Genomic DNA, 72,089 nt, shown 5'->3' with positions numbered 1-72,089 from the left:
TGGTCTCAGACTGCCATCACATTCGACCAGTCTAATCATCCGACGCACATAGCCACCCCTAGGAGGCAAGCTTTGGTGGTCGACCCAGTCGTCGAGGGCACTCGACTGACTAAAGTCTTGATGGATGGTGGCAGTGGCCTGAATATATTGTATGCAGAGACCCTGAAAGGGATGGCATTCCAATGTCTAGACTGAGTACCAGCAACATGAGTTTCCATGGAGTCATTCCTGGAAAGAAAGCTGAGTCACTTGGCCAAATTGCTCTTGATGTGGTTTTCGGTGATTCCAAGAATTACCGCAAAGAAAAGTTGACGTTTGAAGTTGTGGATTTCCAGAGTGCTTATCACGCTATTTTGGGCAGGCCAGCTTATGCACGTTTCATGGCTCGACCACGTTATGTGTACCTCAAATTGAAGATGCCTGGTCCCAAAGGTGTAATCACCATTACTGGCAATCGGAAGAAGGCAGAAGAGTGCTTTCAGAAGGGCCCAAAGATCGCCGATGCTCAGATGGCAGTGGTAGAGCTGCGGGAATACCAGAAAACTGCAGATCCGAGTGACTTGCTGCGAGCCAAGAAGCCTGCTACAGAATCAGCTTATCAGTCGTCCGGAGAGAGAAAGCCGATTCACATTCACCCGACCGACCCCAGTGCTGCTCCGACTCATATCTCTACAACACTCGACTCCAAATAGGAAGAAGTGCTCATCCAGTTCCTCCGTGAGAACTGGGACATCTTCGCATGGAAGCCTGCTGACATGCCGGGTGTTCCCAGGGGGCTGGCTGAGCATCGTCTACGAGTCGACTCAAAAGTGAAACCTGTCAAGGAACATCTTCGACGGTCCGCCGTCCAGAAGAGAAAGGCCATTGCCGAGGAGGTGGCTCGGCTCTTAACAGCGGAGTTTATCCGAGAAATCTACCACTCCGAGTGGCTCGCCAATGTTGTCATGGTCCCCAAGAAGGACAAGTCACTTCGCATGTGCATCGACTTCAAACATATCAATCGGGCCTGCCCGAAAGATCATTTTCCTCTTCCCCGCATCGACCAAATAGTCAACTCGACTGCGGGATGTGAGCGCCTGTATTTTTTAGACGCCTATTCCGGTTACCATCAGATCCGTCTGTATGGACCCGATGAGATCAAAACAGCTTTCATCACTCCATTCGGATGCTTCTGTTATGTCACCATGCCATTCGGCCTCAAGAATGCCGGAGCCACGTTCATGAGGATGATTCAGAAGTGTTTGCTCACTCAAATCAGTCGGAACGTGGAAGCATACATGGATGATATTGTGGTCAAATCACGGAAGGGTTCCAACCTGCTGACTGACCTTGCTGAAACATTTGCCAACCTCAGGAGGTATGATATCAAGCTTAATCCATCAAAGTACACATTCGGAGTTCCTGGCGGAAAGTTACTCGGTTTTCTCGTTTCCAAACGAGGAATCGACGCCAACCCGGAAAAAGTTGGTACTATACTCTGAATGAAACGCCCTGTGCATGTGCACGATGTCCAGAAGCTTACTAGATGCTTGGACGCTTTAAGTAGATTCATCTCTCGTCTCGGTGAAAAGGCATTGCCTCTTTACCGACTGATGAAGAAGTCAGACAAGTTCGAGTGGACTCCCTAAGCTGATGCAGTGTTTGCAGAGCTAAAAGCCCTGCTCTCCACCCAGCCGATGCTTGCTGCCCCAATCAGCAAAGAGCCTTTGCTGCTTTACATTGCAGCCACAGGACAAGTCGTTAGTACAGTACTTATGGTCGATCGGGAAGAAGAAGGAAAAGCCTTCAAAGTTCAGCGCCCAATATATTATCTTTCTGAAGTGTTGACCCCATCAAAGCAAAGATACCCTCATTATCAGAAGCTTGTATATGGGATTTATATGACCACGAAGAAGGTTGCTCATTACTTCTCTGAACATTCCATTACAGTCGTCAGCGACACCCCGTTGTCTGAGATTCTGCACAACAGAGATGCAACTGGTCGAGTGGAAAAATGGGCGATTGAACTCCTTCCCCTTGATATCAAGTTTGAGGCAAAGAAAGCCATCAAGTCCCAAGCAGTAGCAGATTTCATCGCCGAGTGTGGATTGAACAGCAACAACCAACTCAAGTTCACTCGGAGCACTGGACTATGTTCTTTGATGGTTCTAAGATGCTGAATGGTTCCAGTGTTGGGGTAGTGTTGGTTTCCCCCTGAGGAGATAAGCTCAGATATGTGCTCCAGATCCACTTTGATTCCTCTAACAATGAAGCAGAATACGAAACACTTTTGTATGGGTTGCGTATGGCCATTTCACTCGGCGTCCGTTGCCTCATGGTCTATGGCAACTCGGATTTGGTGGTTAATCAAGTGATGAAGGAGTGGGACGTCAGAAGTCCATCCATGACTGGTTACTGCAATGTAGTGAGAAAGCTAGAGAAGAAATTTGAGGGGTTAGAGCTCCATCATATACCCTGACTGAAAAATCAAGCGGCTGATGATTTGACAAAAATAGTTTCCAAGAGAGAAGCCATTCCCAATAATGTGTTTTTGGAGCACATCCATACACCATCAGTTCAAGAGGATCCTTTCACCGAAGAAGCTCCATAGCCAAAAAGTGTCACGGATCCGACTGAAGTTGAAGTTCCAGTTGTGGTCGACCTGATCATGGAAGTCTTGGTCATCACTCCAGACTGGACAGAGCCGTACATCGCATATATCCTAAGGAAAGAGCTCCCAGAAAATGAAGAAGAGGCTCGACAGATCGTCCATCGATCCAAAGCCTTTACCGTGATAAAGGGACAGTTGTACAGAGAAAGCGCGACTGGAGTCGGTCAGAAATGTATAACACCTGAAGAAGGTTGGATAATCCTTGACGATATCCACTCGGGGACCTGTGGTCATCATGCGTCCTCTCGGACCATTGTGGCTAAAGCATACCGTGCGGGATTTTACTGGCCAAGAGCAAATGAAATGGCAAAGGAAATAGTCGACAAGTGTGAAGGATGTCAGTTCTATTCCAATCTATCACACAAGCCCGCCTCAGCCTTGAAGACCATTCCACTCGTCTGGCCCTTCGCTGTTTGGGGGTTGGATATGGTTGGACCACTGAGAACCGGCAGGAGCTGCTTCACCCACTTGCTAGTGGCAGTCGACAAGTTTACTAAATGGATTGAAGCTAAGCCTATCAAGAGTCTTGATGCTGGCACTACTATCGGCTTCATCAGAGAGTCGACATTCAGATATGGAGTTCCGCACAGCATCATCACTGATAATGGGTCAAACTTCGATTCCGACGAATTCAAAGCTTTTTGCGCCTCTCAAGGCACAAGAGTCGACTACGCTTCAGTCGCTCACCCCAAGTCGAATGGACAAGCTGAACGGGCAAATGGTCTAATTCTCAAAGGGCTGAAACCCCGACTGATGCGCAATCTCAAGCACGCAGCAGGCGCATGGGTCGACGAACTTTCGTCAGTTCTTTGGGGATTGAGGACCACTCCTAATTGGTCGACTGGGAGAACTCCATTCTTCCTGGTCTATGGAGCTAAAGCAGTTTTGCCGAGTGACCTGCTTCACAATGCACCCCGAGTCGAGCTCTGCACTGAAGATGAAGCAGAACAAGCCCGACAGGAAGCAGTCGACCTTCTAGAAGAAGAAAGAGAGATGGCCATGATCCGATTGACTATCTATCAGCAGGACTTGCGCCGATTCCATGCCAGAAACGTGAAGAGTCGAGCCTTCCAAGAAGGAGACTTGGTCCTCCGAGTGGATCAACAGAAGCCACACAAGCTCGCTCCTACTTGGGAAGGCCCCTTCATCGTCACCAAGGTTATCCACAATGGAGCATACCGTCTTTACAATGTCGATCGCCAGATTGACGATCGAGCCATGAGCTTGGAACGCGGAGCTGCTTCGCCCCTTTTATACTTAAGTACTCACTCGGATGAGATGTAATAAAAAGTACCTCTGTATCTTGTTTATCAAAGACAAGAATGTTATAATTTTCCCAGTGTTTGTTGTAGCTTTTCTTTAAATCCCCCAGTGGGTGGCTTAGCTGTGAATCTGTTTTCACCTAAGTTTGTAAAAAAAATCCTACCGAGTGACGAGCAAGCCTCTCACTCGGAGGCTTAGCTGCGAATCCGTTTCGCCTAAGTATTTAAAAATCCTACCGAGTGGAGAGCGAACCTCCCACTCGGGGGTTTAGCTGCGAATCCGTTTCACCTAAGTACTAAAAAATCCTACCGAGTGGTAAGCCAGCCTCCCACTCGGAGGCTTAGATGCAGTCCCAGTACTCGCCTAAGTTTAAAAAATCCTACCGAGTGGCGAGCCAGCCTCCCACTCGGAGGCTTAGCTGCAGTCCCAATACTCGCCTAACTATTTAAAAAAAATCCTACCGAGTGGAGAGCAAACCTCCCACTCGGGGGCTTAGCTGCAGTCCAGCACTCGCCTAAGTATTTGAAAATCCCACCGAGTGGAGAGCAAACCTCCCACTCGGGGGCTTAGCTGCAGTCCAGTACTCGCCTAAGTATTTGAAAATCCCACCGAGTGGAGAGCAAACCTCCCACTCAGGGGCTTAGCTGCAGTCCAGTACTCGCCTAAGTATTTGAAAATCCCACCGAGTGCAGAGCAAACCTCCCACTCGGGGGCTTAGCTGCAGTCCAGTACTCGCCTAAGTATTTGAAAATCCCACCGAGTGGAGAGCAAACCTCCCACTCGGGGGCTTAGCTGCAGTCCAGTACTCGCCTAAGTATTTGAAAATCCCACCGAGTGGAGAGCAAACCTCCCAATCGGGGGCTTAGCTGCAGTCTAATACTCGCCTAAGTTTAAAAAATCCTACCGAGTGGTGAACCAGCCTCCCACTCGGGGGCTTAACTGCAGTCCAGTACTCGCCTAAGTATTTGAAAATCCTACCGAGTGGAGAGAAATCCTCCCACTCGGGGGCTTAGCTATAGTCCAGTACTCGCCTAAGTACTTAATCCATTCCGATCCGCAAGGATGACGAGGTGCAGCTCGACTGCTACCTTCTCCTTTGGAGCTACGCCACAAATACAACGTGTGCTCTGCAAAGATGACGAGGTGCAAGTCGACTGCTACCTTCTCCTTCTGAGCTACGCCACAAATACAATGTGCGCTCTGCAAGGATGACGAGGTGTAGGTCTACTGTTACCTTCTCCTTCTGAGCTACGCCACAAATACAACATGCGCTCTGCAAGGATGACGAGGTGCAGGTCGACTGCTACCTTCTCGTTCTGAGCTACGCCACAAATACAATGTGTGTTCCATCCGGATCCGCAAGGACGCAGGTTGACTGCAATCTTCACTCCATCCCTACCTGCAAGAGCGATGAAGTGCAACTCGACCGGACTTTCCACCTCAGAGCTGCGTCTCAAGTACTAAAGTATATTCCGAGTGAAGAATATATAATGTTCGCTCGAAGGCAAATGCAACCATATTCAACGATAAGCCAAGTTCGGATAACGTCCTACGGATTCGGAAGTGCTCAGGCGTCAAACCTTTTAAACTTTATTGGTTACAAAACCACTCGACATTCTGAGGCAAATTTAAGACGAAGCATAAAAGTTTTTTACTCCTCAGGTGGAGGACTGGAGGGCGCGACAAACTGGTCCAGGTCGGTTCCCTCAGCAATCCGAGTGGCAGCAACAATTAAGGTCTCCATGAAAGATTGGAAGTCATGCTTCTTGGTATTGGCCACTTTCATGGACGCCAGCTTGTCCTCTCATGCATCCTTGCAATGAACACGGACCAGGGACAGAGCAACGTCAGCACCGCACCTGGCAGAAGACTTCTTCCATTCTTGCACTCGACCTGGAACGTCATTCAGTCGAGTCATCAGAGACTCGAGGTCATTTTGAAACGTCTCTCCTGGCCAGAGTGTCATGTCGATTCGCGACACCGCAACCTTCAGTCGAGCAAGATAGTCAACAACTCCAGCGACACGAGACTCCAGTCGGAACACGTTCATAGCGGTCTCATCCTTCACAGGAGAGTTAATGGGGTCCAAGTTTGTCTCCAGTTGACTGGTCTCCTCCTTGAAGTTTTGGCAGAATTCTGTAAGCACAGTTCGATGTTAAGCCAACAGTTCTACGATGAGTTGATGATAACAAGTCAGTCGGATAAAAGAGATTACCTTCAAGCATGATGAATAGTTTCTTGGTGAGCCCTTCCAGATAAGCCTCCAGATCGTTCTTCTTCCCCACCAGTTCGCTAGCCTTGTCACTCAGAGCTATCTTGTCATTCTTCAGACGGCTGACCTCCTTGTTGGCCGCGTCGAGAGCATCCTTTAGATTGGCGTTCTCCTCTTCAAGTTTTCCTACTGAAGCCAGCTTTTCTTCTGCGAGCTTCGTTTTGTCCAAAGCCACCTTCTGCGCCTCAGCGAGGTCATGGTCCTTCTTATTCAGAGCCTCCTTCAGCTTATCTGCAAAGTGAGAACGAGATCAGAATCAAGAATGGACAGAAAGATAAAGACAGTCGTCAAGATTCTCACCAAACATACCTTTTGCTTCATCCTTCGCCTTCGTAAAGTTGTCCTGAACAAGCTTCAAGTCAAGTTCGAGCTGGATATGTTTGTTCTCCAATTCAGTATAGCGAGCCACAAGCTCGCAAGATTTCTGCGAAAGTTCAGTCGACAGACATCAAAGATAGGTTGCTTCCGAGTGACTAAGAGAAAAACAGTAACATTTATAAGACTATAGTCGAATCAAAATATTCAACAGTAGTCTCAGGGACTACACCCAGTGGGTGCGCTCAGCGTGCCCCCACTGGTTCTACCGACTCGGTTCAATTAGTCGACCGAAAGAGACAAAAAGGTTATGATCCTAAACCATAGCTAACTGCCAACAGTCAGCCACGGTATCATCATGATCTAAAAAAAGAAAAAAGAGAGAGGTTCTTCAGACCTTAGTCGACTGCCAGCAGTCGACCATGGTCTCGAGGACTACACCCAGTGGGTGCACTCAGCGTGCCCCAACTGGTTGCAAGATTCCATTCGACATGGTCCGACCAGACCGAGTGAAGAAGTTAGAAAAGAAATTCAAAGTATAAAGACTACAGTCGACTGCCAGCAGTCCACCATAATCTCGGGGACTACACTCAGTGGGTGCACTTAGCGTGCCCCAACCAATCCAAAATTTCAATCGACACACCCAGTGGGTGTACAGATACAAAGATCTTCAGAAAGAAGAGTTTTCAGATACCATATCCTAACAGAACAAGCGGTGTCCAACTAACTTGGATGTTGCTCTGAAGAGCTGAGCTTGCATCATAAGTCGCTTGGCTGGCGTCCCAGATCGCCTTCACCTGCTCCATCATGACCCCTGCCTGGCTTATAGCCTCCTTAGCAGCACCCGCTTGGTCCTCTGGGACGTGGTGTGTGGCGAAAAGGGAAGGCGGATCAGCGGTCGACGACGAAGGTCGAGCACTCGTCAGCGGCACAGCGAAGGACACAAAAGTCTGAGTGATGTTGCCACCCTCCTGAACCAGCGTCTCAGGTGCTGATGCAACTTGAGTAGTCTTGCCAGCAGGCGCCTTTTTATTCCTCCTCGGCCTCAGCGCCGCCTCATCGTCATCATCAGGGAGATCAATGACATGAGGTGGGGCTACAGGAAAGATCCAAAGTTAAAAATGAAGATCCAATCGACGAAAAGCGAAACTACAGAGATCATACCAAGGTTGGAGGTGGCAGCATCTTCCATTTCTTGGTCTTCGTTCCTGGCTGAGGTCTCGGAGGCAGCAGCACTACAGATTTCAGAAATCAGTCGGTTAGCCAACGAGTCGACCAAGAATCTATCCATGCTAAACGAGAAAACACAAGTTCTGCTGTTACCTGGAAATGGTGGGAACGGCCATTCTCATCTTGGGCAGGGCCTTCGACGGCTTTGATGACGCCGCTTGGGGATGCTTTGGTGCTTTTTCAGTCGGCACTGGAGAGGACGACTTAGGGTGTTTCGTCGATTTCCCAACAAGCACAGTCGCTTTGCCACGCTCGACCGCGGGGTCATGGGTGAGCTTGGATCGCCTTTCCGTGCGAGGAGGGTCGACTTCCTCCTCCTCTTCCTCCTCCTCCTCTTCACCGGAGTCGTCGTCATCTTCATCCCCCTCACCATATGATTGCCACTCCTCCTGACTTTCACCTCCCCTCGCGTCCTCCTCCTCGACCTGCTCTTGCGCCCCGTTGGGCATCGAGTACATCTCAGCAGTGTCCTAGAAGACAACAAACAAGACAGAAGTCAGTCGATTGATTTTAAGCAAGCAGAGTGAAGAAAACAGGATCACAGTCGGAGATGCAGAATTGGACCTTGTCTACTTCGTATGATTGGTCGAGTGGAGGAATCCTCCTGGCTCCTCGGGGGTTGTCTCTGTTCCCTGTGATGGCCGTCAGCCACCTCTCCAGCGTGGCTTCCTCGACCTCCTCCGGGTGGATCCGAGTGGTGTCCTCAGTGCCAGAATACATCCACATCGGATGGTCTCGATATTGAAGCGGTTGGATGCGTCGTCGAAGGAAGACCTCCAAGAGATCCATGTCGGTCACCCCATCACGGATAAGCTGGACTACACGCTCGACCAGCACCTTAACCTGCGCCTTCTCCTCCGGGATCACCTTCAAAGAGGAAGGCTTCCTCACTCGGTCCATAGAAAAAGGAGGGAGTCCGGTCGACTGCCCTGGCGTCGGTTGGTCTTTGCAGTAAAACCAGGTCGACTGCCATCCACGGACCGGGTAGGGAAGGACAATGGTCGGAAAGGCACTTTTCCCCCTCATTTGAACCCCAAGACCCCCACACATCTGAACCACTTGGGTTCTCTCATCACTCGGTTGGCCTTTTTCACCGTCTAGGAGCGACAGGTGAAAATGTGCTTGAAAAGACCCCAATGAGGCCGACAACCCAAGAAATTCTCGCACAAAGACACGAAAGCAGCGAGGTACATGATGGTGTTGGGTGTGAAGTGGTGTAGTTGCGCCCCAAAGGAATTAAGAAATCCTCGAAAGAAAGGATGAGGCGGCAGAGAAAACCCACGGTCGACATGGGTGGCCAAGAGAACTACCTCACCCTTCTCAGGCTGTGGCTCAGACTCCTTCCCCGGGAGCCGTGCCGATCCATGGGGGATCGGTCCTCCATTGGCCAGGTCATCGAGGTCCACCTGACGAATCGTCGAGCGGATCCAGTCGCCCTAAATCCATCCCTATGGCAGGCCGGCCCTCGATGAAGATCCGCCCCGACTGGTCGCCCTTCCCTTCGCCTTCGCTGTCGCCTTCTTCTCCCGCTCCAGGGCCGTCGTCTTCTCCTTCACCATCGTCACCGGCGAGACGCGCACGGAGCAGCGGCACTGAGATGGAAGCGAATGCGGCAGATAAGTCTGAGGAAGAGGGGAAGAAATGAGAGCGCATTGTTCAAAAAACCCCGTCCGACGCCTTATATGAGGTTACTTCCGAGTGACTGACTTGTAGGCCCGGGCGATCCTGTCAAATCCCGCAACAGTCGCGCGCGTGATACATGGCGAAAAAGGTGGCACGAAGATCGAGGCAACCCTGCCTTATCTCATCCGATTACCGCGGCCTCCTCCGCCCCGCGCGCTTCCCGAAATTCGAATCCCGCTAAATCCGCGAGATGCAGAACAACTTGTTAGACGGGAGATTTCCTCCACTCTGTCATTTGGAGTTCTCCAAGTAAAGAATATTCACTCGACAAATGCAAAGAATGGATCAAGGCGACTAAAAAAGAAGTTGGTGCTGTCACCTAAGTTCATTGATCCAGAACAAGACATACTCATAGCAAGAAAAGTGGGTCGGAAGAGTTCTCAACTCCTTCCCCACTCAAACCTCGATCCATTCGGGGGCTAATGATGAAGCCATGTACCTAGGGTAGGGTCATGGACCTTTCCAAGATACCCTCCCCAAGGACATCTCTAGAAGAAACCACTTGTCAGTCGACTCGGAAGTATTCCACTCGACTGATTTGAAGACACTCGACCATGAAGCCATCCACTCGACCTCCAGGAGATCTAAAGTCAGTCTACACACAAATGGTCGGTCATTAAGTAGCTTTTATGGTCATCATAACACTTTATGTGGGGCGTTACCAGTAACCCCCGATCTTAATGTACTGTAAACCCTACATAACTGAGGGCCGGAGGGCTCTGGCAAACTCTATATAAGCCACCCCCTCCTCAGTGTCAAGGGTTCGCACCCCTGTAACTCACACGCATACAATCCAGTCGACTGCCTCCGGGCTCCGAGACGTAGGGCTGTTACTTCCTCCGAGAAGGGCCTGAACTCGTAAATCGCTTCCGTATACAACTACTCCATAGCTAGGATCTTGCCTCTCCATTCCTACCCCCCCCCCCAATTCTACTGTCAGACTTAGAACCACGACAGCAGACGCCTTGGGCTTCAATCTGGGCCTCCTTCACACTTTGGAGCGCCGTAGCAAGTTCGGAGTCTCGATCCGACACCTTGCGCTCCAAGGACTCACATTTGCTTATAGCATCAGTGAGCTCTTGTTGGACTTCATCCAACCTTGCCTCATGCTTTTGATGGGCGGATTGTTTCTCATCTGCCTCGACTAGCGTGCTCTTGAGGGCCTCGACCTCCGACGTGTCAACTATGAGCATAATCATAAAACTCAGTCAGATAACAAATTGGAACTCATATCATTTTAGATATGCTTCGGTATTGCATACCTTGCTTTTCTTCCAACTTCCACTTCAATTCGGACACTCCAGCAGCATGTGAGGTTGCCGCTCGCATCGAAGCATGTTCATCAAAATAAACATATATGTTAGCCCCTGCCAAGCATTATTCGATCCTCTGTTCGGCCTTTCTTCACAAATGCCGAACAGAGTCTCAGGGGCTGCTATCTATATTCAGGTATTCCTTTTGCAAATAGCCCAAAATATATTACGTCACATACCTCAAAGCCTATTAGAAGGATGGTATAGGCTTGGTTCAATCCACTCTTAGTGGACCGAACCTTTTCAACCACCGTACCCATAAGGGTACGATGTTCCTCCACAATGGAAGCACTCTGAAGCGCTTCCACCAGAGTGTCCGGCGCCTCCGGATTGATAGAAGACGCCGGTGGAGATGGTGCACCCCCTTCCCTCGAAGAAGGCTGCTGGTCCAATTCTAGAGCCGTATGGGTCTCCGGAGTAATATTCGGTTGGGGGCCGAATTGAGCATGGCCCTCATCGCCGGTCTCCATGGGGGTTGATTTCCCCCTCTCTTCGGCCACAGAGGTATTACCCTCCTTCGCCACCTTCACGGCCTCCTGCACCTCCCTGTGAATTGGAGAGGTTCTTCGGGACAACACTTTGGTGTTGTCTGTGGTGGCGGGTGGAGAGACCTGCGAAGGTGAATTGCTCTCCATCACGTTCGGCCCTAGCGAGTTCCCAGATGATGACAATCACAGGGGAAGATCGCGAGCTGGACTGCAATACGCAATTCAGTATGTTAAAATAACAAGGCATAAAATTGGATATATGTACGCTGTATTCGGAGACTTACGATCCGGCCAAGGGCTGTGGCCTGGGGTGCCACTCAGGGATGGCATCGGCATCCGCTTCAGAATCATCCGAAAGGGAGAGTTTCCCATTCTTGGTCGCCTTCGCCTCTAGATCCACGGAAGCCGCCCTTTTCTTCTTTCCCCCTTGTGGAGAGAATTGCTCTCTTCCTCCTCTACATCTTCGTCGTGAGAGGAGGAGGTCTCAGTATCCTCGGACATAACATCGAAGTGCCCTTACGACAGAGGCCACCTTTGGCCACCTTGCCTTTCTTCTTGGCTTTCCTCTCCGGTGCGTGATACGGCACCGGAACTAGCATCTTCGTCAACAAAGGGACGGCTGGGTCTTTGGGCAGCGGAGCTGGACATCGGATTTGCTCTGCCTTCTTTGTCCAGTCTTGTGGGAGTAATGAAAAGTTCAATATACTCCTTGGATTTGAAAATTAAAATCATCATAAAACTTACGGGAGTGGCCGGACGAGCGCAGTTGAGGCTGCTGTCTTCGGTTGTTTCCGCCCACAACTTTTGAGCCTTGAAGAGCAGCTTCCATATGTCTTCGTGTCTCATGTCGAAGAATTGCTGCAGGGTCCGAGGACCGGCCGAGTCGAATTCCCACATATGTTGAGTCCGGCGTTGACAAGGGAGAATTCAGCGAAAAAGCATCACCTGGATCACGCTGGCAAGGCTGGTGTTCTTGTTTATAATGCCCTTGACGCGGCTCTCCAGCGTTGTTACCTCGTCGGGCGACTCCCAGTCTAGGCCCTTATTGAGCCAGGATGTAAGCCGCATCGGGGGCCCGGACTTGAACTCAGGAGTAGCATCCCATGTGGTATCGCGGGGTTCCGTGATATAGAACCACCCCTACTGCCATCCCTTGATGGACTCCACAAAGGTTCCCTTTGGCCAGGTGACGTTGGGGAGTTTGCTCACCATGGCGCCTCCGCACTCCGCGTGTTGGCCTTCGACCACCTTCGGCTTCACATTGAAGACCTTGAGCCGTAAGCCGAAGGGGAGGGACGCAGAGGAATGCCTCACACGCGACGATAAACGCCGAAAGGTTGAGGAAGGAATTTGGGGCTAGATCATGAAAATCTAACCCATAGTAAAACATAAGACTGCGGGCGAAAGGATGGAGGGGAAACCCTAGTCCGCGAAGGAAATGGGGGATGGACAATACCCTCTCATTAGGCTTCGGAGTGGGAATGATCTGCCTTTTGGCAGGGAGCCGGTGGATTATATCCGCGGCCAGGTACCCAGCTTCTCGGAGCTCCTAGATGTTCTCCTATGTAACAAAGGAAGCCATCCACTTGCCCTGCGCTCTAGATCCAGACAAGGCTGGGGTGTTTGGTGGCGATGGAAAAGATTGGGACTTGGGCGCTGGAGCTCGAATGGCTGATGGGATGAGGAAGAAGAAGGCGTGGGGTAAAAAGACAGATCATTATCTTCTTATAGAGGCAGTAGATGTCAAGCGCCCTCTCACAAGCCTTAAATCTCACCTATTCCCAAGGGGACATGTGAATGGCACGATTGGATTACCCAAACCCCTATTGATAAGAATCCCATGATAAGGGGACGCGATCTCTGTTTTGACAAGACGTGCCTATGGTCGTGCCTCGAAACACGAAGCGAAGGCTGTGAGACGGTTCAGCATAATAACAAGGCCAGGACATAACGCCTCGCCGGAAAAATCGCCTATGGACGTGACTTACTTCGTTTTGAATATTTTTGCCCTTGCAGCTTAAGGCTGTAATTATTTAACAAAGCCGAATACAGCTATTTTGTGTGGAGGACAGCATTGGAATATTCGGAGAAGGAACCTGCCTTGCAGTGCCGAAGACAATCTATGTGCCGAATACATCGCCATTGAAGCTCGGTTCAGGGGCTACTAAGGGACTCCTGGACTGTGGGGTCCTCGGGGAGCTGGCCTATGTGACATGGGCCGGACTGATGGGTCGTGAAGATATGAGATAGAAGGTCTTCTCCCGTGTCCGGATGGGACTCTCCTTTGAGTGGATGGCAAGCTTGGCGTCCAGATGTGTAGTTTCCTTCCTCTATAAGCCGACTTTGTATAACCCTAGTCCCCTCCGGTGCTTATATAAACCGGAGGGTTTAGTCCTTAAAGGCGATCAAATCATACAGGCTAGGCATCTAGGGTTTAGCCATTACGATCTCGAGGTAGATCAACTCTTGTAACCCCTATACTCATCAAAGTCAATCAAGCAGGAACTAGGGTATTACCTCCATTAAGAGGGCCTGAACCTGGGTAAAACATCATGTCCCCTGCCTCCTGTTACCTTTGATCCTTAGACGCACAGTTCGGGACCCCCTACCCGAGATCTGCCGGTTTTGACACCGACAGTCATCTGACCAAGGTTCATGAACACCTAAATTTCTTGCCAACGTGGCTAGTTCACGTGCTAATTTCACAATGAAATCATGTAAAAAAAGTCTTCAAATGGCAAGGATTTCAACATAAACAAGAATAATACATCAGGCAAGCCCAAGCTTCCTCCACATTGCTGCACCTTTAGATGTTTAGAGCATCTCTAGCAGACTCCTTATTTTGCGGGCCTTTAAAACCGTAATAAGGGTCGCAAAAACGTGTTTTAAGGGTCGATTTTATCTCCCACGGAACAGAACTTGCAAACGGCACTGTAAAAATGAATATTCCTCTCAGATATGCTCCCCGCCATCCTCCTCCGCCTCCCCTCCTCATTCCCCGCCGTCCCTCGAATGCCCCCGACGGCAGCCGGTCACATCCGCGAGGTGGCGCTCACTCCGTCCTCCTCACCCCGCCCTTCTTCGGTCCTAAATCGAATCGGCGGCGGCCGATTCCGGCGAGTGAAGGTCGATTCCAGTGAGGTATGCGGTGGAATTGCGGCGGCGCGTCCTTCTCGACGAGGTTTGACCGCTATAAGGACCACCCTCACTTTGGAATTCGAGCCTTCAAATATATGAGTCTCGGGTGTGGGTTTTCCGTTCCCTTTAAAATATTTAAGGGTCGGACCACTTTTACAGGATCTATTAGAGCATCTCTAGCAGACCCCTTAAAACTGGTCAAACCCTTATAATTTTCAAATTTTAAGGGTTTGGTCAAAAAAAGTGTGCCAAAAAGAAACCGTAAAAGTGGTTCGACCCTTAAATATTTTAAGGGGCACCGTAAACCCACACCCGAAACCCATATATTTGAAGGTTCGAAGGCCAAACTGAGGGTGGCCCTTATACCGATCAAACTTCGTCGGGAAGGATGCGCCGCCGCAATTCCACCGCATAGCTCACTAGAATTGTCTGTTGCCCACTAGAATCGGCCGCCGCCTGCCGGAATCAGCTGCCGGTTGTTCAAATTGGGGCCGAAGAAGGGCGAGGTGAGGTGGCCGGGATGATTGCCACCTCGCGGATGTGACCGGCCACTGACGGGGCGTTCAGGGGAGAAGGAGGACGGCAGGGAGCATCTCTCAGAGGAATATTCGTTTTTACAGTGCCGTTTACATGGTCTGTTCCGCGCGAGGTAAAGTCGACCCTTAAAACACGTTTTTTGCGACCCTTATAACGGTTTTAAGGGTCCGTGATATAAGGTCTACTAGAGATGCTCCTATGGACACTTTTTTCGACCAAAACCTTAAAACCTAAAAATTTAAAGGGTTTGACCGCTTTTAAGGAGTCTGCTAGAGATGCTCTTAGAGCAGCAACCAGTAGAACATTCCCTTTGTGAATTTTGATTGCAAACAACCACACCACTGCAGGTTTGGCCATTATTTTATAGAAAAGAAACATCAACGTTTATCTTCAGCAAAATTTCCTCCGGTCTTGACAACCTATTTAGCTGCCTGACCACTTGTCCATAGTGGCAATCTGCATCATGTGCATTTGCGAAATAATCCCTACCATAATACAAGAGCGAGGGAGTATTTTTTTTACTATCGTCAGGGGGTATTTTCTACGTCACTTTCCACCGTCACATTGCTGGTGCTTGAACAATAAATTCTATCTAAAGAAAACAATAATGATGAAAAATAGCTGATTCGAGGGCGCTGCCCTCGGCTACTGCGCCTCGCTCATGCCTTGGCGGCCGATTTTGGGCGCTGGCCGGATCGGCTGACGAGGATGCAGACGAGGACGGAGAAGACTCGACGGCCTCGCCGCCGACGCCGACCCCGTCCGACCTGTTTTGTGAATTTTTCAGTTCGGGTTACGACGAAGACGAGGTTGCCACGATGGTAGACTCGGTCTTACAGATCCGGCGAGGGATGGGCTCCATGCGGGAGAGAGGAAGGAGATGGTCCATCGAGTTGTTCACCGGAGAACGGCGGCGACGGCAATCAGGCCATGGAAGGGTCCTCTCCCGAAGGTTAGTCTTCCCAATCTTACGCTGTTTGATTTGATTAGGTCAGTGAGGGAGTCCCGGATTAGGGGGTGTCCGGATAGCCGAACTATCATCATCGGTCGGACTCCAAGACTATGAAGATACAAGATTGAAGACTTCGTGCCGTGTCCGGATGGGGCTTTCCTTGGCGTGGAAGGCAAGCTTGGCGATGCGGATATGTAGATCTCCTACCATTGTAACCGACTCTGTGTAACCCTAGCCCTCTCCGATGTCTATATAAACCAGATGGTTTTAGTCTGTAGGACAATAACGATAACAACAATCATACCATAGGCTAGCTTCTAGGGTTTAGCCTCCTTGATCTCGTGGTAGATCTACTCTTGTAATACCCACATCATCAATATCAATCAAGCAGGACGTAGGGTTTTACCTCTATCAAGAGGGCCCGAACCTGGGTAAAACATCATGTCCCTTGTCTCCTGTTACCATCCGCCTAGACGCACAGTTCGGGACCCCCTACCCGAGATCCGCCGGTTTTGACACCGACATTGGTGCTTTCATTGAGAGTTCCTCTGTGTCGTCGCAATCAGGAAGGATGCCTCTTCCCGTCTTCAAAGACGGTACCATTGCCAAAGGAGCTTTGGCCGCCGGTCAAGCTATCCGGCTGGGTGGTTTTCTTATGACCGCTTGCTCGGCCACCGCTTCGACGATGACCTCTCGGGTCATCAAAAGCGATCTTCGCATCAACTCGGAATTCGCCGAGCAGCTGGATCCGATGGAGCTCTCTTCCGTAAACGAGCTCTTGGATCGCATCGCCGCCCTGGGAGTCGCTACAGACTACGATCAGATTGGGCTTAAAACCGATCTGAGAGAAATTAACTCTCCCCAGGCTACCCACCATGTTGCGGTGGTAGAAGAACAACGCGGCGACTCTTCTTCTATGTTAAAAACCAGTTATGTCCGGATTCCCGATCCCTCCATGCCGGATTCCCGCGGAGGGACGGACGTCAATCGAGTACTGAACCTAAAGTCAGGCAGCGGACTAGATTCGTTGGACGACCTCCAGCAATCCAAGCTTCCAAATCCGGAAACTCCTCGGCCTTTGAGCCTCAGTTTGGGCGGGGTTCCGAATTTAGTTCCACCCGCCCACCCAAACACAAGCGATCTATATCAAATACGGCAAGAGCCCGATGAAACAGTACATCATTACTGGGCCAGATTCCTCCTGGTTATGGACAGGATAAAGGACTGCCATGAGGAAAGCGCAATCTCTATTTTCTGCAATAATTGCACGGACAAGGGAATCATGAACGCCATAAGTCATTGCAAGGTCATGCGCTTTGCCGACCTGGCGATCGTAGTACGAAAATACTGTGCGATGGAGAGTGCCTGGAAAACCGAAACTAGATTTTGGGACAATCCGGCCCTAAACACAACCTTAGTCCGGAATAAAAGGGTGCACCATGCTCAAGCACCTGGGTCAAAAACCAAAAAGCAAAAAACCCCTAAAGGGTACGGAACCGTACTGGAGGGATGGCTCAGCGGACCCTGCAAAATCCATAATGCAGAAGGCGCCACTCCAACACATAGCCTCCGGGCATGTTGGATACTACGGCAGGTGGCCAAAAGTGGCGAAGGGCTTCTAGCCCCGGAAAACCAGCCCAACAGTACCAGTACGGTATTAACAGTCTTCGAGACTTTCGCATCAAATAATATGCGGAAACGAACAATCCGCAGCCTCGCCGAAGTCTACCAAGTAGCAACAACAAATCCATGGAGCGACACGGCTATCACCTTCAATGCCAGCGACGAACCTAAATTCCGAACAGCCCGAGCACCAGCCGCATTGGTCCTCAGTCCCATAGTGGACGGCTTTCGTCTTACCAAGGTACTCATGGATGGCGGCAGCGGATTAAACCTCATCTACGAGGAAACCCTCCAAAAAATGGAAATAGACTGGAGCCGCATTGAGCGAAGCAGCACAACCTTTAGAGGAATAATCCCTAGTTGGGAAGTACGCTGCACAGGAAAAATCACACTAGATGTGGTGTTCGGCTCGCCAGACAACTACAGGTCCGAGGAAGTCACGTTCCAAGTGGCCCCGTTCAGCAGCGGATATCACGCTCTATTAGGGCGAGAGGCATTCACAATTTTCCAAGCTGTACCCCATTACGGGTACATGAAGCTCAAAATGCCCGGGCCCAATGGAATCATCACTCTGGTCAGTGATCCGGACACAGCACTCCGCACCGAAAATAAGACAGCCGCACTAGCCCTAGAGGCACTATCCGAAGCACTAGCGGCAGAAGAACTCACTGCACTACGCTCCATGGTGAATAGGGACGATGTGATACTCGATAAGAGATCTAAGTCCACATCTTTTAAACCAGCAGACGAAATAGTCAAATTCCAGGTCCATCCAACGGACCCCACAAAGACGGCCTCCATTGGGGCACAACTAAACCCTGATGTAGAAGCCGCACTATGAGAATTCCTTCGGGAAAATTGGGACATTTTTGCCTGGCACCCTTCAGATATGCCAGGAATCCCACGCAGGCTGGCAGAGCACAGCCTAAATATCCTAAAAGGATTCAAGCCAGTCAAACAGGCTCTTCGACGATTTTCCGAACCCAAAAGACAGGCAATGGGAGAGGAGCTAGCCAAACTATTAGAAGCTGGATTCATCAGAGATATAAAACATCCGGACTGGCTAGCAAACCTGGTAATGGTACCAAAAAAGGACAAATCTTGGCGCCTTTGTGAGACCTTAATAAGGACTGTCCAAAGGATCCTTTCCCCCTCCCCCGCATCGACCAAATCATCGATGCTACCGCGGGGCACGATTCATTGTGTTTCCTCAACGCATACTCCGAATACCATCAAATCAAGATGGCGGAAACAGACCAGGCCGCAACGGCATTCATTACTCCATACGGACCATTCTGCTTCAACACAATGCCCTTCGGACTTAAAAATGCCGGCACAACATATCAGCGCATGATTCAGACATGTCTGGCTACCCAGATCGGCAAAACAGTGGAGGCATACGTAGACGATGTGGTCATCAAGACCAAACACGTCGAAACTCTAGTAGAAGATTTGAGGCTCACATTCGACAACCTCCGAGCATATCACATTAAGCTCAACCCGGAAAAATGCGTTTTCGGCGTACCAGCCGGAAAGCTCTTGGGCTTCATTGTATCCGGTAGAGGAATTGAAGCAAACCCAGCCAAGATCCGAGCTCTGTCACAACTGGATATCCCAAAAGACCTCAAACAAATACAAAAACTGACTGGATGCGTGGCGGCTTTAAGCCGCTTCATCTCCCGTTTGGGAGAAAAGGCATTGCCTCTCTACCGCCTCCTCCGGCGCACCGAACACTTCGAGTGGACGGATGCTGCCACGGCCGGACTCGAAGAAATAAAGGCCATACTAGCAACAAATCCGGTCCTGGCCGCGCCCAACCTAGGCGAACCAATGTTATTATATATCGCGGCAACACATCAAGTTGTCAGCGCAGCGCTCGTCGTCGAACGAGAAGCAGAAGGACACAAATTCCCTCTTCAAAAACCAGTGTACTACGTATCCACTGTCTTAACCCCATGCAAGTCCCGGTATCCACATTATCAAAAGATAGCGTACGCGGTGTTCATGGCATCCCGGAAGCTGCGACACTACTTTCAAGAGTGCTCGATAACAGTGGCCTCCGAAGTACCCCTCAACGACATTATAAACAACCGCGACGCGACGGGCAGGATTGCAAAATGGGCCATTGAGCTCTTACCATTTGACATAACCTACAAACCAAGGCGAGCTATAAAGTCGCAAGTTTTGGCTGACTTCATCGCCGAATGGACCGAAGCCGAACTCCCTAAAGAGTACGGCGCATACTCCAATTGGATCATGCATTTCGACGGCTCCAAAATGTTGGCCGGCTTGGGGGCTGGCGTCGTACTGACGTCCCCAACCGGAGACACAGTCCAATACGTACTTCAGATAATGTACACGGACTCTAACAATGCAGCCGAATACGAGGCCCTTCTACATGGTCTCCGGATGGCAATCTCCATGGGTATTCAACGCCTAGAGGTGCGCGGGGACTCAAACCTCGCAATATCCCAAGTAAATGGAGACTTTGACGCCAAGGATCCGAAAATGGCAGCCTATCGTAACGCCGTCTTAAAAATGTCAGCTCGGTTCGAAGGACTCGAATTCCACCATGTAGCCCGGGATAATAACCAGGCAGCCGACGTGTTGGCACGCATCGGCGCAAAACGCGACGCCGTCCCTCCAAACATCTTCCTGGAGCGGCTCTTTAAGCCATCCGTACTATGGGAAGAGGAGTCCGGAAATAGCAACCCGGAACCAACCGCGCCACCCAACACGGAACATTCTGACACAGTCGGTGGCTCAGCCAATGAAATAACACCCTCAGCCCACGAAATAATGGCAGTAATCGCCCCGTGGACGGAACCATTCCTAGCCTACTTAACTAGGCAGGAACTCCCCGAAGACCAAAATGAGGCCCGCTGCATAGTTCGGCGATCTAAAGCCTACAAGGTCCATGAGGGAGAACTTTATAAGAAAAGCACAACCGGAGTCCTTCAAAGGTGTATCTCCGAAGAGGAAGGGCGAAATCTCCTGGCTGAAATTCACGCCGGACTCGGTGGGCACCACGCCGCAGCCCGGGCCCTTGTAGGCAAGGCCTTCCGTACAGGATTTTATTGGCCGACTGCCCGGGCAGATGCTCAGGACTTAGTCCAACGATGCGTCGGTTGCCAGCTCTTTGCTAATCAAAGCCACATGCCACCCACCGCCCTCAAAACTATACCCATCACCTGGCCGTTCGCGGTCTGGGGGCTTGATATGGTTGGACCCCTTAAAGGAGGAACCCACAAGCAAAAATACCTATTGGTCATGGTGGACAAATTCACCAAATGGATAGAGGCCAAGCCAGTTAAAACGGCCGAATCCGGACCCGTGATAGACTTCATATCCGGGGTAGTACACCGTTATGGTGTTCACAGCATCATCACTGATAACGGCACGAATTTCACGGCCGATGAGGTTAAACTCTGGTGCAAAAACATGGGCATCAGACTCGACTACGCTTCAGTCTATCACCCCCAAATTAACGGTCAAGTCGAACGTGCAAATGGTCTAATCATGAGCGGCATCAAACCCAGATTAGTGCGGTCCCTCACGGAATCTAACACGCACTGGGTAGAGGAGCTCGACTCCGTACTCTGGGGGCTGCGGACCACGCCGAACCGCACTACCGGATTCACACCATTTTTTATGGTATACGGCGCAGAGGCAGTTTTGCCCTGCGATATAACTCATGACTCACCTCGCGTGCGCATGTACGAAGAAAGAGAAGCCGAGTTGGATCGGCAGGACAGTTTGGACGCCTTAGAGGAGGAGCGGGACGTGGCAAAAGCTCGTTCCGCATTTTACCAGCAGCAGGCTCGAAGATATCAAAGCAGAGAAGTACGGGCCAAAACTTACAATGTTGGCGAACTTGTTCTACGCCTGCCGGACAAGAAAAAGGACAAACTCAAGCCCAAATGGGAAGGTCCCTTCATCATCGACCAAGTCCTGACCGGCGGAGCATACCGTCTACGTAACGCATCTGACAACCGACTCGAGCCGAACCCATGGAACGCAGCCCGTCTCCGAAGATTCTACGCCTAGCGCCGGACTCAGAGTTCGTCTCCCTCCTCCGTCCACCTTTTACATTTTCACTGTCTCTTGTTCCCCTCCTTCTTCCCCCCTTTTTTTAGTAAAAGCCTTTGATGGGCTGATCTGCGCATTGTTCGCACACACTTGATGTGCTACTAGCACTCATTATACCTGGGGGCTTCTTTAACAGAAGCTTATTTATACGGGCTTCATGCCCAACACATGTGTCATACTTCCGCATGTACCTTTTATTCACCATTATATGCATCGATATGACTTAAGTTTTGGCCAAGCTGGGTTGCCTGGCTCCTGTGCTTACCCCTACGTTCCCGATTGTTCGGCTAGGAGGTAAAGGGAGCACCTCTGCGATTGTTACTGCCGGGTCAGCCGGATGTGTACCTCAGACTGGGTGAAGCCGAAAGCTAGCGTTCTTAAGGGAATATTCGGTCGGTGACTTGAAAGATGATTTATTACTTATTTAAACTTATCTGCCCCCAGATGCTTTTTCTGCTCTTTTCGCAGTACGGACATGCACCTTAGGGCATGCCTCCCAGGGAAAGGAACCCCTAACGGAACTATTCTCCCTGGAAGATGTTTCTTACTAACCATGTAATATAACATAACTAGTTGGGCACTTGTCTGATAAAGCACTAATGACCCCTACGCCTGGTCTCCATGCATGCCCCGGTTTTTCTAACCGCTAGGGTATTCGGACACACTCCGGACTGTTGGGTCCCGAGGTTGAAGCGAAAAGGTCCGCAAAGACAAACGATCTACAATCCGGCTAGAAGGCATTTTACATGTCATTTTAAAATTACATCGTCAAATTGATTGATTGAACTCCTCTTCAATCCCATCTAACAGGCTGTCTAGCTTACAGTCCCGTTGGGAATATTTCGCGGCCAACTCTACTTGGCCGTACATTAAGCTCACAGGGATCTCCTTCCCATCGGGCCCCACAGGTCCGACCTCGGCCATGTGGTTTGGATCAGCCTTCGTGTACCGCGTCTTCACCATGGCCCAGGCCTCTCTGGCGCCTTGACGGCAGGCCGATATCTTCCACAGACGGAAGCGCTGCCGTACTCCCTGAAGCTTGTCAGCAAGCCCTCCAAGACCCTCGGGTAGGGAGACGGACGGCCATAAGGCCTGGACGACGCCGCTCATCGCCTGCCGAATACGTTCGTGCAGTTGCAGCAGCTCGGGAAGAAGGTCACCCGTGGAAGCAGGCATCTCCTCCGCCGGACGACCCGTGAGCACACCTACAGACACATTTCTGTCAATCGACTTCCTCGCCGAACTCTTCTTTTCAAAAGAGTTTGCTCAAGCACTTACTGTAAATGCCGCGACGAAGCCGCCGATTCTCCTTTACGGAGTCAGCCAGCTGGACCCGAACATCTTTTAGTTCTTCGCCCAGCCGGGTGTTGGCATCTTGGAGTTTGTTCCTCTCCTGCTGCACCCTCGTAAGCACCTTCTCGCCGGCCTTCAGCTGGCGTAGCAGATGTTGCTTGTCCGGTTCCAATCCGGCACCCTCTGCAATTCAATTGTCAGACTTACGCACACGCCGCACTTCATAAACTACTTATCTTTTCGAAGTATGTATTACCAGAGGGAGTCTCTGTGCCTCCTCCTGCGGCGGCTAGTGCGGCCTCAAGTTGGGCCTTGCACTCTTGAAGCTCCTGGGACAGACAGGTATTCTTCTCCGTAAGATCCTGCATAAACAAATGATCCTTAAATCAGTTATTCTAACTATTTTAAGTCTCGGGGGCTACTGGCATATATAACTATTAAAATTCCTCACCCGTATGTCTTTCACATACTGCTCCGTGGCTCTGGTTAAACCATCTCGAGCGCACGGAGGTGCGCGTCTCCCGCATTAAAGGCATTCAGTGCCTCCGGAGAGAAACACGCGTCACGAAGAACCGTCCGGCGGCGCCTGTGATTCATGGCGCTCTCCACCTCAGACCTGGTAGCGGACAGCCTGTCGGTATCCTCCGTTGGAGGACCACCCGACTCATGTGTTCGCCTCCCCTTCCGGACCACGCGTTGGAGCATGGCTGGCAGAGGCTTGATTGCCAACCTCTCCGGACACTGTTCGGCGAGCGCTCTTCCTCCTGGAAAAATCATGAGCGTCAGTATACCTCCTAGGGATCTTTCCCTTAAAAACAACAGTGCGCCGTACCGTTGCGGCGACGTTTCGATTCACGCCGCACTCCTCTTCCGCCTGCTGGGCCGGACTGACCCTCGCTGGTCAGCCGCCGCGGGTTCGGCTTCCTGCCTTAAAGGCGCCTCCTGCAATGCACCATTGGTATATGATGGTCAGAAATGAGCATGGATCAAATGATGGTGTTAGGACTCCGGTCGTAGTCACCTGGGAAGCCGGAGATAAACCGGGGTAGTCAGCCGTAATGGCGACTAGAGCATTGTCCATGCTAAGTTGGTGGAACACCCCGTCAATCAGCTCCACCTTTATGTCCGTATCCTCTTCGGAGGCCGGATCAAGGGATCGTCCCGGATCCTCGGGTTGTGGAGTCAGGCTTTGTATGCCCTCCACGTCCCGACGCAGCTCCTGCGTCAGAATCACAAAGTGAGACACTTAACTTTGGGAATATGGATCAGACAGATAAACATCCGCTTACCCAGCTCTGAGGGTTATTCATGGATAATCCATTCAATGAACTCGTGCGGAGGAAGTCCTCCTTCTCCCCCTTGTACAAGCCGGACAGGATCTTCACCAGATCAGCGGCCGATCTCGGCCCCTTGCGGCCATGACAGGTGGCGTCATCCTCCCCATTGAAATCCCACATGGGGTGGCCCTGTATTGGAGCGGCTGCACCCCTCGTGTAATGCACGTGGCCATGACTCCAATCATGGTCAATCCGGAGTGGGCCAGTAACCTTATCCGGCCCATCAGATATTAGACGCTCCCATCATCTTCCCGTTGAGGGCTCCGCGGGCGCCAACTCAGGCGTTTCTTCAAGGGAGCGTTGCTGAACTCCGGGAGGCCGATCCGAACTGGATCCAGCAGTGGGGCGTCCTCCATATAGAACCATTCTGAAGGCCAGTCTTCGGACGCCTTCTTCGGGGTGCCGGATAGATATCCGGTCCCGGCGATGCGCCATATTTCGGCTCCGCCCACTTGATATATCGACCCCTCGTGAGAACGGGGTACGAGGCAAAACAATCTCTTCCACAGCGCAAAATGGGGCTCGATGCCCAAGAATAGCTCGCAAAGAGCTACAAAGCCCGCGATGTGCAGAATGGAGGCAGGTGTAAGGTGGTGAAGCTGGAGTCCGTAGAACTCCAAGAGCCCCCGGAGAAAAGGATGTATGGGAAATCCGAGTCCCCTTATTAGATAAGGGACGAAGCATACCCGCTCTCCTTTGGAGGGGTTGGGGATGCTCTCCGCCTGCTTTCCACCCCTGAAGGTGGCCAGTCCGGCTCGAACCGGAACCATGAAGGCTGGGGGAAGATATCCCTTGGTTTGGAGCGTCACTAGCTCGCTGTGTGGAACTGAGCATCTCCCCCAATCTCCTAGCTGAGGGCTAGGAGCGCGAGAGGAGGAGTCGCGTTGACTATCCATGATGGAATGGATTTTTGTCAGAGGCGCTTCGATGAGTACTTGCGGAAGGAGGATGGTGTGAGTTGGATCTAGATCCTCTCCTCTCTTATAGGCGGCTCGTTCGCGCGGCTAGGGGTAAAACGCAAAAAAACCCTAGCTTTTCACATTCACATGACACGTGGAAGAGGGACATTATTGGACGTGGAAGCCAAGGAGCGCAACACTTATAAGGAAGCCGGGCACTATTCGGCAGGCACATGAAATTTGAAGGAGAACCCGCCTTGCAACGCCAAAGACAATATACGCGCCGGACTCGTCTTCATTGAAGCCTGGTTCTGGGGCTACTGAGGGAGTCCCGGATTAGGGGGTGTCCGGATAGCCGAACTATAATCATCGGCCGGACTCCAAGACTATGAAGATACAAGATTGAAGACTTCGTCCCGTGTCCGGATGGGACTTTCCTTGGCGTGGAAGGCAAGCTTGGCGATGCGGATATGTAGATCTCCTACCATTGTAACCGACTCTGTGTAACCCTAGCCCTCTCCGGTGTCTATATAAACCGGATGGTTTTAGTCCGCAGGACAACAACGATAATGTGGGGACCAATTCTCCGAGTATTAATTTCCAGAAAATGGCCTTTGTGCTCACCAGCCCCAGGATAACTGTTAGCTGATGAGGCACCAACTTGATACAGAAATTCCAAGAAAAATACAAAATATGTAGTACAAGACCATTCTGGCCTGTGAGTACAACAAATGGTTTCTAGTGTTTGATGGCGGCAGCGTGTTGTGAATCGTCAGTGTCTATGGGACTCCAATTCCCACAGGAACAGCTGACCAGGTTAACTCCTATCTTCGCGAGGTTGCTATCCCATAGCTTAGGTTCCGGGACTGACACCACGGTCGCTCCTCTCTGCGCAAGAAAATCTGGCCAAGACAATAGCCAGGGACAAGCCAGTGAGTACTTTGAATGTACTCGCAAACATTATGAACACAGATGTAATATAATAATGATGTGCTGAATATATCTTATGCTCCTAACGTTAGTCACAAAACATGAATAAAACTCTGATGCGTGCAAGCATGTTATTTATGAATATGCAATAACATAGTAGTATTTAAATTATGAAATAATAACAAGCATGCCACAGTCGGGCGTCTTAGCGAGACCACATAAAGGGCTTTAAAAGAAATGCCACAGTCGGGCGTCTTAGCGACACCGCATAAAGGGCTTTAAAAGAAATGCCACAGTCGGGCGTCTTAGCGACACCACATAAAGGGCTTTAAAAGAAATGCCACAGTCGGGCGTCTTAGCGACACCACATAAAGGGCTTTAAAAGAAATGCCACAGTCGGGCACATAAAGGGCTTTAAAAGAAATGCCACAGTCGGGCGTCTTAGGGACACCACATAAAGGGCTTTAAAAGAAACAATCATAGTGAATATCCCAGAGGTAGAACCATTCCAGGGATATTCGATAATACCAAAATATCACGGGTTAGTTCACAATGAAAATAATAATCATAAATATCACAAGTCACAATTAGTGATACCAGCTCTGGTTTAACAGTTTACCTCCGAAGACCGACACTAAGACCGACACTTGACCCATCCCAGGCTGTAGTCCTTAACCATGGACACGGCTATTCGAATAGGTTTAATCTCTGCAGAGGGTGTACTATTTACCCACGAGTGACGGATTCCTTTAGTCCATCGGGACTAATTCCGTCTATGGTCTTTTTGTTGAAAACACACCTAACTTGCACACACCAGCTTAACTCACATGTGTCTAGAATCACCCACGACACCTGTCAAGCAAAACTCTAAGTGGGGAGGCTACAACCTCGACGTAACATGGGATCACAAAATTTATACCGCGCGCAAACTGGAGAATCTATCCCCTTCGGCTACAATCGAAACACCCATGCTCCCGGACCCGGTGGCATGACTACCGGATGCCTCCAGTATCTTCCACCGTGGCCTCTCTGTATGGTGTGTGCTAGGAAAGGGGTTGACAACTTACTGAACCATACCCTACTTATTGTAGAGACGAGTGGTAGTACGAAGCAAGTATGGGGGTTACTGGCACAAGACTCGATCTACGGTCGACTCAGGAGGTTGTAATATTTCCTGCATGGTTAGCATAATAATACATATACTTCAACCAACAGATAGAAACACCACGCGACATACCCCCTCATGCCATACCAGACACGACCGTCTCGACGGAGGACTAGGGACAAGACCGTGTCTACCCAAGACAGAGGCCTTCCCGGCTTCCCTTCTGGTATGCATGAAAGGCATACGACGGTGATTTCCATATCAACTCATCAGCATAAAAATCATTAACATGCACTCATGAGTAGGATCACATCCTCACATAAAATGACGTATGCTCGTGTCGGGGTGGTGTTCTCACCAAGTCAAACAACACACACAAAAACTACACCAGGGTTCAGAATGCTTGCCTTCAGGTCATGGGAAAAGGGTGCATTCCAAAACATCTTGAAATCTTCAAAAATCCTATTAAAAGAATATATATGAATTAAGACACAAAATCAAAACAGCACAAAAAGTTGTTTTGAAAAAATTTCAAATAAATCTTAAAATAAACTAGACAATATTTGAGAGAGGTAGGAAAAAGAATTAATTCATTTGAAGTTGTATTTAAAAAGATACAGCCGGTCAAAGTTTGGTCAAAAATCTGTTATTTAAAATAAAATAGAAAAGAAAACGTTTCGAAATATACGTACACGTCGGCAGTAAACTTGAAATCATGCCAAATCTGGCTATGCACTTAGGGTGTTTGACAAAATGCCAAAGGCACCTAGGCAGTTCTTGGGGTGGCCAAATCTCCCAGAGTGGGGTCTCTTTGGATGAAAGAGGGGGTGGTGAGGTTAGTTTGCCAAAAGGAGAAACTTGCTAGTGCAAGTTTTGCAAAATTGCAATTCTGGACAGGGAGTAAATGGCATCATTACATGGGCCAAAAGTTTTCCAGAGAGTGCATGCTCCTGGACTTAGGGGTTTTGCAGGGTTTACTACAAGCATGAGAAAGCACAAGGTCACTTGATCAAGAAAGAATGGGGTTGCAGTAGAAAACACAAGTCTGGCCCAGAATGAAAAAGATGTTGATTCACTCAATTTTTCCAAAGAACATCACTATGTTTTTGCATAAAGTAGGATGGCATGCTACCACTGACATCCCATAATTTTGGTGGGGGCTCTAGAGGAATATTTAATTAGGCTATAGTGCAAAAGTGTCCACTGGACCAGATTTGAAGAACAGGTGTAAAACTCAAAATATGCAATGAAATAATTATATTATTGCACAAAAGTGATTTAGAGACATCACATGACATCTCCAAATTTTGGTTAGATTTTTAGTTAAATATATCAAATGGTTGTAGTACAAAAAGAGCTCCAAAACTTAAAGAAAGTCATTTTAATGAATAAAGCTCAGGGTGAAATAATTTAAAAAATTAATCTATTGATTAAGAAAATGTTATACAGAGGGCATAGAAGTCCAATATATTTTGGAAAGCTCCACTAGGGAAAATAAAAACTCCTTAACATTAAAAGAAGAGTTCTGAAATCAACAGAAAAATCCAGAATGCAAAATTTCAAAACTCCTGGCAAAATTTTAATAACTGAAACCTGGTTAAATTTTTGGGGTGTTACAGATAACAACAATCATACCATAGGCTAGCTTCTAGGGTTTAGCCTCCTTGATCTCGTGGTAGATCTACTCTTGTAATACCCACATCATCAATATCAATCAAGCAGGACGTAGGGTTTTACCTCTATCAAGAGGGCCCGAACCTGGGTAAAACATCATGTCCCTTGTCTCCTGTTACCATCTGCCTAGACGCACAGTTCGGGACCCCCTACCCGAGATCCACCGGTTTTGACACCTACAGTCTGATTCATGGATTGCGGTTCAAAGGAAAAAGAGACATGTGCGTCGAGCGAGTGTTTCCTGGACGCCGGCGGCGACCGTGGCGGCACGGCCGGCTGGGCAGCCGATCGAGATCGCGGTCGCTCGGGCGCAACGTTTGAAATCGCTACTGGGCCACGAGCTAGCTGTGCCAGGGGTGGGCGGTTCTGAGTGAGCCGGGCCTGCGTGTAGTTGGGCCAGTGCTAGCTGGGTATGAGGCCTAGTCTACCCCGATCACTACGTCGCTTCCTCCTATCGCCCCATGCACGATCGATCTTTGAGTTCATCTGCAGTCGCTGCAGTCTAGGGTTTCTTGTCGAGGCCGGCCTGGGTTTTGCGATCGCGGTGCAGGGCGGGCAAGGCGCATCCCCCCACTCTGGGCCATGGCTGGCCGAGGAGCTGTGCCGCCTCCGGGCAAGAGTGTCAGCGCGGGTGCTGCTGGCTGCGGAGGGAAAGCGCCGCCGCCGGGTGTTGGTCATGGCGGAAACGGCCCGTCGTCGGGTGCTGGCCGAGGTGGGATCAGCCCAACACCGGGGACTGGCCGCGGTGGGGGTGCCCCGACGCCGGGCGCTGGTGCCGGCAAGGCAGCTACAGAGGGGACCGGCCCTAGGCCGCATGTGGCTAGCGGGGCGACCGGCATTGGCGCGGTTGGCCGAGGCTCTGGTCTACAGGGCGCTAGACCCCCGGCGCTGGTGGTGGTGCCGCAGCCGGCGATGGGCCGTGGTGGTGTGAATCCTCGGCCCCCGGTGCCGAACCCTGCCTCGTCTGCTGCTGTGGGCAGGGGTGCGCTTGGTCCGAGGCCTCCGCCCCCTGCGGCTGGCCTGCAGCCTCGACCGCCGACACCTCAATCTGGCGCGAGGCCGCCTCATTTTGTCGCCCGACAGTCGCAAAATCGAGCTACATCGATGCTGACGCAGGCACCGCCGCCGCAAACTTCGGCGGGTGGAGTTGATATGGGTGCGCCTCATGGTCAATGGGGTGATGACGGTTATAATGCATATGGAGATGGTCAGCACTAGGGATCCTCGTCCACGGGTGGTGGTCGGGGGTATACTTGGCAGAGCGATGGTTCGGTTGAGAGGCCTTTCATGGGTCTGACGGGAGGCTTTGCTGAGGGGGCGTCCGGTCCGGGAAATTGACACCGCGGTGGTTTCCATAGTCATCATGGTGGCCGAGGCGGTCGAGGTGGCCGGTATCGTCCACGACAGCCTCATCCGACCATTGTGGTCGAGCAGACGGCCACTGGCGGGACTGCCGAGGAGTCTAGGTTGTCTGCCCAGGCTATGGAGGTGGTGACGGCACTCGCTGATGTCGAGGTTCCTGGGAATGTAGGCTCGGGGACTGTGTCTATGGAGGCGTCAGACAGGGCTGATTCGGACAGGGCGTACAAGTGGGCGTGCAAGAAGGAAAGAATGTTGTGCTATCATTGTGGCGAGAAGGGCCATTTTATAGCTGAGTGTTTGGCGGTTTTGTGCGATACTTGTGGCAAACCAGCCCATGACTCAGGACTGTCCGCTTTTGAGGGATCAGGCACCGTCACTTATGATGTATGGAGTGTACTGTGCTGAACTCGCGTTCTTTGAGTCTTCGAATGAGAGGGAGGCTCCTGATGAGGCTCAGAGTATGACTACTGGGATAGTCAAAGTGACTAGAGGAGAAGTATCTGAGACACAGATTGTGCAGCGGCTCCGGGAGCTAGCTCCAGGGGACTTCCATTGGGAGCTCATCAGTCTCGAGGCAAACTTGTTTAGGGTTGAGTTCCCGTCGGTGGAGGATTTGCAGAGGCTGCTGAGTTTTGGGATGTGCAAAGTGCCAGGTACAAATGGCATCCTCGAGTTCCATGAGTGGAAGTTGGTGGAGCCTAAGGGTAAGCCTCTTACCCAAGCTTGGCTGTGTTTCTCTGGGGCTCCTTCAAAGCCTATGCAGGATGCTAGGGTCGTTGCTAGCTTGGGCATCATGGTTGGAAAAACTGAGCGAGTGGACATGGCCTTCACTAGAGCTCATGGGGTAGCTTGTCTACTAGTCAGTATTTTGGACATTGAGTTTGTGCCTGATGTGGTTAAGTGGTCATATCAAGGCCAGATTTACAGCCTTGGGATTGAGTTTGAGGATGATAGCCTGTTCGCCGAGGCAGCTACCGAGACTAATGTTGATATGCACGAGGGTGATGATGGCGCGGGAGCAAAGGAGTCTCCGGTCGCTGATCCTGGACGAGAGTTGTCCAAGGGACTGGGGTCTGTTTCTCAGACGACTGGGGATGGGATGGCTCCACCCTCCTCAGTGCCTATGACCACTCTGAGATTTCGGTCTCTAGAGCCTGCTTCTGCACCTCCGAGATTGTGGAGTGAGCGGGTGGAGTCTTTCGAGGCTTTTGAGCACACGTTACCCGCTTTGGGTTTTGAGGATGCTACGTGTCCCGTCCTTGGGACTTCGCCGATCTTGGTCACGGGAGAGGAGGAGGAGGCTCCTACCCACGTTGGTGTTCCTTCTCAGACTAAGGGTCCGGCCGTGTAGTTGTTTCCCTTGGGAGGGGGTCCGGGGCTGGTGTGCTCGGCTCCCTTTCCTCCTGGCGCAATGATGGAGCTGCAAGCGGCAGTTCTGGTCGCTGGAGGGGGCTCGGGGCAGGTGGCCTCGGTTGTCGGCGTTCTGGGAACGGGGGTACCCAGACTTGCCTGCCTGCGGTGTGGCTCAAGGAGAGGCCCAGTACAGTCCATCTTCATCAACACATGCTCAAGACCCTCGCGAGGGGCAAACGTCGCGGGGCGGACGACAGGAGGCTTCCTCAGGCACGGCCTCATCAGGTTGGCTCGTGAGGAGGCGGAGAGATCAAGGCGTGGTACCTCACGAGGTGCCCATGACGCAAGCCATGACGACCAAGGCCAGGCGGGCACCAGGCGGGCGCCGGCCTGCGCAGAGTCCTTGTTTCCTCTTTGGTGCAAAGGGGGCAAGCGCGGGCAAGGGTATCAAGCAAAGGCAACCATTTCGGTGCAACAAGACCAAGACCAGCAGGACGGCAGAACGGAGGTCATCGTGGAGCCCAAGCCGGCGTCATCGTCAGGGTCTTTGGCAGGCGAGGACCAACTTTAGTCAGGATAAGTGTACTAGATGTTCCCCTTCAAAATGGTCAATTGTTGGCGCCCTTCCCGCTCAATATTTGGGAAGAGGCCCGGGGCCTTCGCCTATAAATAGGACTAGCCACCCACAGGGTAGAGGCATCAGATCCGGCATCTGAGACATAGAGAGAGAGAGAGAGGCGAGTGAACTCCCCTTAGCAGTTCATCGCCCCAGCCAAGAACAGACCCTCGCGAGGCTGTCCTTCCACTGTACTGTTCCTCATCAGCCCTAGAGGCAATCCACACACCACAAACTAGAGTAGGGTATTACACCACAATGGTGGCCTGAACCAGTATAAATCTCGTGTCCCTTGTGTTGTTCTTCGTGTAGTTTTAGATCCTAGCGAGGCGGTAAGGCATGGGTAGGATGGAGGTGTGATCTCCATGTGCAGCCCAGTGTTCGAACCTTGAGGGTCTGCCGGAACCCGAAATCCGACATTTGGCGCGCCAGGTAGGGGTGTGCCGGAATCTGCCTTCCGTCGCCTCGTGTTTCACCACTCATCCCATCCATGTTAGACGCATGTCGCGCCCGCGCCGAGTGCCGGGCCGCTCTTGCCACTCGCATCGCCCAAACGGCCCCCGTCGGCGGGCGCCCCCACCGTTCCCCGTCGCCTGCCGTCAACGCCGCCACCGGCCTGGAGGGGAACGAGCAGCAGGCGTCGTCCCTGCATCCTTCAGTGCAGCGAGAAGGCCGCACCGCCACCCCGTCGCTGACTCCGGCCGGCTCCTCGTCCCACGCCCGTCGCGCTCCTGCGGACGCGCATGCCGCGCTGCTCCTGGCGTGGGAGCTCCTGCACTACCATCCCGTCGACGACCTCTACAACGAGTGGCTTGCCCGCATCACCGAGCTCATCAGCGCCGCTGGGGGATCCCCCGCACCATCCCTCTCACTGCACCGCGCCCCGCCCTGCGTGGGCGACGAAGCTCCGGGGGCGCCTCAGCCGCCTCTCCCTCAAGAAGGCGCCTTGGCCCCAAGGCGCATGGCCCCTGGGCGGAACCCACTCCGTCCGGCGCCAGCACAGCAAGAGAAGAGCTACCAAGGGATCCCTCGTCCACAAGAGACCGCCCGTGTGCTCCCCGCACCGGCTCGGTGCAAATGCGCTCCTGCTCCAGCGCATCAAGACCCCGCGCTGCACCTGGCTGCAGCGCACAGAGATCCACGAGATCAAGCTCTCCGCCACCAAAGGGCTCCCGCAGCCACTGCAGGCTGCCGTGCCTTCTCCGCAGAGCTGCGCAGCGTGGCCTGGCCGGGCAAGTTCAAGCCAGACCTGCCTCCGCGCTACGATGGCACAGCTCACCCTGCTGAGTTCCTCCAGCTCTACGAGTTGGGCATCGAAGCTGCCAATGGGGACGAGAAGGTCATGGTGAACTGGTTCCCCATGGTGCTCAAGGACGGCACCCGCGCTTGGCTCCTGAACCTGGCTCCTGGCACGATATCCTCCTGGGACGAGATGTGCACCTGATTCATCGCCAACTTCCAAGGCACCCACGACCGGCCCCCGGCCATGAGCGACTTGCACCGCATCAAGCAGCAGCCGGGAGAGACCTAGCAGAAGTTCATCCAGCGCTTCAACAGTGCTCGCCTTAACATCCCCAAGGTGTCTGAGGAGGCCATCATCTCAGCCTTCTCCGAGGGCGTGCGTGACGTCAAGATGAAGGAGGAGCTCGTGATCCATGAAGACATGTGCACCTCCCTGGAGCTGTTCAATCTGGCGACCAAGTGCGCTAGGGCTGAGGAAGGGCGCCTTTCCCTCCTCGAGCTGCTAGCTGCTGACCCAGAAGATAAGAAGCCCAAGGCCAAGGACGTGAAGCGCAAGGGGGCTACCGTGCTTGCGGCAGAGCCGGACACCAAGCGAGGCAGGGATCAGCCTGAGTCATCCAAGGGCAGCCGGTACTGCGTGTACCACGACCTCCACACCCACAACACCAACGAATGCCAAGAGCTCAGGGCCGTGCGAGATGTGCGTGCCGGCCGACGCCCCGAGCGCAGCGATAGGGGCTATGGCCGAGGAGGAGGAAGAGGTGGAGGACGGTGGGAAGACCGTGGCCCTCGCCAAGGGTGGCGTGACCGACCACGCAAGGACCGCTGGCAGGACCAGCCTTGTGAGGGAGGTTGGAGGGACCCTCCTCACGAGGGGGGTTGGAGGGATCAGCCTCGTGAGGATCGCCCACAAGGCAACACGGGCCTCCCTCCTCTGCCACCACAGCCGAGGAGGAATGAAGACCATCACCAGGACGAGGGGGCTGGAGGCTTCCAGGAGCCGCGCGCAATCGCTTGCATCTTGGGCGGCGCACAAGCCCCGGCTTCTCAGGGCATCTTCAAGCAGTTTGCTCGTGAAGTGAATGCAGTCCTCCCCAAGCTTGAGGCCACACGCCCTCTCAGGTGGTCAGCGTGCGCTATCATGTTCAACTCAGCGGATCAGCTCAAGTGCGCGGCCACAGCAGGGGTCCTCCCGATGCTTTGTTCCCCAATCATCAGCAATGTGCAAGTCACCAGGACCCTCATCGATGGCGGAGCAGGGCTCAATGTCCTATCCATCGATACGTTCAACAATCTCCAAGTGCCATACAATCAGCTACAGCCAACCAAGCCTTTCTCAGGAGTCACCGATGGTTCTACGGTTCCGATAGGGCAGGTCCGCCTTCCTGTTACCTTCGGGAAGCGCGACAACTACCGCACTGAGCTCATTGACTTTGATGTCGCTCACATCCGCCTGCCGTACAATGCCATCCTCGGGTACCCAGCCCTGGCCAAGTTCATGGCCGTGACCCATCACGGCTACAATATCCTCAAGATGCCAGGAAGCGGTGGAGTCATCACGGTGCCCTGTGAAGAGAGAGACGCTGTGTGTTCTCTGGAACATGCTTTCCAAGCCGCATCAATTGAAGACCCAGATCACAGGAACGGGAGGCTTCCCGAGGCTGCTCCTAAGAAGAAGAAGACATCGCCTAGCCCGACCCCTCGGGAGGCAGGCCCCTCAGGGTCCACGCCTGTTCAGGGGGCACCTCCTTCTGTCGCATAGGAAGGCGCGCCCAGCGCCCTCCTCGAGCAAGGCTCGGGGGCTCTCTTTTGGAGGGTCATCGACTTTGCTAAGATCACGAGGGAGGCGCTCGGGCAACACTTGGAAGCGTGCTTCAACGCACGTTTCCCTCAGGAAGGAGCAAGGCAAGGAGGGCCAAACCCTCAGGAATTCGTCAGCGAGATCATTCAGGAGCTGCAGGAGTCAAGAGTCATGAGTGGCAGCCGCCGCTTGCCCGCCATAGCTCCCCATCCAGGCGAGGATGGTGGGCTGCGTGTCTGCATCGACATACCAGGACTCAACCGAGCCGCCTCTCAGGAGTGCCTTTGGCCCTCACGCGTGGGACGCTGCGAAGGTCCACCCCACAGCTATGTTCGCATGCCTTATGTCCTGCCAAACACGGCTGCTGTGCGTCAGCACCTCATGAGGAACATCTTGGAAGCTCAGGCGGTCAGAAATTCCGCAGTCCTGGCGGAGATGGAGATGGTCCGCGAGGAGCCGCCAGCGCCTCTAGAGCCTCCCGAGGCCCCTGGGCCTGGGGGCTCGTGAAGATCGTCTCCCGCAGCGCACGCCGTCTGCTACTTCAGCATCCCTCCATATTCAGCATCATCAGGTGACATCCTTCGAGTTTCATTTTCAGCTCGGAGCGCCCCCCCCCCCAGGGCTGCATCATTCCCAGGCCGCGTGGGTCCGTCCCTGCGGCATGTATCCCTTTAGTTCATGTTTTCAGCTTACTTTATCGGGGGCGCCCCTCGGGCTGCATCATCCCCAAAGTCGCCCGGGCCCGACCCAGCGGCGATCGTCTTTTTCTGCGTCTATCTAAATGGATTTGCTCCTTCATGATTAACGTTCTTGACTTAATCGCCTGCTCGATTGACACCAACTGATGGAGTTGCTCCCTCACGGCACGACACTTGCGCATGGGTCCGTCCCTGCAACATTGACAAACCTGGATGGCTGAGCTCTAGCCGCGGCAACCCTGCAGGGTGCCACCTCACCAAGCCTTCAGTGCCTCGTCACCTTCCTAGAGCAACCAGCAGCTGGCCGGCAATTGTAACGGCAAACCCTCACTTTTCTCATGATGAACTCGTAGGATCGCTTTAAGGAGCAGCATCGGGCGAGGCCTCCGCAGCGTCTCCTTCGCTCTCGTCCACGCGAACCACTTGCACATTAAAGGGGGGGTACCTGAGCATCGCGACTCATGGGCTCTTACTGGCTCTCCAGTCCTCACCCTCTGGCCTTGTCCACGGTATCGCGACCTGGCATACCAGCGACGGCTGAGCCCGCTCGAGGGCCGGGACCTGAGGACGTAGAGCACGAGGGGGAGCAAAGGCGAGAGGGAAGAGGCACGTGGGGACCTCGCCAGGCAACTCCTCGGCTGTCAACGCGCGAGCCCGGTGCCGCGCCAAGGAGTGGTTTCTGACCCCCGAGATAAGTCATCCTCCGGAAACAGTAGCTATCGCAGCACCGGCCTCGCAAATAATGCAGTTCCGTTTTGGCGATGTCGCACTCCTTTCTCACCGAACGATGGCTGCTTGAGCGCTAAAGGGGACCTCCTGAGCATCGCGACTCAGGGGCTCTTACTGGACCCCGGGCCGCTCACCTCCTGGCCTTGACCACGGCATCGCGACCTGGCATACCAGCGACGGCTGAAGCCTGCCTTGGGACCGGGACCTGTCAGCGCAGAGCGTCAAGTCCTCGCGAGGTTCGAAAGGAGGAACTAAGCTAAGACGGGACGAGCATCCCTCACCACTTCATGATAAGGATCATATTAACAAATGGAACTACAAGCACCTTACAAACCCCCGCGGGGTGTGTTCTTCGATTCCTCGCAGGGAACAAAAGGAGCAAATCCTAAAGAGTGCTAACTACGCGCGCCTCCGCAAGAGACGCCATCATCAACAGTGGGCCGTCAGCCACCGGCGCCAACCCCATACAGATCAGTGGCGACGGCGGCCTGACGAGCCCGCCCTGCTCCGAGAGCGACGCAAGCTCGGGGGCTCGTAGCTGTCGTCGCTCGTCTCCGGGGTCGCGAGGAGCTCGGCAGAGTCGCTGGATCCTCCGACACCTCTGCTGCCTGAGGAGCTGCTGGGGAAGCGGTTGGCGATCCTAGTCCTCGCCGCGGCAGGGCCCCGGCCGCCTTTCTCATGGCAGCACTCTAGCCGGCGCCCCTCCGCGTTGAAGACCTTGAAGAACATTAGGGAGGCGCCATCGTACTCGAGGTGGATTGCGAGGGTGCCACCCATCATGCAGACCCGGGCGATCTCGCCCTAGTCACGGGTCAGGTAGACCCTGCCTGGAGTGACGACCTCGACCTCCGCTTCGGTCACAGGGGTACTGCAGTCAGCATGCTACAACCAAAGCTCTATAGGCCCCCTCGGCGGGATCTCGAAGGTGAAGGAAGGAGGGAGGCGAATCCAAGACCGAGGAGGTGTGGCGGCGTGAAGCACGAGCTCGCGATAAGAGCCCTCAGCATGAACTCCTGGAGGAACGACGCGCACCGCCGTGATCCGCCGGCGGCGATGGTGCCTCTGGCGGTGCCGCTCGGTGCCAGCGCCTTCAGGACCCTCGATCCGGGTGTACAAGGGCAGTGGGAATCCCAGCGGCGGCCGCTCGAACCATGGCCTCGACACCTCCTGCCAAGCACCTCCTTCCCCGTGGCAAGAGACGAGCCATTTCTTCGGAGGAAGCGGGACAGGACTCTCTCGGGGGGCCTTCCCCTTCTCTTCGGCAGAAAACCGACGGATCGGTGCCATTGGCGTAGGAAGGAGCAAGGACGAAGAAGAAGATGGAGAGTAGCAAGGAGGGATGAACTGGCGGGGCTCGCTCCGTTCCGTACATATAGCTGAGGGAGGCCAACCAACGGCCTCCACGATCACAGGTAATCACGACCCGTTTTGCATGCAGGGACTTGTCAATTCGTGCAGTTACCAAGGCGTCATGGGGGAGCCAGGACGCCCACGTCCAATCAACTGCCACGCGGTGCCCAAGGCCGCAGGCTATTGGGGCCCGCGGCGCTTCGCACTTGCCTCTTCGCTTCTCTGCTAAGCCAAGTCCAAGCGCGCCTTGGGCCGGGGGCTTCTATCGGCGTTCTAGGAACGGGGGTACCCAGACTTGCCTGCCTGTGGCCTGCGGCGTGGCTCAAGGAGAGGCCCAGTACGGCCCATCTTCATCAACACATGCTCAAGACCCTCGCGAGGGGCCAAGCCTCGCAGGGCGGATGACAGGAGGCTTCCTCAGGCACGGCCTCATCACGCTGGCTCGTGAGGAGGCGGAGAGATCAAGGCGGGGTACCTCACAAGGTGCCCATGACGCAAGCCATGACGACCAAGGTCAGGCAGGCTCTAGGCAGGCGCTGGCCTACGCAGAGTCCTTGTTTCCTCTTTGGTGCAGAGGGGGCAAGCGGAGGCAAGGGTATCAAGCAAAGGCAACCATTTCGGTGCAACAAGACCAAGACCAGCAGGACGGCAGAACGGAGGTCATCATGGAGCCCAAGCCGGCGTCATCGTCAGGGTCTTTGGCAGGCGAGGACCAACTTTAGTCAGGATAAGTGTACTAGATGTTCCCCTTAAAAATGGCCAATTATTGGCGCCCTTCCCGCTCAATATTTGGGAAGAGGCCCGAGCCTTCGCCTATAAATAGGACTAGCCACCCACAGGGTAGAGGCATCGGATCCGGCATCTGAGACATAGAGAGAGAGAGAGAGAGAGAGAGGCGAGTGAACTCCCCTTAGCAGTTCATTGCCCCAGCCAAGAACAGACCCTCGCGAGGCTGTCCTTCCACTGTACTGTTCCTCATCAGCCCAGAGGCAATCCACACACCACAAACTGGAGTAGGGTATTACACCACAATGGTGGCCTGAACCAGTATAAATCTCATGTCCCTTGTGTTGTTCTTCGTGTAGTTTTAGATCCTAGCGACGCGGTGAGACATGGGTAGGCTGGAGGTGTGATCTCCGCGTGCACCCCAGTGTTCGAACCTTGAGGGTCTACCGGAACCCGAAATATGACATAGGGGTCCTCTTCTCCTATCGCGCCGGCCGAGGTGTCGGTGATGGAGGTTTTATCTTTGGGAGGGGGTCAGGGGCAGGTAGCCTCGGCACCCTCTTCTCCTCTCGCTTGGACGGAGCTGCAGGCGGCATTTCCGGTCCCTGGAGGGGGCCTTGGGGCCCTCTCCTCCTTCGGCGTCTAGGGTGGCCGACCCTCCGTTGGTGCCGGCGAGCAGCTCTTGCCGGTAGGCTGGGTTGGGTGGGGAGCTAGGGCAGGCGGCCCATGTTACCCCATCAACCGGCTTGGTGCCGTCTCCCTGCCGTGGGGACCGGCTAAGTGTTCGGGGTGAGGCAGGAGGCCCCTCCCCGGGCAACTTCACTCGGGAGGAGGTGATAGCGTTTGCCGGGATTCCGGATCTGGTCTCTGAGGGGAGACGGTTGAGCTGCCGTCTTCAGGACCATCCGGAGGTGGAAGATATACAGCAGCGGTGCGCCATGAGGGCGGCCAAGCTTCATGACATTGAGGTCACTACTGGTATGTCGGTTAATACTTCTAATTCCATCTTGCATTTTTCAAACGATGAGATTGTTGATAATGCAAACCAATTAGGAATTTCACTAGGTAGTAATGATGGTGAAATTTCAAATTCCGTTAATGATTTACTGGATTTAGAAGCCGAGAGGGCTTTAGAAATGATTCGTAACTTAGCAGCGGTCAAACCCATGAATGAATCTGATATTGATGCTTTGGGGGTCCGGGTGCTGGATAATTTTTGTGCGGATCTTGCTAATCCCATCTCTAAGCCTGAGGAGGAAGATGGGAGTTTTGAGAATAATGTAGTAAGACCTCCTGAGCCTGGTTGTGAGGACCGGCTGGAGAGTAAGACCAGTCCTAAGCGCAAATGGAAGCGGAAGATCTACCCGACGTCCGCAGTGCGTAGGAGTGCTAGGATCCGCACGGCTAAAAAATTCCATGACGAGATATGAAAGGAATCTTTTGGAATAGCAGAGGTCTCAAAGACTTGGCTAAAAGAAGGTTTCTTGCAGAAGCGTCTATCGAGCATAGGTTGTACTTTATTGCTTTGTCGGAAACTGGTCGAGATAATTTCTCGCCACAATTTCTCAATTCTTTATGAGGTGGTATTGATTTTGATTGGCACTGTATGCCGCCGTGAGGAAGATCAGGTGGGATCTTACTCGGTAGATGTGAGTCTCTCAAAGTCCAAAGTGTGGTCATGGGAAATTTTTCTATTAAGTTTAGGGTGCGCTCGAAGGCTGATGGGTTTGATTGGGCTCTGGTGGTGGTTTACGGTGTCGCGCAGCCAGAATTCAAAACGGATTTCTTGGCTGATCTAGTTAGGGTTTGCGGCTCTGAGCAGCTACCAATCCTGGTGGGGGGGATTTTAACATCATTAGGAGGCGTGATGAGAAGAATAATGATAATTTTGACGGGAGATGGTCATTCATGTTTAACACTATCATTGAAAGCTTGGATCTGAGAGAGATTGAGATTTCGGGTAGGAAGTTCACTTGGGCTAACGCGATGCCAAATCCAACGTTTGAAAAGTTGGATCGTGTACTGGCAAGTGTCGAATGGGAACAGAAGTTTCCCTTTGTTACAGTTCAGGCACTCTCTCGTGGTATTTCTGACCACACGCCTCTATTTCTTGACTCTGGTGAGGCCTCCCACCTGGGCAACAAAAATTTATTCTTGTTCGAGCTTGCTTGGTTTGAAAGAGAAGGCTTCCTTGATCTTGTAGCCAGAGAGTGGGCTAAGGATGCAGGAGGTAGGACTGCGCTTGAGCGCTGGCAGAATAAGATTAGGCACCTGAGAAGTTTTCTACGTGGGTGGGCTAAGCATCTTAGCGGGATTTATAAGGTTGAAAAGGAACGGCTCCTTACCCTTATTCAGTCCTTAGATGTAAAAGCAGAAACAACGGTTCTGCCAGCCGCAGAGCTTCATGCCAAGCTTGACGCAACGATGAGGCTGAAAGAACTTCTTCGTGAAGAAGAATTAAAGTGGGCGCTAAGGGCCAAGATCCGAAGAGTTGTCCAGGGGGACGCGAACACTCAATTCTTCCACATGATCGCCAATGGCAAACACAGGAAGAAGAGGATCTTTCAGCTTGAACAAGATGAAGGAACGATTATCGGTCAGGAGAACCTAAAATTATACATTACTGAGTATTACAAGCAGTTGTTTGGACCCCCAGAGGATAACTGTGTGTCTCTGGATGAGTCTAGGGTTGACGATATGCCTCAACTTACTGCTGTTGAGAATGATATCTTGGCAGCTCCTTTTTCTGAAAAGGAGGTATTCGAAGCCATCTCGCAGATGAAAAATAATAAAGCTCCCGACCCGGATGGATTCCCGGTTGAGTTTTATAAGAAGTGCTGGCATATTATTAAAGGGGACCTGTTGCCGATGTTCCATGATTTGTTCTCGGGGCAGCTTTAGCTTTTTCAGCTAAATTTTGGTACGATAACCCTGCTTCCTAAGAAAACAGAGGCTGTGAGAATCAAGCAATTCAGGCCCATCTGTCCTCTTAATGTTAGTTTCAAAAAAATTACAAAGGTCGGAACGATTAGGCTCACACAGATTGCGCATGCTATAGTGCAGCCTACTCAAACTGCTTTCATGCCGGACAGGAACATCCTTGAAGGGTTTGTGGTTCTTCATGAAACGCTCCATGAGATTCACACGAAAAAACTTGATGGAGTTATTTTCAAGGTGGATTTCGAGAAGGCGTACGATAAAGTCAAATGGTCGTTCCTTCAACAGGCCTTACGCATGAAGGGTTTTGATGAAGCTTGGCGACGCCAGGTAGAATCTTTCACGCAAAAAGGGAGTGTTGGAATTAAAGTGAATGACGATATAGGTCATTATTTCCAGACACACAAGGGCCTGAGACAAGGTGATCCCATGTTTCCTATCTTGTTCAACATTGTTGTTGACATGTTGGCGATCCTGATAGGGAGGGCAAAGTAGGCCGGTCAGGTGGGTGGTTTGGTGCCTCATCTAGTTGATGGTGGTGTGTCCATCCTGCAGTACGCTGATGATACAATGATCTTCATGGAGCACGACTTGACAAAAGCGAGAAATATGAAGTTGGTGTTATGCTTATTTGAACAATTGACTGGATTGAAGATTAACTTTCATAAAAGCGAGTTGTTCTGCTTTGGTAGATCCAAGGACGAACAAGAGGCTTATAGGCAATTGTTTGGATGTGAATTGGGGGCTTTACCTTTTACATACCTAGGTATACCCATTCACCATCATAAGCTAACAAACAGAGAGTGGAAGTGCATCGAGGATCGGTTTGAGAAGAAACTGAGTTGCTGGAAAGGAAAACTCATGTCATATGGAGGCCGATTGATTGTTGTTAATTTGGTGCTCACGAGTATACCTATGTTTCTCTTATCCTTCTTTGAAGTCCCAGTTGGGGTTAGGAAAAGGCTGGACTTCTATCGATCCCAATTCTTCTGGCAGAGTGACAAACTTAAGAGAAAATACCGACTAGCCAAATGGGATATCATTTGTCGACCAAAGGACCAGGGGGGCCTTGGTATCGAGAATCTTGAAGTCAAGAACAGATGTCTTCTCTGTAAGTGGTTGTACAAGCTGTCAGTTGAGACTGAGGCAACGTGGGCGCAGATTCTCCGTAGTAAGTATTTGCAGTCCAAGACTTTGTCCCAGGTGACAGTTGGACCAACTGACTCGCCGTTTTGGAAGGGGCTTATGAGAGTCAAAGCTGCCTTCTTTAATAGAACAAAGTTTATTGTCGGTAATGGCAACACCACTCGCTTCTGGGAAGATACTTGGCTTGGTGAAACGCCGTTGGCGCTCCAGTATTCGTCCCTGTATCGTATTGTTCAGCGTCGTGATTCTCTTGTTGCAACGATTATGCAGTCCATTCCCCTCAATATTCAGTTTCGGAGGGTGCTTGTTGGCGACCGGTGGGAAGCATGGCTTCATTTAGTGAGTAGACTGATGGAGGTTCAGCTAGCTCATTAGCCCGATCAGTTGTGTTGGAAGCTTACTAGGTCTGGAGAGTTTACAGTCAAGTCGATGTATATCGATGTCATTAACTCTAGTATTATTCCTAGTTCCAAAGATGTTTAGAAAGTCAAAGTTCCTTTGAAGATTAAAGTGTTTATGTGGTTTGTGCATAAACAAGTAATTTTAACAAAGGACAATTTGGTTAAGCGCAACTGGACAGGATCTACTAGGTGTAGTTTTTGTGATCGGGATGAGACTATCAAGCACCTCTTCTTTGATTGCCCGTTGGCGAGAGTTTTGTGGCGCACCGTGCAAATTGCCTTTAACATTACTCCTCCGAATTTGGTCAGTACGTTATTTGGAACGTGGCTTGTTGGGATAGAGTCCGAAACAGCTAGACACATTCGTGTAGGAGTATGTGCGTTGTTATGGGCAATTTGGAACTGCCGAGATGATTTGGCTTTTAACAGAACAACAACTATTCATTTTTTGCAGGTTTTATTCCGGGCTACCGCGCTGATCCGTACGTGGTCCTTACTCACTCCGACGGAGGCCAGGAAGCGTTTGGTTACTGGATCTGTCCGGTGGGAGATGGTAGCGCGGGATATCTTCAACCGATTTGGATGGCGGTCATGTAATAGGACAGGCGATTAGTTTACCTATCTTTTGTTATGCCAGCCGGTTGTGGCTTTTGGGCCTTCAGTTCTTGGCGTTGTGGCTCTGTGTGAGCTTGCCATTTTTTTTCTTTTTTGCAAGACATTAAGACTTTGTTGAACTTTTTTTATCTATAAATATGGCCGTATGCATCGTTCTGATGCAGAGGCCGGGGAGTCCCCCTTTTCAAAAAAAATCTGAAAGTAAATACCAGAACACCAACAAGGCTTCACTGGATCTGCAATGTTCTTACAAGATCCCCGGTAAGGAGCCAACCTCAACAAGTCTACATAAAAAGAAGGTAAGAATTACACAAATCTGCATCTGAGAAGGAGGTACCATAATATCAACACCAATATAAACTTTAGCTAACTACAGTACAAGAGAAGATGATATGGCAGCTATTGGCACCAAAACACTGAAGCACCAGGATACAGATCATTTCTATCTATTGTGTAATATAGACTTTTTCTAGACTTGCGCCAATGCTGTTTTAGTTATGACTCATGTCCTCACGCATGCCTCCAGTGTGCATTGTGCAGCATACCATTATACAATAGGATGACTGAATTATTGCAGAACCACTTGAAAAAAAGATAACTCTAGTCTAATAACTAATACGTATGATGATGCAATACATACTCAAGGCCATATCAGAGAGACATGCATTGAAAAAGACAAAGACAACAACAAAAACAAAGCTTTTAGTCCAAAACAAGTTGGGGTAGGCTAGAGATGAAACCCATAAGATCTCGCAACCAACTCATGGCTCTGGCTCATGGATAGCAAGCTTCCACGCACCCCTGTCCATAGCTAGCTCTTTTGTGGTACTCCAACCCTTCAGGTCTCTCTTAACGGACTCCTCCCATGTCAAATTCGGTCTACCCCGCCCTCTCTTGACATTCTCCGCACACTTTAGCCGTCTGCTATGCACTGGAGCTTCTGGAGGCCTGCGCTGAATATGCCCAAACCATATCAGATGATGTTGGACAAGCTTCTCTTCAATTGGTGCTACCCCAACTCTATCTCGTATATCATCATTCCGGACTCGATCCTTCCTCGTGTGGCCACACATCTATCTCATCATACGCATCTCCGCCACACCTAACTGTTGAACATATCGCCTTTTAGTCGGCCAACACTCAGTGCCATACAACATTGCGGGTCGAACCACCGTCCTGTAGAACTTGCCTTTTAGCTTTTGTGGCACTCTCTTGCCACAGAGAATGCCAGAAGCTTGGCGCCACTTCATCCATCCGGCTTTGATTTGATGGTTCACATCTTCATCAATACCCCCGTTCTCCTGCAGCATTGACCCCAAATACTGAAAGGTGTCCTTCTGAGGTACCACCTGGTCATCAAGGCTAACCTCCTCCTCCTCACACCTAGTAGTACTAAAACCGCACATCGTGTACTCGGTTTTAGTTCTACTAAGCCTAAACCCTTTCGATTCCAAGGTTTGTCTCCATAACTCTAACTTCCTATTTACCCCCGTCCGACTATCGTCAACTAGCACCACATCATCCGCAAAAAGCATACACCATGGGATATCTCCTTGTATATCCCTTGTGACCTCATCCATCACCAATGCAAAAAATAAGGGCTCAAAGCTGACCCCTGATGCAGTCTTATTTTAATCGGGAAGTCATCAGTGTCGGCATCACTTGTTCGAACACTTGCCACAATATTATCATACATGTCCTTGATGAGGGTAATGTACTTTGATGGGACTTTGTGTTTCACCAAGGCCCACCACATGACATTCCGTGGTATCTTATCATAGGCGTTCTTCAAGTCAATGAACACCATATGCAAGTTCTTCTTTTGCTCCCTATATCTCTCCATAAGTTGTCGTACCAAGAAAATGGCTTCCATGGTCGACCTCCCAGGCATGAAACCAAACTGATTTTTGGTCACGCTTGTCATTCTTCTTAAGCGGTGCTCGATGACTATCTGCCACAGCTTCATTGTGTGGCTCATCAGCTTAATTCCACGGTAATTAGTACAACTCTAAACATACCCCTTGTTCTTGAAGATTGGTACTAATATACTCCGTTTCCATTCTTCTGGCATCTTGTTTGCCCGAAAAATGAGGTTGAAAAGCTTGGTTAGCCATACTATCGCTATGTCCCGAGAGCTTTCCACACCTCAATGCACTGAAAAAGAAATCATGAAAAATTGAACATATAACTGGAATATGCCCAAACCAAAACACTAAAACCTCGGAGTTAAAACAATAAGCCAAGCAGACTTTATATTTTCGCACCTAGAAATATCTCTGTATAACGATATCTTTGAATCCGTACAAGAGAAATGCCTCGTTCTTAACCCCCAGAAAAACCCTAGCTTGAATTGCCAAACAGGAGAAATAGATCCTACAAATGTAATGCATACGGCAAAAATCGTTTACTCACAATACGTACGTGAATGAATTAATTGTGATCGCGCCACCATACATGAACCCTACCTTGGCGATACAAGGCACAGAAAAGATAGCGGGGAGCAGAGGAGAGAAACGAGACAAAGAGGAGAAGAGACTAACCATATGACGGCACTGCTTCACTTGGATGTCGACGACGTGGGTCGTCCATCTCCTCCGACGACGGCCGCCTTGACACACCGCCTCCGACGCCTCCGTATCTGCCTCGGAATGGTCAGGAGATGAAGCGGTTAGGAGACACGCGGCAGCCACAAATAGACAAGATTCGAGGGGGGGTTGGGCAAAAAAGCCACGAGCGTGTCGGCATGAAACAGTGCAGGTCGCTGACAGTGGACCCATGCATGCTGAATACGCATGCACTGGAACAAAGTGACTGTATTTGAACCAAATGACAAGTTGTATGACCAAAAAACCGTATTTCCTAATTTTAGGAAGGAGAGTACCTCAACAAACATCTGCAGGCCTTTGATCTTCCATCTCCAAAGAATGACAATAACTCAACTGATATGGAAACCAAATAAAATCCTAAAAGGTACAAAAGCAACAAGTTGGGGTAGGCTAGAGGTGAAACCCATAAGATCTCGCGACCAAATAAAATCCTAAAAGGTAGACGAGCTTTTTTTTAGAGCGCATTCAAAGATAAGGATGTCCTTATTGGCTGATCACCAGTAGAAAACTTGTGTGTCTAATGCTCATAATTACAGCGTATTACTTTTCCAATAGTATCTAATGGTATCTTATTGCCTTCAACAGTTTTCTTGAAAGAATTGAGTGAAAGAATAAATCAGATCCACCAAATTAAGCGTCTCAAAGTACCTGAATATCCTAAACTTCTCTGTTCAGTAACTATCTTCCTTGTACAACACAGTTGCGTTAACATTTTCACAAGGACCTTGGGCCAGGCCATCTAAGCTCCAACTTTGCACATGACAGTGGCAATAATTTAACACATGATAAAAGTTCTCCATAGATAAAAAATATATTTATATTACTGATTCAATAAATAAAATATAAATGGAGTATGCCTCCATTGTCATAGCATTTGAACACAATTACATCAATCCCGAGTGCATCATTCTAAGACTGGGTGTAATCCATGTGGGATTTGGCCAGCTGCAATAAATCTGAGGTACAATTTCTTCCCTGGTGTCGTTTTCCAAATTTAGAACACCTACATCACGTTTACTATTCTGATACAACGAAATAAATCTTACATCATCGGTGAAGTAGACACAGTTTGCTTTCAATTGCGAATATTCTCCCACACTGAGACACTGTGTCTGGCTATGCCCAAGAAACAACACATGGCCATGCAAGCCATTTATTTCCACAAGCTTTTTTGCTGCCATGTCAATCTTATATACAAATATTTTGCTGGTTTCCTTTATGTTCTCTGAACCAGCATCACCATCTACAGTGGGCTGTTCCCTCCAAACTTGCAGCATATCGCCCCACGGTGCCTGAACAATGTATATGTGCTCACGAATATAATTCTTCATGTCACCCAGAATCGTCTTCCTTGTGACAGTAGGACCAGAGAGATCAAAAGCATCAATTGATCCAGTTCTTGTCACTGCATACAGTATACCATCCTTGTAGATGCATTCTTGATAGTTCCAACCTGGTGGCAGAAAGGTCCACCCACAGTCCCCTGCCCTTGCAAATGAAATCTGATATTCTGGATTATGAATGAGCACCACAATGTAGCTTCCCGTTTGCGGGTCAGGAAACAAATATGCCTTCAAGTAGAGATAGTCACGGAGCTCATCGAGAGCATAAACTGAGGGCTCGTGACCAAGGAATTCTGCAAGTGCAGTGTACCGTGGCTCCCACAACTCATACTTATGAATAGCACCTTCATCGTCAAAGACCGGCTTGACTTGCTCAAGACTAATTCACTGATGGGAGAACAATCTGTTCACCAGTGATTGGATTTACAAGGTGCAGCTCAGACCTCTCATCAGAAGTGATCAGCCAACCATGCGAAGAGCCAATCAGATACCTACTGTGGATCGGTGGATCCGGGAGGGTTAACTTGTAGGCCCTCTTTTCCGCAAGGCTGTAGAGGCAAGCTGCATTCTCTCCGGCAGATTCAGAGGTGTGGTAGAGGAGGCAAGGCGTCTGGCGCTGTTTGTGCTTCAGAAGCTGACTGCGTAGTGCGGTGTACACCGAGCGCCAGGAGGAGCAGACAGAGCCTGCGCGCACGAGGTCAGGGACCTCGAGGAGGGCAAAGATGCTCGACAGCATATCCGGTGGCAGCTCCGGCTCCGGCTCCAGCATATTCTCCATGGGCGGCGGGTCTCCTCTGAATTTGCTGAGTACACTGGGGGAAAGTCCCATCAGATCAGCCAAAGCTCTGAAGATGAGAGAGCACAAACTCGTCGGGTGCCTAGCTAGGTGCCGTAAGCTCCTTATTACGATACAGGCCTCCATCGGGGCTCCAGCGATACTTATAGGCAAGAGAGACAAACCAACCGAGGGCCTGCTCAAGTCGGTGACGGAGATCCAAATCCGAATCCAGCAAACCGGAATCTTGCGGTGTGCTGGGACTCGGGGCAGTTCAAATCCGGAAATGAGTCGAGCTATGGATCCGACTCGCCGCCGAAACAAAATTCCGAGTGCGCCCTCCTCCGCGCGTACAAAAATCTGATTTTCCAGTAGCGCCTCTCCAAGGCCGAAGATGTGTAACTAACCGGCGAGAAGACAAACGGCCCGGCGAGCGAGCTGGGAGCTCCGTCGGCCGCGGCGGCGAAAGGGATTCAGAGGGTGGTTCCCGGACTGGGGGATAGGGTTACTGGAAGTGGAACATTGTAGTGGCGGACTGGCGGCGTCGGAGAGGGCAACAAGCGCGGCGGTGGCTCCAGGGTCAAATGGTGCTAAATTATAGCAAAAGGGTAAAAACAGTGAATTCGGCCGTCGGTGGAACGACGGATTTCTTGAAAAATGGCAAAATGAATGGTTTTCATGTGCCAACTTTTTGTCAGGATTTGTTGTGTTTGCGAAAACAAAACTGTCATTCTCACGACAAAATAAATTGTCATAAAAACAGCCGTTTTGCTATGCTTAAAATTCTACGGAAATGTTAACGCCCACACGTGTGTGCGTTAGCCATTTTAACCACACGCATCCATCGTCGTCCAGCAGTATTTGCACGAATCTTGGCACGTTCTGGCCGAATTTCTGTGCCACGTAGGACAAGACGCGTGTGTGGTGTGTGACATAGTTCGCTCACACGCCGGTTGCCCCCCCCCCCCCCCGGCAGTCAGCGGTTGCCACTCGGGGGCGTGTGGTGGAACTGCTCTGCGCCCGCGCGCCACGCGCCGACCGTGGTTGACGTCAAACACGTCGCGCACTTCGCCTCCCTCCCCCTCACGGTTCCATTTACTCCTCCCTACAGTTACTCGCACAACCCACTTCGCATTTCAGTCGATTGGAGGAGAAGGCGACGGCGGAGGCGGAAGAGTCGACGGCATTCGCGGCCGTCGGTGGTGCTCGCCGGACCGGAGTGTCTTCGCTGGAGCGCCTACAGATTGAAGGTAATGCTCCCTCCCACTCTCAAAATCCTTGCCTGCATTTTCTCACCTGCCCTCTGTGTTCGATACTTCGCTTGAGATTCATCGAGATTCAGGCGGGTTCGCGATGCGCCGGCGTTCCCTCCGACGGCGGAGTCCTGTGCTTGCCGTTCTCGATGGCATTGGGCAGTTTCGTTGCCGCCGCAGTGGCGGTCACGGTGTGGTTCGGCCTGTCCGGAGCCACATACTGGATGTGCCTTGGGATTGGGCGTCGTTTTTTCTGTCTGATAGTTGCGCATTGCTTCGAATTGCTATTTGCGATCAGTGTGGGGAGAATTTTGGCGATGAATTTCAAGTCATGATAGTTGTCATTGAACCCTAGATCTAGGTAGTTGTTTTTCAAAGTGCAGTATGAAGGCAAACATGGTAGTTTGAGTGACTATCATGACTGTATGGCAACTAATTTCCTGATTGACTGTGATAGTTGTCACAAATATGCTTTCCATGTGACAACTAATTTCGCGCACAGGCCGTGGTTGTTGCCACACTGTAGGCACGGTAAAGTGTAGTAAATAGGTAGTCATTGCAGTTTCAGCAACCATTTGCACTGGATGGCAACTAATCTGCACATCAATTGTGTCAGTTGCCACATATATGCTTCCCATGTAGCAAGTATTTATGTGAACACACTATGGCTGTTGCCATGTTGTAGGCAGGATAATGTGGCAAATTCACAGTACTATAGACCCAAATTTTTGTGCTTTTCCACGCTGATTTGTGGCAACTAACAGGATAATGTGGTATGGCAAAGTATAGTAATTAGGTAGTCTTATCAGTTTCAGCAACTATGTGCACTGGATGGCAACTAATTTGCACATCAATTGTGTCAGATGCCATATATATGTTTTCCGTGCGGCAAGTATTTGTCTGAACACAACATGTCTGTTGCCATGTTATAGGCAGGATAATGTGGCAAATTCATTGTACGGCAGACCCAGTTTCGTGTTTTGCCACGCTGACTTGTGATATCTGAACATATTTGTCTGTACTAAATGGCAACTCATTTTTGATATGAGGTCAGTGTGTGCGTTGCAATTTCAGGTTGTTCAATAGATGTTTTTCATCGCTTTTTTGAATTCTATGTTGCATTTTAACATGGCAATTTCAACCTAGCACATTTTGCCATTGAACACATGGCAAGTCATTTTTGTATGAGGACAGGGTGTAAGCTGCCATATTTTATGTTTGTGCAGTGGAAGATTTGTGGATTTCTTTCGTAATATTTTGTGCTAACATGGCAACTTCAACATTTTGTTTTTAAGTGCATTACGATCTGTACATTTTTTTCAAATGAAACCAATGTGCTTAATTGCCACATTTATGTTTTCGACAATCATAGGGGGTGCGTGTGTGTTCATGTGATATTTGCATTCACTAGTTGCCATTTCAATCGAGCCCAAGCGACAAGCACATTCTGTTAGGTGGCGACTGCTTACTTCCTACATTTCATTTCCACCCTGACAATTTGGTATGTTCTTACCTCAGCAGAATGGCTCGCGGCGATCATCAAAACGATGATGATGATTTAATGGATCCACCACAGCGGAATCGGGAAACTGGACAGAGAAAAGACGGCGACAAGGTAACTGTCCACACCCCTCCTCCTCCTACATATGTTCTTGGTTGCCACCTCGAGCTTGCAGTCGTCTGTTATGAACTAAAATTTCATGACAGTGAAAACATGGCAACAAATGATCATTTGTCTGTTTTGCAGAAGAAGAGACGTACTCGCAACAGGGCCTCGCAGGAACGACTGACTTCATTGACTGACAGATTTACCAATGATCAGAAGGGAGCTGCTGCTGAGATGGGTATGCAGGCTCTGATGGATGTCCGGTGCAAGAATCTAGTCAACCCTGTATGCGACTGGCATGGTGAGATTTACGACCCCGCCTCCAGGGAATTTGTGATTCCAGGACGTGGAAGACTGCCGTTAAACGAGGAATCCGTGTTCTGCACTCTGGGTGTGCACCGTGGAGAAATCAAAGTCCCGTATGAGGTCAATAATAAGATCGAGGAAACGTTGTTCCCTCGTTTGTTTCCTGGGTTGGAATCCATGCCGAACACGTCTTCCCTGGCAGATTCGCTGCAGTCCATGACAACCCATGGCAAGGTTTTTAAGATGAAACTACTCATGTACCTCATCTCAGCTGTTTTCACGCCGACCACTTCTCTTCGCCCAAGCAACAAATGCTTCCCCATCCTGGTGAATGATCTATCTTTACTCCATTATTTTCCTTCAATCTTTTGGCTCCGATGTCATGTGCAAGCTAGTCACTGCCAGTTTTTTTGATGTTTTTCCATTTGATTTCTGATGCGGCAATTCATTGTCCTGAAAATTGTGCGGTGCAGGCGAAACTGAAAGATGTGAAGAACATGAATTGGTGTAAGTTCATTGCCGACTTCCTACATGATGCATTCTCAAGCAAGATGTACCAGAAAGGTTGTCGACTGCATTTAATGGTATTTTTTTACCAGTCCTTTCTGTGAACACTCTTTAACACCTTTATTCATGCATGGCAACCTGATCATAACAAGATGGCAACTGCCATCATGACAATATGGCAACTGCCATCATGACAATATGGCAACTGCCATCATACTATGATGGCAACTAGAACAGACAGATGGCAACTAGCACAAACAGATGGCAACTTCTTTTTTTTCATGCACTTCAACTTGATGATTGTAGGAACATACATTAGGCTGTTTTTGCAAAATACCATGATGGCAACTGATCTTTCTTTCTTTTAAAATTGTTGTGCATCAGCTCATGTACGTCGACTGTCTTGATCTGTCCATCGTGGATTTCACTGGGACAGGAGGCCCGCCGCCTACACACAAGTTTGCTGTTTCTGTGTGGACTTACAATGCTGTCAAGGCTGTGCTTGCTGCAGACAGGGTAACTGATACCAAATATGGAAAACTGCAGGTTAGTTCTGGTTTCTTTCTCTACACGACATTCTTACAAATTTTTGCGGCATAACATATGAAAAAATCCTCATATGGCAACCGTCTGTGGCTAACAAGAGATGACTACCTTGTAAGCCATGGCTGTTTGCGTATGGTATCCATGTCTAACTCCACATGGCAACTCTGTCATCCGTGGTGAAACTTATATTCTCGTCTTCTTTTTTTTGTTGTATTTGCAATACATGAACTGTTAGTCAGTGTTCATCATTCTCGCTCTTACATCCTAGCTATTTTTTGGTTATTTCCAGCTGATGGCCAAGCATGCTATAGACTACAGCGTGTTTGGGGGGCCTCAAAACTTTGGAAAGTGGATGGATGTGCACTCAGCTCTGTGTTGCCCTACTGAGGTAATCAAAGATATATATCCACTGTTGCCTTGGATTATTTTTTATCGCGTGGCAAGTGACTCTAATATGGTTGGTTACTGCTGTTTCTTGTTTCATGCACACGCGAGGGCACCTGTTGAGCATCTAATTGGGCAGTTTGCATCCGGAATGACCAGCTTGCTTGGGAAGTTGGTTGAGGGTTGGACGTCCCTTAATGGCTCTGACAGCGACGCGGTTGCGAGGCAGTTCACTACATTTGTCACAGAACGGACACATCGGCCAACTGGTTGCCGTGGCCGGTACGACTACAACAGTTCCCAAGAGCTTGCTGACACACAAGATGAACTAGATGGAGACGCTGGTCTCAACAAGGATGATGACGGTGACATGGAGAACGTGCAACACGACACCGATGATGATGAACATGTTGAAGTTCGTGCAGGTGGTAAGAAGGGCAAGGATGCACCAGATGTTCCCCCACCGGAGAAAGTCAAAGAACATACGACTGCGAGAGGCGAGGGGGTGTTTCCCTCAAAGAGGGTGACGGCCCCAGAGGATGTTGGGTAGGGTTCTCCTAGCAAGAGGTCTAGGACCGATCCCGTAGCTGCTAGGAGGAGGTTTGACTTTTATTTTAGTGTTTTGTTTTGTATATATTTTTTGAACAGATTGACCCCTTTTTGCATTTGTTTTGCTAAGCGCGGCAATGAGATTGTTGTCTGACACTTGCCACCTTTTTTTGCCTCCATCTTATACGTGTAGTGAGGCGACAGCTGGTGGACGAGCAGTTACGAAGAAACAGGCACCAACGCCAACCCGTGTTTCTGCTCGATTGAACAAAGGTGCCCCCATTGCTGGTGACACCCCTTCCACTAGGTCATCTCCTCATACGATAATGTCCAACACCGGGGATCCTGTCGTGTTGCCAGACATGAGAAAGCCAGTCAAGAAGTAGGTTTTCCATGTTCTTTCATTGCCATATCACTATATTTTTTATTTTTCAACGCATCTGTTCAGCTTGCCACATGGGCTTCTGTCATCAGTCCCACATGGCAACTGCTGTTTTTCAAATGATCTCATTCCTTTTTAACTGTATGGCAACTCCTACTTGTTTTTGCATGGCAACTGCTATCTAGGCCAAATGGCATCTCTTTTTGTACCTGCATGGCAACTTTCATCTTTGCATTGGCTTGTGTGCTCATCACATACCTAGTTTTGAAATTGCATTCCCGGCAGATCAGACATTTTTATCATTCTTCAAGTTGGCTAGCATGGCAACTCTTGCTGGATTTGCATGGCAACTGCTAACTATGCCACATGGCAACTCTTATTCCACCTACATGGCAACTACCAGCTTTCCACCTACTTTTCATTTTTTGAGATTTCTACCATGTCATTTTTTTGTTCATTTCTTATACATTTTTCATGTTCTTTCTTTTTTTTTGCAGGGTGAAGAAGACTACTACACGTGCGGCCTAGCATATCATTAGGGACCCACTCGAACGCCTTCATTCAAAGTTGCCAAACAGGTGGCAACTCAGATGTTCACGAGGCACCAGTCGACAAAACTGCTATTGCACCGTCAACTGTTCCCACTAACTCTGACGCAAGTGGCCGACCATCTCCGCCGGTTGCAGATGTGCAGGCTAGAACAACAAGCATCCGTACATCGGGGAGTGACGAGTCGGTATCTGCCAGGACATCTGAAATATTGCCCACTCTTCTGGGAATGAAGGATGCTGCTGTGAGCCATGCTACCCCATCAGCAAGCGTTGATGTGGACGCTCCCGAGACCAACCTAAGCAAGGAAGATTCCCGCTCATCTGACACTGATTCCAAGCGCGTGCGTGGTGGCACTCCTGTGTCCATGACATTAGTGGCTGAGGCGGCAGTTCATAATGATATGCCATCTACTGGTGAGAGTCTTGGCACAACAACTCCATCTCCTGGCAGTGCAGATACTGCTAAGGCGACTGTTTCGCGTGCCGGTCTTCCACCTAGGCGTCGTAGCCCCCGCAAGCAATCAACAAACATACCCAATGCACCAGTTGTAGCTAGGAGCAGCAGAGATGAGTCTGGTTATGTTCCTGCGTCCACACTGTTCCCGTCACCTGCCAAAAGCAATGTTATGGAGAAACCAGAAGACCGGAGTACAACTGATGCAGGTGTCAAGCCGGGCACGAGTGATGTAGGTGAACGTCCAGAGCAGACTGCGTCTTTACCTGCAGTGGAAATCCCCAACTTAAATCTGCGCACTTCCAAGATCCCAGTCAATGTTGGTGTCCCCTACAGCCCAAACAAGAAGATTGTCAAGAAAGTCGCGGCTGATACCGCTGACAACACGCCCCATCCTACAAATAAGCCCGATGATTTTGCAGCGGCTGATTCAGATATGTTTGTTGATCTTTCACCCTTGGATTCTGCCCTGCAAGTTGTTCGCGGTCCGGCCAGTAGGCATGAGAGGCACCCAATGGCCTTCACCCCACCGAGCTTCAGCCTTGGCATTAGTCAAGATCAACCAGTGGTGCAAGATCCTATGACAGTTGCCTTTGCTTTCCCGGGAGGCATGCCCGCAATGATGGCGCAGCTAATGGTCGAGGGCAGGAAGGCTGTCAAGTTCACAGAGTTGATCGTCCAAGGTACATTTCTTCTGCGTTTATCTTTTTCTTGTATACACCTGTGTAATCTGACTTTTAGCCCAAGCAATTTTTTTTGGGGGGGGGGGGGGTTCTCACCTGTGATGGCAACTGTTATGTGATGACATGGCAACCGGATTTGCTGCACCATCTTACCTACATTTTTTTTGACATGCTGTATTTTCCATTCAGCAACCACATGGCAACTGAAGTTGATAAAACATGGCAACTGTATTTGTTCTCACATGGCAACTACAATGCACTATACATTGCAATTGGATTTGTTGCAGCATGTCACCTGCATTTTTGTTTCCATGATGCATTTCTCATTCGGCAACCACATGGCAACTGGAGTTGACACAACATGGCAACTGCAGTTGCTTTTACATGGCAATTACAGTGCAATACACATGGCAACTGGATTTGCCTTCACATGGCAACTCCCCACTTTTTGTAGCTACATTTCATATCATGCGCCTTTTCTCTTTGCACTACATTTGTTTTGTTTTCCGGGTATCCTAACCCACTTTTTGATCCTTGCAGGCACCCCTAAGGAGATTTCGTCGTCACGTGATGAAGTTTACCGCAGGATTGAGGAGGCAGCATTGCAGAGGAGGTCCTCACGAGGTCAGGGGCAATCAAGTTCCAATGTGCCTGCAGAGATGGTATCTGAGGATACCATTAGAAGTGCCACCCCTGGTTCTGTGAGGCAGCAGAGGGTAGTTCACCCACCTCCCGCAGAAGACTACGAGCCCGAAGTCAAGGCCACAAAGGAGCAGAACCAGCTGTATGATATTGTCAAGCGATTTGGAAATGCGAGGGCCAGCGGCAAGCACATGAAGGAGCTGAAAGCGTAATGACCACACGACATAATCTCTCATTTTGCTTTGCTCTTTCTACCATTCATCTTTTTTCTACTTTCTAGATATGATCCGCTTACGTTTTAGTTCTTCATTTTTTACTTAGTAGACATGATTCTTTCATGTTATATCATTTTCATACAGCTCATGTTTGGACAGAACCAAGGTCATTCAATGCGAAGCGACGTACGTCGACCTGAGTGATCCTTGCCGAGTCCGTGAGGCCACTCGATAAAATGTCGACGAATGTAGCTGCATGTGGGATTGACTTCATCAACAAGCATATGGATATGTCTCCCGACAAAACAATCATGCATTATAGTGTGACCTGCAAAATATGGGATGGTGACTTTCACCATAAAATCCTAAGGAAGCATTTTGCTCCGCACGGTGAATTCAAGCTCACAGTGAAGAAATGTGTGAGTACTTGCTATGTCTTGAGCCTGCGTTGGTTTTCCTTGAAGAGGAAAGGGTGATGCAACAATAGTAGCATAAGTATTTCCCTCAGTTTTTGAGAACCAAGGTATCAATCCAGTAGGAGGCTCCTCAAAAGTCCCACGCACCTACACAAACGAACAAAGAACTCGCAACCAATGCAATAAAGGGGTTGTCAATCTGATGCAGAGCATCCCTTGGTCATCCCCATGGACCTACCATCGCCTCACCAAGCCTCAAGAGGACCCATGACTAGAGCACGTACTAGAGCTCTCGAAACCGAGGTGACTTCTCTCCTAAGTGATATCTCATATGATCCTCTCGAGACATGGCTACTACCTAAGTCCGATATACTATGCATGATTAGGTGTCAAGAAGAACCTCCCAAGGATGAACGTGAAGACGGACAAGCTGCCCACTTCGCGGATGAAGAGAACCAGCTGAAACGGACAAGATCACCTTCTAGGCCCCGGACATCCGGCCCAGGCCCCGGACATCCGGCCCCTGGAACTTCTCCATCAGCAACAGCCAAGTCTGCCAAGTCTCCAGGGCCCGGACATCCGGCCTCAGCCCGGAAATCCGGCCAAAGCCCCGGAAAGCCGCCGCCTCGTGCCAGGAACCACAGAAACCTGCACCTCCAGCCCGGACATCCAGCGTCTCGGCCCGGACATCCGGCGCCTCCGGAAGCCCCGGACATCCGGCTCCGCCTGTGTATGCACAGTAAAGGGCCGAAGCCCATGTACCTCTTCGCCCCCCTAGACTATATATACTCCTTCCCCTTCCTCTTTCTAGGGTTAGCATTGGATTAGCTCATTTTGTGTGAGAGCCTTTGCTCATCCACTTGGATACTTCTCCTCGGAGTTCATGACCTCTTCGGAGAAGATCCCCCAAGCGGATTCAAGACCCCTTCTAGGGAAGAACATCAAGGCCTCCTCGCGGAGAAGAACAGTTCCTTTGTATCCTTACCTTTGTTGATCTTGAACCTTGTGCTACCTTATGTGTGCGATGATCTAGCATTTGTGTGATTGATTCCTTGTCGGTTTAGTGATTCTCTCTCGTTTTCCCCGTGTTTCCCCTTTGTGCTTCCGCGTGTTCTTCGTGATTCCCCGTAGGATCCACTCCAAACGTGAAAGATCGACGCTATAGGGTTCCACCCTACATCATCTTGGTATCATGAGCCACATTGATCATGTTTTTGGAGCCCCTACCCCGTGTTTTCCAGCTTGATTTTGTTGTTTTCGTCCTAAATCCGAAAATCCCCACCAAAAATAGCCCCAAATTTTTTTTGTGATTTGTTGGTGTGATGAAATTTTGTTGGATTTGGTCCATGGATTTGTGTTGCTACGTGTGGATCTAGCTTTCCCCACCCTCCCCACCCTTTTCCATCCACCAATTCGTCTGAATTTTGCCCCGGAGTTGCATTTTCCCCCATGGAGTTCATCGTGTTCGTCCCTGATCCAGAGCCCGGACATCCGGCCCGTGTCCCCCGGAAATCCGGCGCCCCAGACATCCGGCTCCTGGCCCGGACATCCGGCCCCTGGGAGACAGCAACTCCACCCCCGCGCCCATTTCTCCATACCTTTGCCAAATTTTGCCACGGTGCCCACGCCTTCTTCCACATACCCATGACACTTTCCACAACCACCACCACCGCTCACCGCTACCTCCTATGTCGATTTTGATGCGTCTTGGTCTTTGAAATTTGAGTTGTGGTTCCCGTGTCCTATTGTGTTTCGGCTATATAGGTACGGTTCGACGTCGTCATCACCACCGCTCAACTCCATCGACTACTCAACATCGCCAAGGACGGTAACTTCGACGACATCTTTGTCATAACATGCAATTGCATTGATAACCCACATTGCCTCATTTTGCGTAGCTTACCCATCGAGACTAGCCATTGAGTATTGCCGGCAACGTGACTTGTGCACATTAGGGATCATACTCCATAGCATACATACCATACCATAGTGGTGCATATCTTGGGATCCACTTGTGTGTCACAACGTTGTCATCGCATACACAATTGCTATCTTGGTTTGTGAAGTATTGCATGAGAAAAGAGCTCAAAAGTGAAAGAGCCACCCAAGCTTTTAAGCAAAGAGGAAAGATAAGCAAAGAGCTTATGAGCAAGAACCATAGCATCATAATACATTAAGATTGTCATATTGGATCATCTTGGATCATTGCACCGAAATACCATACATATAGCATACTTGGGATAGAGATAGTTGCATTTTTGCCTAGTAGGTTCTGCACAAGTTTGCGTATCCGCCTATTGTGCAATCGTGCTAGCGTCTCTCTAGTATTGTGCAACAAGAGCATTTTCATGGTTTCCACATTTTGGCTCACTTTTGGATTGCACAATCCCACTTATCTATTTGCGTGTGTGTTTCCGTGTACCCATACTAGCTTGGTCTACTTGTTGCATTTGCAAATTTGTGAATCTTTTCCAACATTATTGAATCTCGCTTTCAATTGCATCAAATTTTGTGCCACCATCCTAACCAAGCTCCACTATAAGCTTTTACTTGTGTAGGTGTGAGAACCGACAAGAATTGGTACCAAAAGTGCTATTTCATTGTCCGCATTTGAGTGAAATTGATTCATTTTCAACATTGGTCAAAGGTACATTGGTATTAGTTCTTCTCCTTCTACCACTCACATTTTGCTTGAAATGATGGATAGGCCAAGTAACTCTACCAACCCACTCTTCATCGAGCAAGACGACGACATGTCATCATTCGTCACAAAGAGCCACCTCTTTGGTGCTCAAAGGGCATTACACCAAGAGCAACAAGCTATGAGCGACCGCATCAACAACCTCGCCACCGACTTGCGACTCTCCGAGCAACGTACGAGAGACTACTTCGACAACAAGCTCGACTCGCACAAGCAAGAGAACGATGCAAGAATGGATGAGATTCGCGCCTTGTTGGTGAACCGGCCTCATTCTACATCGTCATACTCAAGACGGAGCCGCTCGAGTCGACACTCCGACGACACCTTCTCCAACTCAAGTACACCGTCATCGAACACTCTTCGACGAGCCGCGCGTCAAGACCGTCATGCATCTTGCAACCCGTTACATGACAAGCATTCACAAGAGCAAGTCGATGAGCAAGTCCCTCGTCCTCAATCAAACCAAGTCGCTTTTGCTCAAGCTCAAGAACGGCAACGACTACGGCGCCAAGAACAAGAACGAGCGCGTCTACACCAAGAGCAACAAGACGCCGAGGCTCAATGTCTTCAACAACAACAACGAGAAGCACAAGCTCTTGAGGCGGAACGTGCCCTTCAAGCATCAAGTCGAGCTATCGCCAACCGAAATCATGAACGTCGCAATCAAGAGGAAGCTCTTCGAGAAGAAATCCAAGAGAGGAACTACCAACCGCGTGTGCAACGTCAAGCTCCACAAGCTCGTCAAGCTCAACTTCAACCTCAAGGTCAACAAGAGTAACTTGATCATGGACTTCCTCCACGCCAAGAGCAACATGAGGATGATTACCCTCCACGTCAAGGGCGTCATCATCACCATCGCCAACAACACAATGAAGAGCAATGCTATGGCAAGCTCAAATTCACAATGCCCAAGTTCAATGGAAGCAATGATCCCGAAGAATACCTCTCATGGGCATTGAAGGTCGACAAAATCTTTCGCTTGCACAACTATGATGAAGAGAAGAAGATCGCAATGGCATCACTAGAGTTCCAAGACTATGTTCTCATATGGTGGGAACAAGTAATTGAGCGCCGACAAGCAAGAGGTGAACCTCCAATCACCACTTGGGCTCAAATGAAGGATGTCATGCGAGCACGTTTTGTGCCAACATACTACAACCGCGATCTCTTCAAGAAGCTACAACTCCTCAAGCAAGGAACAAAGAGTGTTGAAGAATACTACAAGGAAATGGAGATTGCCATGATTCGAGCCAATGTCAAGGAGGATGATGAGCAAACAATGGCATGATTCTTGAATGGACTCAATCATCCGATCAAGAAGATCGCCGACTTCCAACCCTACTCCAACCTCATTGAGCTTGTGCATCAAGCTACAAAGGCGGAACGTTAAGTGCAAGATGACTTCAAGTATGCCAAGTACTCATCCAAGACCTACGGCTTCTCCAACATCCAAGCTTCATCGACTCCTCCAACATCTACATCAACCAAGCCTTCTCCAAGCAATGATGACAAGTCAAGTTTCAAGAAACCTTCATCAAGTTCAAGTCGTCTTACTCCTACTACAAGCAACTTCAAGCCGCATGCTTCATCATCTACTCCAACCGATGAGACCGTCAAGACAAGCTCCTTCAAGTGTTTCACTTGCGGTGGCCGAGGCCACAAGTCCTATGAATGCATGAACAAGCGCACCATGATCCTCAACGACGATGGCACATATGACTCCATGAGTGAAGAGGAGATGGAAGCTCTTGAGCAAGTGGCCATGCACCGGCGCGTGAACGAGGATGAAGATGATCAAGTCTTTTGTGATGAGGATTCGAGCCCCGCTCTCGTTGTCTCCAAGGTCTTGACTCTTCAACATCAACAAGAAGAAGACCAACGATGCCACATCTTCCACACAAAGGCCGACATCAATGGACGATCCGTCAAGGTCATCATCGATGGAGGTAGTTGCCACAACTTGGCAAGTGAAGAACTATGCTCCAAACTCCAATTGGTCAAGAATAAGCACCCGCACCCCTACAAGGTTCAATGGCTAAGTGACTCCGGCACTATACGAGTTGAGCATACGGTCCAAGTATCCTTCAAAATCGGTGCATATGAGGACACTTTGGAGTGTGATGTGGTCCCAATGACCGTTTGCCACCTCCTTCTTGGTCGACAATGGCAATTCGACCGTGGTGTCTTCCACAACGGGCGTACCAACCACTATAGCTTCAAGATGAAAGGAAAAGAATATGTGCTACGACCTATGTCTCCTAGTCAAGTGATAGCCGACAAGCAAGCCACCCACCATGGAGAGAAGAGTGAGAAAGTGACCCACCCAAAAGTGAGTGAGAGCCACAAGCCAAACTTGAGCGCCTCTTCGCCTAGAGAGAAAAACCTCATCCTATTTGCCACCAAAAGTGAGATGAGAGAAGTGTGTGAGAACCCATCGAGTGTGATGCACTTTGTCCTTGTGTGCAAGGATAGAGAACCAAACACTAACACCATTCACGAGCTACCTTTGGTGTTTCAATCTCTTTTGCAGGAATTTCAAGATGTTTTCCCCGATGAGCTACCTCCGGGTCTACCTCCTCTATGAGGCATTGAGCATCGAATCGACCTCATCCCCGGAGCGCCACTTCCAAACAAAGCCCCATACCGTGTCAATCCCGAAGAAACCAAGGAGATTCAAAGGCAAGTACAACAACTAATCGACAACGGTCATGTACGTGAAAGCTTAAGCCCTTGTGCCGTTCCCGTTATACTTGTGCCTAAGCCCGATGGAAGTTTCCGCTTGTGTTCCGATTGTAGACCTATAAATGCTATCACCGTTCTCTATAGGCATCCCATTCCTTGCTTAGATGATATGCTTGATGAACTTAGCGGAGCCAACTTTTTCTCAAAAATTGATCTTAAAAGTGGCTATTATCAAATCCGCATACAAGAAGCTGATGAATGGAAAACTGCTTTCAAAACAAAATTTGGCTTATATGAGTGGTTAGTGATGCCTATGGGTTTATCGGAGGCACCCGGTACTTTCGTGCGTCTTATGCATCATGTACTTCGACCTTACATTGGCGTCTTTGTTGTGGTTTACTTCGATGATATTCTTGCGTTTAGCAAAACCATGAAAGAGCATCTTGATCATGTTTGGGATGTTTTACAAACTCTTCGCAAGGAAAGTCTTTATGCTAACATGAAAAGGTGCACATTTGGTGTTGACAAAATGGTTTTCTTGGGTTTCGTTGTTTCTTCCAAGGGTGTCCATGTTGATGAAACTAAAATTGAAGCAATTAAAACTTGGCCCCAACCCACCAATTTGCAACAAGTGCAAAGTTTCCTTGGTCTTGCAGGTTTTTATCGTCGCTTTGTCAAAAACTTTAGCACTATTGCCGCCCCTGTGCACGCTTTGAGTAAGAAGAATACTCCTTTTATTTGCGGAACTTTGCAATCAACCGCTTTTGATGAGCTCAAGTCTTTGCTTACTCATGCTCCGATTCTTTCTGTGCCTAACTTTGACAAAACTTTTGAGGTTCATTGTGATGCAAGTGGTACCAGAATTGGCGGAGTTTTATTGCAAGAAAAACGAGCCATTGCATATTTTAGTGAAAAACTCTCCGGTGCTCAACTTAACTATCCCACATATGACAAAGAATTGTATGCTTTAGTACGTGTACTACATGTTTGGGAACATTATTTTAGACCTCATGAGTTTGTCATCCATACCGATCATGAAACACTTAAGTACTTAAAAGGTCAAACTAAGTTGAACAAGCGACATGCCAAATGGAGTGAATTTATTGAATCTTTCCCATATGTGATCAAGTACATTAAGGGTAAGGAAAATGTAGTTGCTGATGCACTTTCAGCATATGCATGCTTGTCACTAAACTTGAGTTGAATGTTATCGGCTTTGAGCACATAAAAGACTTGTATGCTAATGATCCATCTTTTGCACTTCATTATGCTAAATGTTTGACGCATACATCTTGGGAACAATATTACATCAAGGATGGTTATCTTATGAGAGCTAACAAACTATGCATTCCCGAGTCTTCTCTTCGTTTGCTACTTTTGCAAGAGGCTCATGGAGGTGGACTCATGAGACACTTTGGACGCGATAAGACTTTTGCCACGCTCTCCAAGAACTACTTTTGGCCCAAGATGTTCCGCGACGTATCACGCTTCACCACCCGATGCTCTACATGTCGCAAAGCTAAGTCCAAAGCTCAATCTCATGGTCTTTAGATGCCTCTTCCTATTCCTTATCAACCATGGGAAGACATTAGTATGGATTTTGTACTTGGTTTACCTAGAACTCAAAATGGAAAGGATTCCGTGTTTGTCGTTGTGGATCGGTTTTCTAAGATGGCACATTTCATTCCTTGCAACAAGATAGATGATGCTTCACATGTTGCAAATCTCTTTTGTGGGGAAATCTTGCGCCTCCATGGAGTACCAAAGACAATCGTCGCCGACTGCGACGTCAAGTTCTTGAGCTACTTTTGGAAGACTCTATGCGCCAAGCTCGGAATCAAGATCTTGTTCTCATCCGCATACCATCCTCAAACCGACGGCCAAACGGAGGTGACGAACCGGACACTATCCACTCTACTTCGCGTGTTGATCAAGAAGAACATCAAGGAGTGGGAGGCATGTCTACCCATCACCGAGTACGCCTACAACCGTGCAAGACATTCGACTATCGGCAAGTCCCCCTTCGAGGTTGTCTACGGCTTCAACCTGTTGTCCCCATTGGACATTCTACCTCTCCCTCTACAAGAGCGCACCAACATGGATGCGAGTGCATGAGCAAGCTACATCAAGAAGATGCATGAGGATACAAGGCACACCATCGAGCGCCAAGTACAACGACTAGCGTCCAAGCTCAACATCAACAAGCAACACATGATATTCAACATTGGAGACCTAGTGTGGCTACACCTTCGCAAGGACCGCTTCCCCAACGAATGCAAGTCCAAGCTTCTCCCTCGAGCCGACGGACCCTTCAAGGTGCTCGCACGCTACAAAAACAACGCTTACAAGATCGACCTCCCACGCGACAAGTACAACGTGAGAGACATCTTCAACGTCTCCGATCTCTCCCCGTACCATGGTGATGAGGATTTTGATCCGAGGTCGGATCTTTCACAAGGGGGGGAGATGATGCGGAGCATCCCTTGGTCATCCCCGTGGACCTACCATCGCCTCACCAAGCCTCAAGAGGACCCATGACTAGAGCACGTACTAGAGCTCTCGAAACCGAGGTGACTTCTCTCCTAAGTGATATCTCATATGATCCTCTCGAGACATGGCTACTACCTAAGTCCCATATACTATGCATGATTAGGTGTCAAGAAGAACCTCTCAAGGATGAACGTGAAGACGGACAAGCTGCCCACTCCGCGGATGAAGAGAACCAGCTGAAACGGACAAGATCACCTTCCAGGCCCCGGACATCCGGCCCAGGCCCCAGACAGCCGGCCCCTGGAACTTCTCCATCAGCAACAGCCAAGTCTGCCAAGTCTCCAGGGCCCGGACATCCGGCCTCAGCCTGGAAATCCGGCCAAAGCCCCGGAAATCCGGCGCCTCGCGCCAGGAACCACAGAAACCTGCACCTCTAGCCCGGACATCCGGCGTCTCGGCCCGGACATCCGGCGCCTCCGGAAGCCCCGGACATCCGGCCTGACGCCCTGACATCCGGCTCCGCCTGTGTGTGCACAGTAAAGGGCCGAAGCCCATGTACCTCTTCGCCCCCTAGACTATATATACTCCTTCCCCTTCCTCTTTCTAGGGTTAGCATTGGATTAGCTCATTTTGTGTGAGAGCCTTTGCTCATCCACTTGGATACTTCTCCTCGGAGTTCACGACCTCTTCGGAGAAGATCCCCCAAGCGGATTCAAGACCCCTTCTAGGGAAGACCATCAAGGCCTCCTCACGGAGAAGAACGGTTCCTTTGTATCCTTACCTTTGTTGATCTTGAACCTTGTGCTACCTTATGTGTGTGATGATCTAGCATTTGTGTGATTGATTCCTTGTCGTTTTAGCGTTCCACCCTACATCACAATCCCTTCACGGCCACTTGCGAAAGTGAGATCTAATAGAGATAATATGATAAGATATATTTTTTTTTGGTATTTTATAATATAGATGCAGAAAGTAAAGATGCAAATAAAAGTAGATTGAAAGCTTATATGATAAAAGATAGACCCGGGGGCCATAGGTTTCACAAGAGGCTTCTCTCAAGATAGCATAAGTATTACGATGGGTGAACAAATTACTGTCGAGCAATTGATAGAAAAGCGAATAATTATGAGATTATCTAGGCATGATCATGTATATAGGCATCACGTCCGCAACAAGTAGACCGACTCCTGCCTGCATCTAGAGTATTAAGTTCATAAAGAACAGAGTAACGCATTAAGAAAAATGACATGATGTAGAGGGATAAACTCATGCAATATTATATAAACCCCATCTTTTTATCCTCGATGGCAACAATACAATACGTGCCTTGCAACCCTTTCTGTCACTGGGTAAGGACAACGCAAGATTGAACCCAAAGCTAAGCACTTCTCCCATGGCAAGAAAGATCAATCTAGTAGGCCAAACCAAATTGATAATTCGAAGAGACTTGCAAAGATAACTCAATCATACATAAAAGAATTCAAAGGAGATTCAAATATTTCTCATAGATAAACTTGATCGTAAACCCACAATTCATCGGATCTCGACAAACACACCGCAAAAAGAGTTTACATCGAATAGATCTCCAAAAGAGAGGGGGAGAACATTGTATTGAGATCCAAAAAGAGAGAAGAAGCCATCTAGATAATAACTATGGACCCGAAGGTCTGTGGTAAACTACTCACAACTCATCGGAGGGGCTATGGTGTTTATGTAGAAGCCCTCCATGGTCGATTCCCGCTCTGGCGGAGCGCCGGCGAAGGCTCCAAGATGGGATCTCGCGGATACAGAAGGTTACAGTGGTGGAAATTGTGTTTCGTTGTCTCCCTGGATGTTTTTGGGGTACGTAGGCTTATATATGAGGAAGAAGTACGCTGGTGGCCGCCCGAGGGGCCCACGAGACAGGGGGCACGCCCTATAGGGGGGGCGCCCTACCCTCTCGTGGCCGCCTCGGCTGCTTGTTGACTTGCACTCCAAGTCCTCTGGATCACGTTCGTTCCAAAAATTACGCTCCCGAAGGTTTCATTCCGTTTGGACTACGTTTGATATTCCTTTTCTTGGAAATACTGAAATATGGCAAAAAAAACAGCAATACGGGCTGGGCCTCCGGTTAGTAGGTTAGTCCCAAAAATGATATAAATGTGTAAAATAAAGCCCATAAACATCCAAAAGGGGTAATATAATAGCATGAAACAAATCAAAAATTATAGATACGTTGGAGGCGTATCAAGCATCCCTAAGCTTAATTCCTGCTCGTCCTCGAGTAGGTAAATGATAAAACAGAATTTTTGATGTGGAATGCTACCTAGCATAATTCTCAATGTAATTTTCTTTATTGTGGCATGAATATTCAGATCCAAATGATACAAAATATAAGTTCATATTGACATGAAAATGGTGATACTTCAAGCATACTAATCAAAGTAATCATGTCTTCTCAAAATAACATGGCCAAAGAAAGTTATCCCTACAAAATCATATAGTCTGGCTGTTGCTCTATCTTCATCACATAAAGTTATTAATCATGCACAACCCCGATGGCAAGCCAAGCAATTGTTTCATACTTTAATAATCTCAAACCCTTTCAACTTTCACGCAGTACATGAGCGTGAGCCATGGACATAGCACTATATGTGGAATAGAATGGTGGTTGTGGAGAAGACAAAAAGGAGAAATCGTCTCACATCAACTAGGGTATCAACAGGCTATGGAGATGCCCATTAATAGATATCAATGTGAGTGAGTAGGGATTGCCATGCAACGGATGCACTAGAGCTATAAATATATGAAAGCTCAATAAAAGAAACTAAGTGGGTGTGCATCCAACTCGCTTGCTCATGAAGACCTAGGGAATTTTGAGGAAGCCCATCATTGGAATATACAAGCAAAGTTCTATAATGAAAAATTCCCAGTAGTATATGAAAGTGACAACATATGAGACTCTCTATCATGAAGATCATGGTGCTAATTTGAAGCACAAGTGTGGAGAAAGAGATAGTAGCATTGTCCCTTCTCTCTTTTTCTCTCATTTTCTTTCTTTCTTTCATTTTTTCTCTTTTTCTTTTTCTCTTTTTTTCTTTTTTTTCTTTGGCCTTCCTTTTTTTTCTTTTTGGCCTTTTTTGTGAAGTCCGAAGTCTCATCCCGACTTGTGGGGGAATCATAGTCTTCATCATCCTTTCCTCACTAGGATAATGCTCTAATAATGAAGAGCATCACACTTTTATGGATTTACAACTCAAGAATTACAACTCAAAGCTAGAACAAGATATGACTCTATATGAATGCCTCCGGCGGTGTACCGGGATATGCAATGAATCAAGAGCGACATGTATGAAAATTATGAAGGTGGCCTTGCCACAAATACGATGTTAACTACATGATCATGCAAAGAGCAATATGACAAAAGTAATGCGTGTCATATGAACGGAACGGTGGAAAGTTGCATGGCAATATATCTCGGAATGGCTATGGAAATGCCATAATAGGTAGGTATGGTGGCTGTTTTGAGGAAGGTATATGGTGGGTGTATGATACCGGTGAAAGTTGCGCGGCACAAGAGAGGCTAGCAATGGTGGAAGGGTGAGGTGCGTATAATCCATGGACTCAACATTAGTCAAAAGAACTCATATACTTGTTACAAAAATCTAGAAGTCATCAAAAACCAAAGCACTACGCGCATGCTCCTAGGGGGGTAGATTGGTAGGAAAAGACCATCGCTCGTCCCCGACCGCCACTCATAAGAAGCCAATCAATAAATAAAATTGTGCTCCAACTTCATCACAAAGCGGTTCACCATACGTGCATGCTACGGGAATCACAACCCTCAACACAAGTATTTTTCATAATCACCTCAACTAGCATGACTCTAATATCACTACCTCCATATCTCAAAACAATTATCAAGCATCAAATTGATCATAGCATCCAATTCACTTTCTATGATAGTTTTTATTATACCCAACTTGGATGCCTACCATTCTAGGACCAATTTTATAACCAAAGAAAATACCATGCTGTTCTAAAAGACTCTAAAAATAATATAAGTGAAGCATGAGAGACTAGCAATTTCTTCAAAATTAAGTCACCACTGTGCTCTAAAAGATATAAGTGAAGCACTAGAGCAAAAACTATCAAGCTCAAAAGATATAAGTGAAGCACATAGAGTATTCTAGCAAATTCTAATCAAGTAGGCTTCTCACAAAAGGTGTGTACAGCAAGGATGATTGTGGTAAACTAATAAGCAAATACTAATATAATACACGACGCTCCAAGCAAAACACATATCATGTGGCGAATAAAAATATAGCTCCAAGTAAAGTTACCAATGAACAAAGACGAAAGAGGGGATGCCTTCCCGGGGCATCCCCAAGCTTAGGCTTTTGGCTATCCTTGAATATCTTGGGGTGCCATGGGCATCCCCCCAAGCTTAGGCTCTTGCCACTCCTTATTCCATAGTCCATAAAAGCTTTACTCTAAACTTGAAAACTTCACAACACAAAACTCAACAGGAAATCTTATAAGCTCCGTTAGTGAAAGAAAACAAAACCACCACATAAGGTACTGTAATGAACTCATTATTTATTTATTTTGGTGTTAAACCTACTGTATTCCAACTTCTCTATGGTTTATAAACTATTTTACTAGCCATAGATGCATCAAAATAAGCAAACAACACACGAAAAACAGAATCTGTCATAAACGGAATAGTCTGTAGCAATCTGTAACTAACGCAAACTTATTGAACTCTGAAAATCCTACAAAAATAGGAAGTCCTGGAAAATTTGTCTATTGATCAGCAGCAAAAAGAATCAACACAAAATCACGTTTCTGTGATTTGAAAGAACTAAATTCGTGCGTGCAAAGTTTCTGTTTTTCAGCAGAATAAAACCAACTATCATCATAGGTTATCATATAGGTTCTACTTGGCACAAGCACTAATTAAAAGATAAAAACACATCTAAACAGGAGGTAGATGCAAGATTTATTACTAAACAGGAACAAAAACAAAAAACACAAAAAAAATTGGGTTGCCTCCCAACTAGCGCTATCGTTTAACGCCCCTAGCTAGGCATAAAAGCGAAGATAGATTTAAGTAGTGCCATCTTTGGCACTAAATTCATAAGTAGCTCGCATGATAGATTCATAAGGTAATTTGACTTTCTTTCTTGGAAAGTGCTCCATGCCTTTCTTTAACGGAAATTGGAATATAATATTCCCTTCCTTCATATCAATAATCGCACCAATCATTCTGAGGAAAGGTCTACCAAGAATAATAGGGCAAGAAAGATTGCAATCTATATCAAGAACGATAAAATCTAGGGGCACCAAATTTCTATTTGCAACAATGAGAACATCATTGATCCTTCCCATTGGCTTTTTAATGGTGGAATCCGCAAGGTGCAAATTTAAAGAGCAATCATCAAGATCATGGAAACCTAGAATATCACATAAAGTTTTCGGAATCGTGGAAACACTAGCACCCAAATCACACAAAGCAAAACACTCATGATCTTAGCTTCTAATCTTTATAGTAGGTTCCCACTCATCATTAAGTTTTCTAGGTATAGAAACTTCCAAATTAAGTTTTTCATCATAAGATTGCATCAAGGCATCAACGATATGTTTGGTAAAAGCTTTATTTTGACTATAAGCATGAGGAGAATTAACAACGGATTGCAACAAGGAAATACAACCTTCTAAAGAACAATTATCATAATCAAATTCCTTGAAATCCGAGATAGTGGGTTCAATGCTATTCAAAGTCATGACCTCTCCAATCCCACTTTTACCAAATTTAGAATCAAGATCTAAAAACTCCGAATTCTTGGAATGCCTTCTAGGTAAAGTTGACTCATCTTCAGTCCCATAATTATCAAGATTCATATTGCAAAACAAAGATCTAATAGGAGACACATCAATAACTTTAAGATCCTCATCATTATTTTCATCTAACTTTTCTGGTTTGGCGGCCATCTTATTGACTAAGGTGGCTTGCTTATCAGAAATTTTGGCTATAACATTTTCAAGCCGGGCAATTTGAGAGTTCACACCATAAAATTCTTTATTCATATCATCAAGCTCTTTGTTCATAAACCCCAAAAAACCTTTTTGTTCCTTAAGCTCTTTTCTGAAGAAATTATTATGCTCAAATTGCAAATTCATAAAGCTTCTAATATTTGATTCAATCTCTTCCATCCTTGTAAGAAGGTGGTCGACACTCTTAGGCAAAGCCATAAGGACAAACAAGCAAAGAAAAAAAAGCAAGCGGAAAGAGAGGAGGAGATTAGGAAAGAGAGGGCGAATAAAACGACAAGGGTGAAGTGGGGGAGAGGAAAACGAGAGGCAAATAGAAAATAATGTAAATGTGAGGGAGATGAGTTTGTGATGGGTACTTGGTATGTCTTGACTTGAGCGAAGACCTCCCCGGCAACAGCGCCAGAAATCCTTCTTGCTACGTCTTGAGCTTGCGTTGGTTTTCCTTGAAGAGGAAAGGGTGATGAAGCAATAGTAGCGTAAGTATTTCCCTCAGTTTTTGAGAACCAAGGTATCAATCCAGTAGGAGGCTCCTCAAAAGTCCCACGCACCTACACAAACGAACAAAGAACTCGCAACCAACGCAATGAAGGGGTTGTCAATCCCTTCACGGCCACTTGCGAAAGTGAGATCTAATAGAGATAGTATGATAAGATAAATATATTTTTGGTATTTTATAATATAGATGCAGAAAGTAAAGATGCAAATAAAAGTAGATTGGAAGCTAATATGATAAAAGATAGACCCGGGGGCCATAGGTTTCACTAGAGGCTTCTCTCAAGATAGCATAAGTATTACGGTGGGTGAACAAATTACTGTCGAGCAATTGATAGAAAAGCGAATAATTATGAGATTATCTAGGCATGATCATGTATATAGGCATCACGTCCGCAACAAGTAGACCGACTCCTGCCTGCATCTACTACTATTACTCCACACATCGACCGACTCCTGCCTGCATCTAGAGTATTAAGTTCATAAGAACAGAGTAACGCATTAAGCAAGATGACATGATGTAGAGGGATAAACTCATGCAATATGATATAAACCCCATCTTTTTATCCTCGATGGCAACAATACAATACGTGCCTTGCAACCCTTTCTGTCACTGGGTAAGGACACCGCAAGATTGAACCCAAAGCTAAGCACTTCTCCCATGGCAAGAAAGATCAATCTAGTAGGCCAAACCAAACTGATA

The 72,089-nt window shown here is 49.2% G+C and overlaps 1 pseudogene; it reads right to left on the bottom strand.

Moving 5' to 3' along the window:
- Positions 1-47,172: 47,172 nt before the first annotated feature.
- LOC123138204 (probable F-box protein At4g22165) lies at positions 47,173-49,079 on the bottom strand (annotated as a pseudogene).
- Between the last annotated feature and the right edge of the window lie 23,010 nt (positions 49,080-72,089).

The sequence above is a fragment of the Triticum aestivum genome, chromosome 6B (genome assembly GCF_018294505.1).
Source record: "Triticum aestivum cultivar Chinese Spring chromosome 6B, IWGSC CS RefSeq v2.1, whole genome shotgun sequence".
NCBI classification, from domain to species: domain Eukaryota; kingdom Viridiplantae; phylum Streptophyta; class Magnoliopsida; order Poales; family Poaceae; genus Triticum; species Triticum aestivum.
This window is presented reverse-complemented; position numbering and strand designations above follow the sequence as displayed.